General features: G+C 37.1%; 6 protein-coding genes, 1 long non-coding RNA gene and 3 other non-coding genes across 11 annotated transcripts; 3 read left to right on the top strand and 7 right to left on the bottom strand.

Moving 5' to 3' along the window:
- Positions 1–4,520: 4,520 nt before the first annotated feature.
- LOC130717091 (pyruvate kinase isozyme A, chloroplastic) lies at positions 4,521–12,908 on the bottom strand. Its single transcript, XM_057567202.1, has 6 exons — positions 12,211–12,908; positions 12,047–12,137; positions 11,780–11,973; positions 8,278–8,399; positions 6,088–6,566; positions 4,521–5,323 (listed from the first exon to the last, which is right to left on the bottom strand). The coding sequence occupies exons 1-6, from the start codon at positions 12,739–12,741 to the stop codon at positions 5,022–5,024; spliced, it is 1,719 nt and encodes a 572-aa protein (XP_057423185.1). The 5' UTR covers positions 12,742–12,908; the 3' UTR covers positions 4,521–5,021.
- A 7,896-nt stretch (positions 12,909–20,804) lies between these two features.
- On the top strand, positions 20,805–23,122 carry LOC130717850 (uncharacterized). Its single transcript, XM_057568226.1, has 3 exons — positions 20,805–20,961; positions 21,103–21,314; positions 22,544–23,122. The coding sequence occupies exons 2-3, from the start codon at positions 21,123–21,125 to the stop codon at positions 22,901–22,903; spliced, it is 552 nt and encodes a 183-aa protein (XP_057424209.1). The 5' UTR covers positions 20,805–20,961; positions 21,103–21,122; the 3' UTR covers positions 22,904–23,122.
- Positions 23,123–23,244: 122 nt separating this feature from the next.
- On the bottom strand, positions 23,245–26,429 carry LOC130717851 (guanine nucleotide-binding protein subunit gamma 2-like). The gene is made up of 4 exons (XM_057568227.1): positions 25,990–26,429; positions 23,784–23,836; positions 23,655–23,699; positions 23,245–23,557 (listed from the first exon to the last, which is right to left on the bottom strand). Exons 1-4 carry the CDS (start codon positions 26,122–26,124, stop codon positions 23,470–23,472), a joined length of 321 nt encoding a protein of 106 aa, XP_057424210.1. The 5' UTR covers positions 26,125–26,429; the 3' UTR covers positions 23,245–23,469.
- Positions 26,430–27,877: 1,448 nt separating this feature from the next.
- On the top strand, positions 27,878–29,413 carry LOC130719691 (uncharacterized). The gene has a single exon (XM_057570303.1). It carries the CDS (start codon positions 27,878–27,880, stop codon positions 29,411–29,413), a length of 1,536 nt encoding a protein of 511 aa, XP_057426286.1.
- A 7,087-nt stretch (positions 29,414–36,500) lies between these two features.
- LOC130721685 (U11 spliceosomal RNA) lies at positions 36,501–36,626 on the bottom strand. Its single transcript, XR_009013605.1, has one exon. It is a non-coding gene; the product is annotated as a U11 spliceosomal RNA (small nuclear RNA).
- Positions 36,501–38,251, bottom strand: LOC130720851 (uncharacterized). 2 transcript variants are annotated; one of them, XR_009013255.1, is made up of 2 exons: positions 37,362–38,251; positions 36,501–36,970 (listed from the first exon to the last, which is right to left on the bottom strand). It is a non-coding gene; the product is annotated as an uncharacterized LOC130720851 (long non-coding RNA). The 2 variants fall into 2 exon arrangements; XR_009013256.1 differs by having other exon boundaries at positions 37,050–38,251.
- Positions 38,068–38,262, bottom strand: LOC130721741 (U2 spliceosomal RNA). Its single transcript, XR_009013660.1, has one exon. It is a non-coding gene; the product is annotated as a U2 spliceosomal RNA (small nuclear RNA).
- Positions 38,263–42,846: 4,584 nt separating this feature from the next.
- On the bottom strand, positions 42,847–43,042 carry LOC130721608 (U2 spliceosomal RNA). The gene has a single exon (XR_009013535.1). It is a non-coding gene; the product is annotated as a U2 spliceosomal RNA (small nuclear RNA).
- Positions 43,043–43,398: 356 nt separating this feature from the next.
- LOC130720433 (2-methyl-6-phytyl-1,4-hydroquinone methyltransferase, chloroplastic-like) lies at positions 43,399–45,789 on the top strand. Its single transcript, XM_057571078.1, has 3 exons — positions 43,399–44,218; positions 44,750–45,056; positions 45,278–45,789. The coding sequence occupies exons 1-3, from the start codon at positions 43,659–43,661 to the stop codon at positions 45,431–45,433; spliced, it is 1,023 nt and encodes a 340-aa protein (XP_057427061.1). The 5' UTR covers positions 43,399–43,658; the 3' UTR covers positions 45,434–45,789.
- Positions 45,790–54,775: 8,986 nt separating this feature from the next.
- On the bottom strand, positions 54,776–55,228 carry LOC130719692 (uncharacterized). Its single transcript, XM_057570304.1, has one exon. The coding sequence runs from the start codon at positions 55,226–55,228 to the stop codon at positions 54,776–54,778; it is 453 nt and encodes a 150-aa protein (XP_057426287.1).
- Between the last annotated feature and the right edge of the window lie 10,416 nt (positions 55,229–65,644).

Genomic DNA, 65,644 nt, shown 5'->3' on the forward strand with positions numbered 1-65,644 from the left:
ACTTAGCCAAATTGAGAGGCTATTGTCAGACATAGATGTCTCTATCCATATTCCCCCAAAGCACATCAACGGTTGGCCTACCATTGAACCATTTAGTATTTGCCCATATACCTAGTCAAGTGTATATCTTGCTCACCTAAGAGACCTATCTGCAATGTCATTGCTAATATAATTTGATGCAATGTGCCACACGAGATTGGACCCACCTTTGTTGATTGTAAATAATAATTCATTTCCTAAGAGGCATATAAAATATAATGTGCTTCGTTTGACCTTGTTAATTCCACTAATTGATAAGGATATAGCAGCTAGAGTCCAAAGGTTGTTCATTAATAATTCAAACCCTCTTTCTTATCACTCTATAATGTATTGAGGTGCCTTGCTTACATAAATTTGTGATTAATGAATTATCAATTATGTAATGGCTCTATCTCAATCAAATTGCACTTGCTAAGTCTTCTTACTTAGAGGACGTTTGGGCTCATCTTATGGGTTGATTTTTCTTATCTAATCAAATTAAATTGAAGTACTTTGTTTTTATCTTGTATGTATAATTTTATCTATTTTTTTTAGAAATGTATTTGTAGTGGATATGATCAGTTCATACCACATCTAAATTACCAAATGGATGGTTGGTTCAAATGTACATACTTAATTTTCCTTATGCAATAAAGGTTTGAGTTTTGTGTATTAAAAAAAAATCACTGCTCTGCCGAGAAAGTGCCTCCCTAAGATGTGTATGTTCCCAAACAGTATTGCCCTCAGACTTCAGTCGATGATACTTTTACTAAAAAAAGTTTATATACCACATTCAAATTTGTGGTCTCTGATCATGATAAATGGCCGCTTCATGATGAGTAATTCTAACTATAGAGACGTTTCTATTTGTTTGTATCAATTGCAACAAAAGTTGGTGTCTCAACTACATTAGTTTTACAAGTTTGATATAAAAATAAAATGTGAGATGATGACTGATGAGGACACAAAGTGTTTGATAAAGGAAAGCCCATACAGGACATGGTGCATCAGTCTCTGCTCCTTGTCACTAAAACCATTTTTGGGATTCTGATTTTCCCATGTACAAAGCCAAATACTAGGCTTCATACCAACGTTGTATCCTTTATTTGGTTTGAGGTCTAGTTTGTTTTGTTCAAAATAATGGCACATTTTAACTGTTCTACCATCTATGATGATGTTATATACACATGGGCTGAAAAAGTCATGGCTGATGATGAATCTATGAGCCACTCAATGGTTTTACCAATGGGACCATTCCATTCATGATAATGCTAAGAATTTTACTAAATGATGATCCATCAAAAAACTTTTATTTTTCTTTGATGATTTAACCACCGATTTGAATCAAATGGCTTTAGCCTCAGCAAATAATATCTTCTCACGTGTGATGATCAAACTGTTCAGTTTGGATGATCGCTTTAGAGATACTTACTAACCAAACCCAACAAGGGATTAACTTAAACACACACATATAAACAATACAAATACTCAATAGATATCTCATTTTTCTGTTTATCTTTTTCTTTTTATTATATTCATTTATCATATTCATTACTTTTCTGCTTACACAAAAAAAATTCATTACTTTTTTTTACTCTTTTTTTTTTTCTCATTCTAGTATCTATTGGACATCTGCACTATGCGCATTTGTATGCATCATTTTCCTTAACGTGAAGATTACATGGACCTTGTGTCATTTGCCAGTGACCTTAATAATGGGTAGGGTAGTGTAGTGTAGCAGGTGTTATACGGTGCTTTCAAGTTTTCATGTCACCTTCATATATCTTTTTCCCCAACTTATGTGGGTCCACTGAATTATGGAGTTGGAGCTTCATAGTTTGAGCCCCAATCTATTGGCCTTGTGTATGTGTGGTAAGTTGAAAGCCACTTTCCTATGTGGTTTCAATTGATTGCACTTGGATACTTCTCACTCTCACATACTTACACAGCATTCAAGTTACCCTAGTATCAAAACAAGAAATAATGTGTGCACTTCTTATTGATTATTAGGTCATTTTCAGCACATAAATTCAGTATAAGTCTGGTTTTATGTAAGTAGTGTGACTCAAATGATGTGAGCATAGTTGGGTTTTCAATTCCATGTTTGTGTTTAGAGTTCCACATTCTTATTTGAACATAATATAAGAGATGAGACCCGCATAGCCAATATCTTGTGTGTTTGGATTAACTTGTGGGCAGACACTCGCTAGTCTCGGAATGTGTGATTGAGAATTTCAAAGTTCAAAATGTGAAAGAAGTTGGAGTTTCCGTTGGCATTACATTGCACCCAACGTAAATTCAAACATGCTCTTAAGATTTTTGGTAAAGATGAGTGTTTGATTCTTTGATAGTCTCCTTTATTAGTCCATTATTGCAAGTTCTTCTGCTTTTTTGGCTCACATATTCCCCAGCGAGTGATATAAGAGTCGAAGGTTCAGGTCTTGTTAAGGTTTCACATTGATAGAGATATGGCCAAGTGATCCCATATAAATTGTGGAGCAGTTCATCACCCCTAAACTAACTTTTAGGATATGGTTAGGTTTAACATTAATTCTAGTAGTCCTTGAGTATTAATTGGGAGACGGTCGATATAATATGAGTCTTACCTGTCCAGTACTTTAAAATTTTGGAAAAAATGTAGTGTTCGAATCTATTGATAATCTTCTTTATTAATCCATTGATACAGGTTCTCCTAATTTGTACTCTTCTATCTCCCCAACAATCATAACACAATATATGTTAGTTGACAGATTCTGATACATGGATACATTGGATATACATGTCAAATAAATATACCATCTTTTTTTGTGTTATTTAAATGGGGGACTTTCTTTTTTTTCTTTATGTTATTCTTTCGTTTGTTCTATGTTTATCTTTATGCTCTTTCTGGGTTCAAGTTAAAGAGAAAAGAACAACAAAGAAGGAACAAAAAGAGCAACTGTACCCCCTATTCAAATTTTAATTGTAAAAGACTAAAAGTAAAAGAACTGCATCTGGAGTTCTTTCATTGCTTTTCAGCAGAGCTTAAAAGACTTATAAAACTGCACATAGATGACTTGTATTATCAATGCTGTGCCAATTAAAGAAGCCAAAGCTCTTGGTCATTTAAGATCTCACTTGCACATTATTTCTTTCTCACTCTTCTTCTTTGGCCCTTTCCCCTTTCTGGGTGGGGTTGCCCTGGAAGATAATCAATGAATCAAACCAAGGAAGGTACCTGTTCAAAGGATCATATAAGAATTTATGAAAATGAACCAGTCAAAACTTTAGTTACTGACCGCAATTAAGTTCATTTACTAGGCAGATGAAATTGAATAATTAAGATCATTTATATTACAGGACTCCACCACTGTACGCAATTGATTTTAAAACAGTACATTATATTCAATGTACTATACATTATAATACATTTCTTAATATGAAATTTTTTACAGCTTCAATGACAGATAACTTTTTTTCCACTGACAAATAACAATAAAAAGTTGCTGTTTTATCGCAATATTTTCATAGAAGTTAATACCGAAACATCAAAAGTTGATAACTATGTTCAATAAATGCCATAAATGAACTATTATTACATTTTTTTTCTCCAATAATATACCCACTGATGCACCCTAATGAACTCATTGTGAAGTATGCAATGTAACTTCCCATCAAATTTGACCAGGGATTTGCCATTTGCATTACTTGATATGTGATACCTTTTTGCTTTTAAACTTCTTTGTGACAAAGAAATCTATGAAAAGAACACCACTACTTGCCTCAAATTTCAGATTTCCAATAATTATAATTCTAAAAAAGAAAAACGAAATTGGTCAAGTTTCGGTAGTAATGACATTACTATGAGCTTTACTTCTATCAAGTTTATGATTATTTTCTTATCATATGTTGTGGTCAGGTACATAAAAAAGAAAAACACCAAATAGGCCAACTCTATCCATATTATGGCACAATAGGGAGAGACTCCAACTTCAATTTTACAAGCAAAGAATGTTCTAAAGCAAGCTTTATGTTGTTAAAGTATGAACATAGTCATACCAGTTTCTTGGAAGAATAAATTTATCAACACAGCTTTTAACAGTTACTTTGTGAAAGAGCCAATGCCACAAGAATAAAAACTTGAAGTATCCGTTTGGGATTTAATCATTGAGTGACTTTGTCGTGTGCACTCCACAAGCTTTTGCCCACAAGCAACGAAATAAAAAGAAAAGGAATTTTCCTTAAGCAATATGAACAGTGAATGGTCAAAGATAGTAGTTCCTAGAAGAGAGAAATTCATTTGAAAATCTCTCTGCAAAGATTAACTTCACCGACGCTTTAATTGACTATATCCGTCCGTAAGGACTAATTGAACTGACATTTTACACATTTGAAAAATTTCAAGCATATTTTCTTCTTTTAGAGACTAAATTGACCATTCACTCCAATATGAACAATGAAGAATCTTGCTTTGGTAAGGTTATTTTTTTTTCCTTTCCACAATCACAATATGAATATGTAAGTATCAAAGCCTAATGTTTCCAAGTGAAGCAAGCAACTAAAGAAAGTTGCAATGAGTAGCATACAGAAAATTTGAAACATGCATACATTGATTGAGCATAACTGACACGGATCCATAGTCCATACTGCCTAGTGTTAAGTGACTACATTGGAATCTTTATTGAAATATCACATTTTACTCAATATGACTTGAAAGCTAATACAAAGATACAATATAACAGAAAATGCAGATTTTCCTTATAACTTAAAGGGGTGAATCTTACACTACACTACTATATTGCTTCACCCAACTGAAAAAGAACTCCAGAGGCATAAAACAAAAATTCTCCCAAACTTAAGTTTGCTGCATCCTTTAGATTTAAAATGACAGAATTCATTCATGTAGTCTCTCTCTCTCTCTCTCTCTCTCTCTCTGCTCCATCTTCAGCACTCTTGCAGCATTCGAAGTTTCGAACAAACAACAGGAAATATAGCCGCGCTTTCAGAAGAAATGGAAGATGTTCTCAAGGGACATTCATGACTTGTATTGACTGCAACATATCTGAGACAGCAATGACAAGGTCACCTGATTTGATCAGATTTCTGGCCTTGAGCAATGAAAAGGTTTTGTTGAGATTGGTCTCCATATCATCAGAGAAGCTTAAGCGGAAAGGTATCAAGCCCCACTGGAGGTTCAGGCGCCTACGCACGGATGTAGTGGTAGTGAAAGCAAAGATTGGGCAGTCAGGACGGCATCGTGACAATAGAGATGCCATGTGGCCTGTCTTAGTGTAAACAAAGAGCGCATCCACCTCTAACATATTGGCTGCCAAAGTCAAAACTCAAAATAAGATACAGTGATTCACCACTAAACAAATCAAAAGCAAAGAACACTGGAAAAAAAAAACAACAAAAAAGGGGTTTTGGTTTCTCTTGACCAGGAAAGTAGAATTAAACTCGGAAAAGAGTGAAGCAGTGTGCTAACCAGTCATCAGTCATTGTTATAGTTATAGGGTTTCAAATATGAAAACTATCAAATGAGTCCTCCTAAAGTAGTGTCAAGAACGCAAAAAACCTCTTAAATAAGTTCCTTCTTAGTCTTTATGTAGTATGAAAGTAAAAGACAAAAATGCTAAATTATTGAAGAAGACTTAAGATTCAACATGTAAGTTTCTTCAAACACAGACATTCTTACAGAAACTATTATATATTTATATGGTTTTAGGCTCACCAAAACAACAAGGTGTTGCTCTAGTGGTAGGCCAACTAAACTCCCATAAGGATGATGACACAAGTTCAAACCCGAGAAAGTCATTTGTTAGGAGGAACTGCTATAATTTCCCGAACGGGATTACCCATCAAAGACAAAAAAAAATGGTTTTAGGCTCATTCCCTTGATTATTAAACATAACATTTAGAAAGCAGTATAACATCATATAAACATTTTAACTTTGAACTTTTAAACAGTATATGTCAATGCTACAAAGAAAATCAAATATGCAATAGAAAAAGTCGAAGAAAATTTAAATTGTAACAAAAAAAATGGGAAAAATGGAAAACAGACAGAGCAATTATGTTAAGGCTGCTTACCCATCTTTGCAGCTGAATTACAGATTTCTTCAGATATTTTTTCTGAAAAAGAAGTCCCAACTGATTGGAGTGCCATAGCTTCGAAGCGCTTCTGTTCCCTCCACCACCTCTCAATTCTCAAACTGACACTCCTTAAAACTGTTAAGGCCTTATCAGGGAACTGGCCCATGGCTGACTCACCCGAAAGCATCAAAGCATCAGCTCGTTGCCTTACTGCTTCAGAAACATCTGCTACTTCAGCTCTTGTCGGTGTAGGGTACTCAATCATGGATTCAAGTAGCTGGGACGCAACAATGACAGGCTTATTCTTCTGCCTGCAAACTTGAACAATCCTCTGTTGAGCAGATGGAACTTGTTCTAAAGGTATCTGAGCTCCCAAGTCCCCTCGTGCCACCATAGCTCCATCTGAGGCTTGAATGATCTCCTCTAAGTTCTTCAATGAATCAACACTTTCTATCTTTGCAATAACAGAAATGTCACTGCATCACCAGATTCACCACATTGCAGAATCTCAGTTTCAGCTCTCAATATTAGCACATCCCAAAAGTATAAAGCCAACATAAAAAATGGCTCATAAAATAGTTTGGACTGCATAACTTCACAGGAATAAAACTAAAGACATTACAGAAGAAAACACCTCTTGATGTTTTGTCCGAAAATATGTGCACGGGTGATGGGTACTTGGAGTTAGTTAGTCGGTTAGCCTATAGAGTTAGTTAGTTAGTTAAGGGTTAGCCTATAAATAAGGGAGTGTGAAGAGGGTTTAGGTATCTTTTGGGGATCATTTGGAATTGGGAATTAGGGAGAGTGATGAGTCTCTCGAATACTCATCTGTTTCTTGTACATTTTCTTGGTTGAATAATATCAGGGTTCCATCAATTGGTATCAGAGCACCAATCTAGGTGCTGTGATCTTGTTTGCCTCTGGACTTCATTTAGTATTCAGTATTTGTTAGCCACCCTTGCGTTATGGTCATGGTGTTTTTAGAGGTGTTTCTTTTTCAGACATGTGGAGAGATTGGCATGCTTTGTTACATGTTCCAATCTTCTCGGTTCTAGTTTTGTTTTCTAGGGAGGATGTCTTCTCTTCCTTAACAAACTTACTTTTCAACCCAGAAAAAATAAGCACATAGGTAAAAACAGAAAAACGGGAAAAGAAAAGTAATCCAGTAAATAATGAAATGATTTGACTAATGAGTTTAGTAGCTCATACTCGATACCAATGTAGTTAAGGGTGCCAAAAGGTGTGCCTAAGGCTCTACGGTGAGGCACCAGAGAACAGGTCAGAGCCGCTTGGTGTTTTAAGGGTAGGCCCTTTCAGTCAGTTGCACTTTTTGTTCAGGGAAGGTGATACCGGATCTGGCACCTCAGTTGAAATTCATATGGTATTAAAGCCACAAAGGAAGTGCGGTTAAAAGTTCCAATAGTAATGCCTAAGGCACTGAGGCAAGGTTCCCGAAGGATCAGAGCCTCTGTTGTTTGAGGCAAGGCCCTTCCATTAGGCACATATTATAGTACCATTGGTTCTTTTCTGGTTTGGATGAGTTGCTTGCCTTTAGTGCCTGTCTGAATTACTTTTCTTAATCTAGCCAAAAAAGCTAACTCAATATGAAGGTCCACAGAAAAAGAACAGTCCCTTCCAAATATTAAAAAGAAACTAAGGAAGATTTTGATTAGACGAAAAGTCGAAAACATGATGCTAATGCCTAATGGTATAAACTGAGGCACAGTTCCATAAGGATCAGAGCCTCTGGTGTTTAAGGCAAGACCCTTCTGTTAGGCACATATCTATAGCACCTTTGGTTCACTCTGGTTTGGATGAGTCACTTACCTTTAGTGCCTTGCTAAAAAAATTCCCTTAATTAAGCCAAAAAATCTAACTCAATATGAAGGTCCATAGAAAAGATACAAGTTGCTTGCAAATATTGAAAAGAAGCTGAGGAAGATTTGGATGGGACAAAAAAATGCTATAAATCTGACAAAGGAGATCAAACTGAATCAGATATGATATATAATCAATAGAAATCAGTCGATTGTGCTACTTGCCAATTATGATACAATAATCTAATAAAAGGGGTGAAAACTAAAGGTGCTCCATGTCAATGTTGAAATAATATTATAATAATAGTATTAAAATTGATATTATCATAATACCTATCTTTAATATTAAAAACAAGTTCTTAGTACATACCTATCACGAGATCGTGCAGCAATATAGCTTTTAAGATGAGTAATAACTTCAGCAGACTTGACGAATGAAATTGCAATGAAATCAACACCCTCAGCAATACCGAAATCAATGTCTAACCAATCCTGGAGAAGGAATTCAGATAAAAACAAAAATTATGTCATTTGAGAAGGTTAATTTTCTGATTAAGGGAAAACTAGCATCAACCCATAAATCATCTGAAATCCAACACAAACGGTAAAAAGCATAAAATCCCAAAAAATTGCATGAGAATTAGACTTTAAATTTCACCAAAGATACATGATGCCCCATGGTAAATCATTTACCATCACCACATGCATTACAATTTACAAGGCTTGAATCATCAACTCATGAATCATCTTCAATGTTTTAAGATCTTGAACATGAATTTCACATAAATTTGAACCAAGGTCAATCTAATCATAGTCAACATGAAAGAACTCATCGTTGGGATGGAAAAAAAATAAGAGCGATTTGCTAGAACTGAATGTATTGTTCAACCACACCAAATGTTTTAGATTACAAGTATTTATAGGGTTCTTCAGCTTGCTGAGTAAGATATGCTTAAGTGTAACTAATTACAACGGTGATAACTAACTACAGCTGAACAATAACAGAAGTAAAACTAACCTCGTGCAAGCTAACTACAAACTTGATAACCAAACGCATATAATACTCTATCTAATACTCTATCATTCTCAGGGTGTTGGCAAACAACAGTACACAGAGTTTGTCTCTCAATGCACAGAAGTGGAGGTTGAACAGTGGCTTTGTGAGAACATCAACTATCTGGTCTTGAGCTGGGATATGTGACTAGGAGGCATCTATTTAAAACTCTTTCCCGAACAAAGATGTCGTGTTCTAAATGCTTTGTTCAGTTGTGTAGTAGAGCTCGACTATAGCAGAGTGCAATGGCACTTTGACTATCAAATAGGACATTAGTGGAGAAGTGCACCTTGAGTTCAGTCAGAACTAAGAAGAAATCGGATCCAAGTTAGTTCTTCTGTAGTGAGTGATAGGATGCAGTATTCAGCTTCAGCACTAGATCTGGCCACCAAGGATTATTTCTTGGACCACCAAGAAATCAAATTATGACATTGAAAAATACAAGCACAAAAATAGGCCCTTAGAGATCTAGTGCCCTTTATGGTTGAAGAAGTAAACCATAATCGAAGAGTGCCCTTTATGTACCTTAGAACACAATGATCCAAGAAGGGCTCACTCATGAGCTCATAGACTTTCTTCACACTAAAGGATATTTCAGGTCTAGTAACCTATGTTGTCAAATCCCAGTTCCCAGCTCGTTGCGGCCAGCCTCAAAACTGGGATAGCGGGATCCCAGAAAGTGGGATGGCCGGGATAGTGATTTTTTGACTATATTTGTATAACTTGAACCATATTTTGATAGGACACCAGATATGAGGATTAATGAGTGGGGCTGGCATGATTCCCTTGATTAGTGGGATTCAGTTTATTAGGGGGGATTTCCTTGATTAGTGGGATGGGGTTATTAGAGATAATTAGTATTAGTGTTATTTTATATCATTTTATATATTAAAAATAAATATCTGTAGCCTATGTGGCAGCTAGGTTATTTTAGGTTAATAGGGGTTATATAAGGAGGGAGGAGAGCAGGAGAAAGGAGGCATGTTTTGCTGGTGAGAACTAGGTTAGGAGAGAGACTCTCTGGTGAGGAGTCGCAGACTCTTGGAGTATTTTCCATGGTAGAGCCTTGTGCTCATCTTTTCCTTTAATATTCAATAATAATCTACCTCAGAAATTCTGAGTTCTATCATGTTTATACATACTAAATCAAGGATAAATACATGATAGACCAGAAGAGAGGAGGGTCAAAGTTGGTGGAATAGAGGTGATGCTCGCCAGAGAATGGATGGAGGTCCTGTCATGGGGGTCGTCGGCCGGTTCTGGGTCTATGAGAGGGAAGGTGCGAAGATAGAACAAAGGATATGAGGGTCAAAGTGGGCAGAAGAGAGGGAAAGATCGAACAAAATAAAAGTGCATTTTTGGAAAACTGGGGCCTTCACTATCCCGCCTAGATGGCCGGGACGGTGAACTGGGCCAGGATGGAAAAATTCGTCTCGGGGCATGGTTGGGATGGGATGGTAACCCGGGATCCATCCGAGATTGACAACTTAGCTAATAACCGTGATATACTGAAGAACCACAACAACTGACCCTTTAAGTTGAGGATCCTATACAGTCAGCTCCAAATTTAGATAATTTGCAACCCCAAGGAATAGAAGTGGAAATCTCTTTAGCTTCAGACATGGAAGACCTTTGTTAGAGATTTCGAATGTACTTAGATTGAGTTAATAGAACCTACTGAAGAGAAGCCGATAAAACTTGCCTATGTTACACTGGTCATGACTAGAGCGAAGAAGGCAATTAGCCAAAAGGAGCTATATTATTCAACAACAATCATCATCTCATAGAACTTCATGAACTCTTAGTTGCAAAATTCTTGGTGCCTATGTGCACCAATTACTTCCAGCAGTGACTTTGGACCGGACAGTATTGCAGCATTAGCAACCTTTGGTTATTAGCTATAAAGCACAGACACCTGTCAAATATGGAGTGTCTTGTTTCGGACACCGACACTACATGATAACCAAACCTGGATGACGCGTGTCAGTCGTCAAACACTTCTCTGTTGTGCCTGAATAAAAAAAAAATCTTTTTTGAGCTCAGACACTTGAGCCGACACCTCTAGGACACTGATATCATTTTAAAAAAAAAGTCAAACTATAAAAGAAATTGTTAATTTGTCACTTGATGAAGCTGAGCTAGAGGCGATACTTTTCAATGAGGTGATCAAGGTGAAAGTTGTTAGATAGATTAGCTCTTTTTTTAACAAAGTGGTTACCTTGTAAAATGACACCTTGGCATAGAGCTTAGAATTTTTTTTAGATGTTTTCTTTATAAAGAGACAAACTTGTCTTGACTTTAAAACATATAAGCGGTGTCTTACTTTTTGGATGTTAGTCGTGTCGTAGAGTCAATGTCGTGTCGGAGTCGGTGTTTCATAGATTATTAGCTTAAGGCTAATTTCATGACAAGACCAGATTATACTCTGATAGGGCACTTGTGCTTAATCCTAATGAGGACCCAATTATAGGAGCATCAAGTGAGAGGCCCAAGATATGGAAGGTTTACACTACGAAAAGAAGAGTGGACTCAGGAGAGGGTTCGGGTATTTGGGGAGAGGAAGAAGATAGGGTGACTCATTCATGCTTTTGGGTAAGAAATCTGTTAGGAGAGAATATCTCTCTTGTAGGAGTCTTACACTCTAGAAGGGTTACCATTTTGTAGAGCTCTTGAGCTCCCTGATTCCCTATTTTACATAATATACATTTCTGAGTTGCTTGTTTTCTATCATACTCTCTCCGCTAATGATGTCTTATTCCACAAGAAAACGAAGATAGATTGAGCAAATAAAATAAGCAAGAGTCAAAAAATTGGGAACCTTTGAAGAAATTGTAGGGAGCATGGCATTCCTTTCTCGTACTAGACTACCATTCCTCCAGAATGTGAGGTTGGCTCTCGGCAGCAACAAGCCAGGATCAGTACAGACACACTTGACATCAGGACCTATCTTTTCAATCACCTCAAACCTAACCATCCCTCCATCCACTAATAGCTCATCCCCCACCTTCACATCTGACATATTAGAAACCAATTCAGAACCTCATCATGCTAATAGTACAGAAACAATGGTGTTTTATAGACTAACCTTCAGCAAAACCTTCATAGTTCACATTGATAGTGTGTTGTGGTAGAGCAGAATCAAAGGCTCTAACACTGAAAGTCCAGATCTCTCCATCCTGAAAAAAGGGTCACAAGAATGAAGGAAGAGTCATAGCATAAACAAAGCAATGGAAGAGAGTTGATTACTACTTCAGCTTTGGCAGAAGAAGAACCACCAAGATCACCCATATGAATCTCACTGCCTTCAGTGTCCATCATGATAGCAACAGCGAACCCCTTCTCCTGGTTAAGCCTCCGGACACGGTCAATGACAGTCTTATGCCACTCCCTGGTGCCATGACACATGTTAATCCTAGCAACGTTCATTCCACCGACAGCAAGAGCCTCAAGCTGGTCAAAGCCACAGGTGGCGGGTCCCACAGTGCAGATGATCTTGGTCCTCCTCGTGCTGCGGAATCCATTCTCCTTGAGCTCCACTTCTGTCACAGAGTCCACCTCGAAGGAGGTCAGATCCGGGGACAATCCTGGGCCGGCGCCATTGTTGTCGCCGGAGATGAGAACTTCAGAGGATGAGGAGGAGGTGGAGCGAATGAGGGGGAGGTGGTGGCGGGTGGTGCGGGGGAAGAAGAGTGTGGAAGATGGGAGGTGGGTGTAGATGGAGGTGGTGTGCGGTGTTGGGGTGAAGTGTTGAAGGTGGTGGAGGGTGTGAGAGGCTGACATGGTGGATTGTGAATGTGAATGTGAATGTGTGAATGAATGAATGAGGTTTTGTGATGAAGGTGGTTGTGTTGTGTTGTGTTGGAGGCGGAGAAAACGAGGAGAAGATGAAACCTGAACTGCCAGCACCAACTTTGAAGTGATTATCGATGTTGGTATTGTACTTGTTTGTCCCCAAACTGCGGAAAACACCAAGGTTTTTTGCTTGCTAAGTTCACTGCACCGTTTTTATTATTATTTTTGGCTCAAGTGTGTTTTTAGTAATAGGTTATTTGTTGCACCAACATGATATGATATGATATGATAATATGATATGCGATCATGTGTCTTTTATCTTATCTTATCACATTCATTATGTGTAAATTTTATCTTTAATGTGGAGGTGAGTTAGAAACCAGGATAGAATAACAGTTTTTTATTGTTTTCCAATACTTTAACCTCAAATTAAAATTATTAAAATATTTATATTTTCTATATATTAAATTATAAATTTAACAATATTAATCTCTAAATATTTTAATTTTATTATTAATTAATTGCTAGTTGCTACTACAAAGTTAAATTATTTAGTTACTCCTATAAATTTAACTAAAACATGAACTTGACTGTAAAAAAACAACTTAAAAATGAACTATCCTATCAACGGTAAAACTATTGGTCTTACTAGGATTGAGACCCGTGCTATGCACGGGGTCTTTATACCTGATTTTTTTAGGTTATGATGTAATCGAACCGTATAGCAATTGACTGCGTATACGTTCGTAAATAAATAATCCATGTTTACTTAGCGTTACCAATGGCGAAATAAAAAATCTTTAGATATCTCCCTGAGCATGATGTCTTTGATTAGAATACTTATGATAATTATTCATATATCAAATTCATGTGTCGCGGTACAGAGTGTCGACATAGTCCGTGACGAGATTGAATTACAGTCTTTCAAAAAAGCTTAGACTAAAAATACACCTAATATAGTCAGTTAGTCAGTAAGCAATACAATGCGGATTATGTGGAATTGCTGCAAGTGAATAGAAAATGATGAATTTTGTGAAAATTTAATCAACAATAAACATTTCACAATTTGAGATCCAAACTATGTGGGAAGGGAGTAGAAATCATCTGTCTTCTATCTCTGTCTCCAACCCTGTCTCTCCAATAAAACCATGACACATCATTTAAAATGTACACATCAATTTTCACAGTTTTTTCATGGACTAACGACGTTAAATGCCTCTCTCTCTTGCGGGTGAATAGTCACTTTCGTCCCTAAAGTTTCAAGCGTCGGACATATTAGTCTCTATTCTATAGAAATGTCGCTCGTAGTCCCTGAAGTTACAAAACATCGATCACGTTTGTCCCTCAGTTGGATCCCGTCAGTGAACGGTAACGGCCAAGGTGATTTGGCACGTTATGTGTCCATGTGGAATTTCCACGTGGATTTAAATATTTAGAAATTTTTTTGAAAAACTTAAAAACTTCAATTTAGTCCCCGGAAAAAATCCCAAAATCAGACAAACTTCAATCTTTTTCCATCATCTTCTTCCTCCTCATCATCTTACACAGAAAAAATAATTGAACATGATAAAAACTCTCTTCTTTCTTCATCATCTCATTCATGAACCAAATTATAAAAAAAAAAAAAATTAAAATCTTCATCATCAACTCATTCCTCACCCTCACCACCTTCATTTTCACATATAAAACCCTACAACAAAACCCATAAACAAAATAACTCTAAAAATACTTTCTTTCCCAAATCCTCTACATTGAAACCTCATTCTTCTTCAGCTTCAACTTCTTCTTCAATGGCCACCCCTTCACTTTCTCCTCACCCTTTCTTCCATTCCCCTTAGATTTGTAAGTGTACGAATCTTCTGCAACAAGAGCTTCGATTTGGGTTCGTCTGGTCCGTCCTCTCCTTCTTCATCTTCAACAAACGAGACTCGATGCAGCATTTCGTGAATCTGGGTTTTGGGGGCCAGATTTGGAACCCCACCTTGAACTCAGAAAGACTGCTGGGCGTTTGGGTGTAGAGAGGCTGATGCGCTATCGTGCGCCGCGAGGTTGAGGTAGCTCAACATGGACAAGTGTTTGGGGCTCACTGATATAGGGCTGGCTCAAATCGTTGTTGGGTGTAGCTGATTGGAGTCATTGTGTTTGAAGTGGTGTATGGAGATTTCTGATCTGGGTATTGATCTTCTTTGCAAGAAGTGCTTGGAATTGAAATTTCTGGATGTGTCTTATCTCAAGGTTAGTTAGTGTGTGGTATTATTAGGATTTGGAAATGGTAGATAATAGGAATAACCGAATAAGACTGAGACAAATAAACCCCACAATCTTTTGTTCTTTTCTTACTACTACATGGGGCCGGTTATATCACAGATGACTCACACAAATGGGTGATGGAGGATGTGGGGTTTAAGTTGGGGAAGGATGCTAATCATTTATCCAAACAAAAGGGTTGGTATTAGGAGGTTTTTCTTTCTTTTTTCATAAAAATGGTGAACAAAAGAATGAAGAGGGTGTAGAAGATGGTTGCAGGAGGAGGAAGATGGGGAGGAGGACTGGTGGTTGAGGGAGAGGGACCATGGTGATATTATTATACAATAGTAATTTCTTATATTTTAACTTTTTTTTGATGATATGATCTGGTTCATGAGTGAGGTTGATGAAGAAAAATGAGAGTTTTTATGTTTATGTTAATTTCCTGGATATTGAATGAAAGTGATGATGTAGAGGAAGAAGATGATGGAAAGATTGAAGTGTTTCTGATTTTGAGATTTTTTTCGGGGACTAAATTGAAGTTTTTAAGTTTTTCAAAAAAATTCCTAAATATTTAAATCCACGTGGAAATTCCACATGGACACATAACGTGCCAAATCACCTTGGCTGTTACCGTTAACTGACGAGATCTAACCGAGGGACTAACGTGATCGATGTTTTGTAACTTTAGGGACTACGGGCGACATTTATATAGAATAGGGACTAATATGCCCGACGCTTGTAACTTTAGGGACGAAAGTGACCATTCACCCCTCTCTTGCACGAAACATTTTCTTTCTGAAGGGCAATCATCGAACAACAAGGTTCGTCTGTTCCATTAATCCACTCAAATCTGTGGTACTTTTTTCTGATGTTTCCCAGATCTGAGTTTTTTAGACGAAGAAAAAACGAGAAATCAAAGCCCCCAATTCAACGTTCTCGTGTGCACCTTTGCTTCTCCTCTCCATTCACGCGAAATCCATCCCCAATCCACGAAGTAGATGCATACCCGCGCCCAGATCTGTTTTTTTTTTATGTATGTCTTTGCCTCTGACATTTCTCTTCTCTTTCCCCTGCTCTTTGATTTGTCTATCTTCTCCTCATCCTTCTGTTGCTTTCCCACACAGCATATCGATGGGTTTTGATTGCTTCTATAAGATATGTTTTGGTAAATGGAAAAAACTTACAATGGAACTCACAATGGAAAATATTTTGTATCCATGGTGCTATTTTGCGAGGATACAAAATTGGAATAATAGGACGAAAGTTACAGAGAAGTAACATATCTTTCCCAAAAATTCCTAAAAGGAGGCTTGGAGAGAATCACGATTGTGATAGAATGGCAATAGAAGCATAGTCTCTAGACCAAATCTGCGTTGTGCCACCGCTTGCTCAATCAACCATCAAAGGAAGGAAGACAGTAAACGGAGAGCTTTAAAAGAAATAACGGTGTTAAATAGTGATGTGGATATTTAATTGACGTGTCTAATTCTGATAGGCGGGACAGAGAGGGAGACACAGAATTAAGACAGGTGATTTTGACTCGTGGGAAGGAGAGGTGAGAGCAAAGTATATGTGAAAAATAAAATTGCATTAGATAAGCCAATAATGAAAAAATTTAGTATTTATATAAATACTCTAGAATAGATGTTGAAGTTGCTTGCTGCTTTTTCTAGTTCTAATTCGCAATTCTTTAAAGATCATCTACCTAAATGGGATTATTAGCAATGATAAAAGGCATAACAAAACAAACTCTAAATTCATAGCTCCTATTTGATAAAGTGTCCTTAGAACAACAATAAATTTCTTTCTGCATAAACCCGGTCCCATAAGAAACCTGGTAAAATGATGAATCCACTTCTTAGACGTCAATGCAGCAAAGGAAAATAGTTACGAAAATCACAAAATTTAATACTCTAGAAAAGGTTGGACATAATCTTCCTAAGGTGTAAGACATTCTCAAACTCAATGAGGTAATTTAAGTGCAGGGTTTAAATGGAATAACTCATTTTCTCATAATGTGTCATAGTTCCATTATTATAATTCAACAGTGTCCACATATAATGGCCTAAATCATACATGTCAAAGAAAGATTTAGTAACATACTGAAAAACAGTACAGTGAGACATTGAACCTAACTGATTCAAAAGTTAAACCTAATTAAGGGAAGGTTGATACTTCAGCTATTCAGAAACAATCTATCTAATGACATTCCACCTAGAATATATTTTATTTGGTTAATTAGGATTAAAAACATATCAAATGCAACGAATTCAACAACATAAATTTGAGAAAAGGGAACTAAATATTAAAGGAATTATGGAATAGATCCATAAAGATAGCAACAGCCATAATTTGCAAAATACATAACAGGTTCTTGTGCACAACTTCATCGAACTTAACAACACAAACTTGAAATTAAACACACAGTAAACAACAAATTCTATTACGAACATGAAGTAATGGACATTGTTTGGAAATAAACAGCACATATTCAGCAACCAACCCTTCAGTAGCTCACACTTTTAATGGCGGTTGACTTCCACCATGTAGGTATCCTCCTGTTGCATCTTTAGAAGTTTATGTTACTATTATCAATGTTCTCTAGTCAACTTAAACCTGTTTTTGACATCAAGTGGTCAAATGAGCGAGTATATTGTGTTGTCCAAGTGATATAGAAAAATAATACCTTCTTGCAAAAAAGGAAAAAGAAACAACAAATTGCCTGCAAAATAATGCAAGCATAATAAAGATTATTAATGAGCTAATGAATAATGTGTAAGTTTAAAAAAACACAACATCTCAGTTTGATCTGAAATCATCAAAGGGATTGAATTTCTCTAAGTTCCTTCTCTTCTTTTAATTTCTTTAGGTACAAACCAATAAAAAAAATAAAGAAACTAAAGTCATTATTTTTGTCCTGTGATCAATTCAGTTGAGAAATTCAAAATAGCCATGTTGAGAATGTTTTAAATGCCCCTTATATGTTTGTCAGGGAATCAGGTATATGTCATGAATTAATGAATGGTAGCTTGATCTTTTTTATTTCAAGTTTCTAGCCATCAAGTGAAGTGCAAATGCAGTCACAATATGAAAATTAGCGCGTGTTGCCATAATATTGAGCCTATGCAAATAGTTGGTGCAACTAAGACACCCTGACATTCCAGTTAACCAAATGCCAAAAGAAAGGTTTAAGAGCTATGAAATTTTAGTGCAGTTAAATATTTCATTAATGTTGGGACTGAAAGCTATGAAATTTTATTGGAGGGACCAAATTCAATTCATATCTATTTTACAGGGACTAAAAACATATTTGACCCAAAAGAAACAAATTGTTCAATAGCAGTTTTAGTCTTAAGCTGAGACCCTTGCTATTCCATGGTGTGTGAAATAATTAAATGGTTTGATCAGGGGGATGTTAAACCACTTACAGGATCAGCAATGGCATGCTTGACCAATACCGTAGTAATTAATAAACACCAGATAGAAAACATGCTTCCCATTCAAGTTCTTCACTCGTAATTAACTTAGAGTTTCCTTCAGGGTCCCTAACCATCACTTTTCCATCGACGAACTTCTTTCTCCACCAATCACAAAATTGCTCATTCACTGGCCAATATAGCTGCATAAAAAACAGAATGGCAGAACAAATAAGAGGAAGATTAAAACAACTATAAACAACTTAAATCATTGTGTATATAACTTTCTTACAACCTTTGGCTCAACCTTCAATCGGAAAGTAACGAACTTGTCAGACTTGGGAGTCACGAAGACAACCATGATCAACTACAAAAAGGGAAAACTTTGTGAGTTACACATAACTTCATTGGCTTGAATGAAGAATCCAACCGTCACAAATGTATACAACAGATAATATAGAAGTTCCTAATGGCAGCATAACCAATAACCATACAATAGATAGTTTGTGCATTGAGTGAGCAACCTAAGCTTATATTATGATAATAAAAAAATAAATTAATTATTCAATAGACTACATACTTATAAATATTGATTTGTTAATAGTAAATATGGACTAATTTTCTCTTATAAAATGTCATTAGTTACTTAAAATTATTTTTTACTTATAAAATGATTTAATATTTAAATATAGAGATGAATTTTTAAAAATAAATAATTTTTTTAATTTTTTAATTATTTTTATTTTTCAATTGCAACTGTTAAATTAAAATCAATTATTTACTTATATATTTAAATTTTTTAAAGACTAATTAATAATGGGTAATTTAATTTTATTAAATTTTAAATTGTATATAGACTCATTTATAAAAAAAAAAACTAATTATTTTTTTAAATTATTAAATCAGAAAAATTAAATTTAAAAAATAATATGTACTCCCAAGTTTATACTATTTATATCATTATCATGTTTATATCAAACACATAGGATAAGATGGGTCTCAGACCCTCCAAATTATCAAAAAAAAAAAAAACACATAGGATAAGATAAAATTTTATCATCTTATACTATCTTACTCTAATTCAACCCTTGTATCATATCATGTCTTAGTCTATCATAACCATCAATAATGATTACAAGGGTTAAAAACATGAAAGTATTACTAGACCAAAAAAAACTAGACCAAAAAATACTTAATTTAAGTTATTACTCTTAAGTCAAAAGAAAAGATTGAATTCTGAAAAAGTCATTTGTTGAGAGAGACTTTCATTATATCCCGAACAAGTTAAAAACTTGTTAATGACCCCAAAAAATCAAAGTTTCAAATTCAAATGTGTAAACAAAATTATAGTTTTCTTCATATAATGTACACCACTTAAGAATGTGGTTTACGGGTGCATCACAACTTTTTTGATTGAAAATATAACAATGCCCCTTCCTTCAACCTTGCACTTCCAATCCCTAGACTACAACTCTACTATCATCCAGTCGTTGCACCACCACCATGTCGTGTTCCAAAAGATCTTATTTCCTCCACCTCGGCCCTTTGTTGCTCTCACTGTCTTGCCTCTTAATTATCTCGCCCCATCTTCAATGTATGGCCTTATATGTTCCTATCTACAACCTTTACCCTTCCTAACCCTAGATCTGTAGTCATCGCCTCAACATCGCGCATCGTAACCGACCATAAAAGGGTAATAAAAACTGAAGGATCAAGGTTCAAACCTGGTGAATGGACTAATTTACTAACAACTAACATTTACGTATAAAAAAAATTATCCTCATACCTCCCTTAGACCTCTCTCCTACCACCACATCTTGAAAATTGCATCTCTTCTCTCATCTCTCATTTTGCATCAAGTTGGAGTTTCAAGGTGGAGATGTCACGAATATTTCAAGCGGTGGATGATGGTGGTGGAAGCAGTCCGAGGAATAGGAGTGCCCAAGATTTGAGACAACCCGAGCTTGTTGTCGATGCGAAGATGAGCTGGTTAGAGACCTCAATTTCGACCTTGTGTTCGTACAAGGAGAAACGCGAGCAAAGATGCATTGTAGTGATGGTGGAGACTAGACCTAATGAATGTGCGCTTTAAAGGTGAAACTCCTCGTAACTATGACGGAAAGAGGTTTCATCGCGACACGAACACAATCCGCAACCCCATAGAACCCCTGTGCCGCGTGAAGTCCTCACTGAGTCACCCATGATCGTTGTTAATGACAAGTTGAAGATGGTGGCAGAAAAGGAAGGTGGTGCATGCATAGTAAATTCGATCGAAGGAGGTAAACAAAGGGCTAACCCACTCTTTATTTATTTTTATTTTCCAAAGTATACCAAATATTGGTGATGGCTTACGTGGCTGGCCACTCAGATATCATATCATCCAACACGTCAATTTTATTCCCCAATTTTATACTACCACGCTATTCCTTTCCTTTCCAGAACAACCAAATCAAAATCAAAATTTCCCTTCTCAAATCGGAAATTAGGGTTCCTTCCCACCATTCCAATTCTCGCAGTCTCTGATCGGAATCAACTGTGCCAGGTACGATCATTTCCCTTCTTCACCCATTTTGCAGATTTTTTCGATTTGCAAACTCTACAGAGATCGATCCAACGCAAGTTAGATTCCTTTTTGGTTGAAAAAAATCAGATTTTTCTGATTCCCCTTTTGATCCTTATTCAGGTGAAGTTGATTGATAGAGGATGGGGGCATTGATGTCAAGGTTCTGGTTCATGCTATTCCCTGCAAAGGAGTATAAGATTGTGGTGGTTGGGTTGGACAACGCTGGAAAGACCACCACCCTTTACAAATTGCATCTTGGTGAGGTTGTCACTACCAACCCCACTGTTGGTAGCAACGTTGAAGAGCTTGTCTACAAGAATATACGATTCGAGGTCCATAACTTATCACTTTACTAATTTGTTTTTATATCTTGATCTTCCTTTATTGTAAGGGTGTAGTGCCATCTTTATTGCTGCAAGCTGTTTGATCCTGTAACTAATTTATCTATCTGCATTCATATTTAATTTATCCAAATGTGATGAAAATTACTGTTCAATTTTACCATAACATCTTGTTAGGTTTCCATTAAAATGGTGTTTTGAACACACTAGGACTAGACGGTGCTTATCCCTGTACAATGTTTACTTCCGGTCGTGTGTCTATTTCTAAGAATGTTTGGCTACCCTTGATTTTATATAATATCATGTTTGAAAATACCTCTACAATTGATTATGTAGCCAAAACCAATTATGGTGAGAAGCTTATGTGAGTAGGCAGAATTGATTTTGATTCAAACATCTACAGGTCTAGTTGGCATTTGATATTGTCAAATGCTAGGTGTTTCTGTATGAACGTGGCATGATCTCCTTAATGTACCCTTTGCTTTGTATTGGGGGGTAAGAAGTGTTTTCAGGAGAACCCAAGGGTGTCAGATTGATTTACTCAACTTATTCTAGTGATTTTTAGGTTTTGAAGAAAGCTTTGTTTTTTAGGTCAGATTGTCTAATGCTTTGTATTGCTTTGATAAATAAACATGGTCTACCATTAAAAATTGTGGCGCATGCACAGTAAATTTTGGGCTTGTCAGATCAACTTCTAAGTTCACTTTTTAAAGTTCTCAACTCTGGAAACATCAATTGTTTTGACACATTCTATAAAAATCAAAATATAAAGGAGTTAGGGGGTGGAAGTTAACTATACTTATACCTTTGTAAAACTTTAGGTTTTGAAGAGGGGATGGATTTTTAATGCTTGTTTGTCCCCCACCCCCCCCCCCCCCCCACAAAAAAAATTGGTGTGCCTATTGAGTTGCACAATAAATTTTAGGCTTGTCAAAATCAACTTATAAATTCACATTTTAAACATCATTCCCAAACCCAATTGAACATTTTCTACCTCAAGTTCTAACTCTGGCAACATCAATTTTTTAACACTAATTTTACCAAAATCAAAATATAAAACAGATAGGCACTTAACCTTTTACAAACTCCTTTCTTTGCTGATTTTTTTTCCTCCTAGTGAAGGGGATTAGTTTTGACTACAATCCATGTACATGTTCTTGGTATATTTCCAAGCTTTCACTCATGTGCAGGATATTACTCTACTTTGTGATTTATTTCAGGTCTGGGATCTTGGTGGCCAAGAAAGACTCCGGACATCATGGGCAACATATTACCGCGGAACTAATGCTGTAATTGCAGTGATCGACAGCAGCGATAGAGCCAGGATCTCTATTATGAAAGATGAACTTTTCAGGTTGCTGGGGCATGATGAGTTAAAGCAATCTGTCATTCTTGTCTTTGCTAATAAACAAGATATCAAGGATGCTATGACTCCTGCTGAGATCACTGATGCACTATCCCTTCACAGCATCAAGGATCATGATTGGCATATACAAGCATGCTGTGCCCTCTCTGGTGAAGGGCTGTATGATGGTCTTGGATGGATTGCCCAGAAAGTAACTGGCAAAGCAGCAACATGATGTTGGTTTGCTGGAAACTAAGGATGAGATTCATTTTTCATGTACTGAATTTATATGATGAGTGACAGAGTCAAACCAAACCAAGCTAATTTGTAGATTGTTACAGTTTCAATTTGTCTAAAGGATCATATTGTTTACCTCTGATATCAGGATTGAAACCACTACAATCCTACCTTATTCCAAATGCTTTACATGAAATAAATATGCTTTATAATCTAATAGGTGTCGGTGGCATTGGATTAGTGACAAAGTTTGATTCTCATGAACCACACTTTTGGGGAAATATTTGGTTTTCACCCACCCAGGTCAGATTTGCAAGAGCAAATTATAACACCCAAAAAGAAATATTTTGGACATCTTAAATTATCACCGATTGGAATTATTGTCTAAGCAATTGAGCTGTTTTCTGAAACATAAAAACTGTGTATTTGCTGTAATTGTCATATGCACACGGAAACATATATGAAAATTTGCCAATAACTATTGTTTAAAACTCAATCTTTCTATGCCAAACTGAGCCTGAGGGAAAAAAATAAATGTAGAACTATGACGATTAGCTTTGGTCATCAGAGAATCGAACATCTGCAGCAGCTTTTGGAATCTTGGGGGCCTTCAAACCATTTATCCCATGAAGGACTTACAGGACCAGCAGTTCTGTCAAACCAGAAAAATAGATCTTTAGTTACTAAAACATATAGAAGATAACATGCGGTTACAACATTGATAAGGAAAATTGCATAAGTGATCTTACAATGGTAGTAACGGATCAGGTCTTGCTTCCACATTGCTAATCATTCTGGCAAAAAAAACAGGGTGGGAATTAAAAGTTAAACCAACATTGATTATAAGTTGTGGAATCATTTTGTGCTCGTAAGCTTACTCTTTGCACGATGTGGATGCTTTCTCCATCTTTTCAAGCTGTTCCAGTTCTTCCTACATTCATTTTGAAGTTAATAAGATTAAAACAAGCAGAAGTTCGAAAGCTAGAATTAAAGAAAAGTCACCCTAAGAGAGGGTAAAGGTCAGTTTCAAAATCACACTGATAGGAACCAGCCAAAGAAAAGATAGAAAAGCATGATATTATTGAAAGTAAACCCCAGTTGTTCGAGAGAACCTGGACTCTCCTAAATATCAAGTTCTTACAGCATTCCCTACATCCTCAAATTCAATAGAGTGCCTACTCATGTTATACATTGAGTAAAGAGTACCTTCTTAGAAGTGATCTAAAATGTGCAACTTTGGTTTCTAATTGATCACTGCATTAAGAATTCGTGATCTCAATCATCACTCGCTTACTCAAAAGACTTCAGAGATAAATCATATTCCATCTATAATCTGTCCCATAATCTAAAGATTGCTAGGTGAAAAATTGAATCTAAATTATTCCCAAAAACGGAATTAAAACATTTGGGTACTGGATGGCAATAATTGTAGAAAAAGCATCAAAACGGGTAAGTAATAAATTACTGATAAATAAGAACTAGATGCAAACTGTGAAACTTATATAGAAATGAATGGAACAACTATTTCATGAAATTACTGCACCTAACCAATCTTCAGAAAATAACAAAAAGAAGGTTTCACATACTAAGCCAACTAAGTTAGTTGCAATTATATCTACAGAGCAGAAGTCTAAGGAATTATTATGAAAGGATAAAACATGCACACACCTTGCCCGTGCCCCAACTTAGTCCCTTAGACAGAAAAATGCTAAGGTTCTTGTCTGTGTGAACATTGAAAGAATGACTCAAATTATCCAACATAAAAAATTAGATGACATAATCTGTTTTGATAGACATTTATCCATTATAGTGACAACTGACCTGCACTAATTAAGACCCTGAACTTTTAATAAGACTGTCTAGAAAAAGATTTCAGTCTCTCCCTCACTCTATAGGTAACTCAATATAAGCATTATACAACTATTGAGTTTCCCAAATCCCTCCCTCCAATAAAATTCAAAAGTCAGGGTGCATATTCCATATTGCACAATTTTGACTATATATGGTTTTTCAAATTCTACTGCCATTTCAAAGGAAGCTGTCACTAGCAAAAATAGTGAATAAATAAGTTGTTAATTTAGAGTCATCTTAAAGAATTATATGCCCCTTAATGCAAAATAAATGGAATTTCTGGCAATTTCCTACTTAACAAAACGTTGAAGTTGTCCGAACTTCAAACTACAAGTCGGATTAGTAACAAGAAAGAAAAGTGAAAAATGAAACATGTGTTTAGTTACGTTATTTATCATCAACGTTCTATTACTGTTATGACAAATTGGCAATACATCTTGACAGATAAATCCACATACTACCAATCATAGTGAGGACTTGCAGTGAGATGGAATGAAACATAATAGAATCAATTCTATAGTGATGACTTGTAGTGAGATAGAATGAAACACAATAGAATCAAGTCCAAACTATTCCACTCTACTTCCCTCCACTCTCTTCCCTTCCCTTCCATCTCATTCCATTCCACTCTCAGCAGTAAGTATCCAAACAATTAGAGGGTGGATGGTTTCTCACCTGAATTGTTCCTACATCGTTCTAAAGACAAAATTGGCAGCTAAAGCACATTTTGTTCCCTAAGAATAATTCATAATCCATATTCTGTTGACATAACTGAGTAGAAAAACATAATAATTACCATAAATACTCATCAGAGAACAATCTAACCAAAACACCATTTTGGCCCTCCAAAGATACACTTCACATTAATTTAGTCCTCCAAAGATTTGCAAAATCATGAGAACCAAATTAAGTATATCGGGAGGACTTTGAATAAAACATCTATCTATCCAAGCTTCTAAATCCAGGTGAACATAATAAAACCCCAGCAATCAAATCAACTAAATAAGAAAACAAAATTGAAAAAAAAAAAGTTAGATCTTTTCCAATCCATTTTACATTTTCTCATAATTCATAGAAGAACAAAAAAACATCCCATAAGAAAGAGCAAAAAGGCCAACAAAAGAAACAAACAACACAGTCAAAATAAACAAAAAGAAAAATCATCCCTGCCAAAGAGCAAAACTCCAAAACATTGTTATGAATTATGATGATAATGATGAAGTGAGTACATACCTCTAAGAACTTGGCTTCTTGTTCTGTCCGTTTCAGTTCAGCATGTACCCTATGCTTCCCTCTAGTATCTGCAGAAGACAGAGAATGAGTCCGGTGGGTCATGGGTTTTGCGGATTCAGGACCACCCGATTGCATTTTCTGAGTTCAAAGGCTAGCTTTCACACAATTGATGAACTACAAAGCCTATGAAACAAAGATGATTGATTGAGTGTGACTTAGTTTTTCTAGAAAAACAGGGATGACCCAATAGACCAAATCAAGTGTTGACCATTACAGATACAGAAGAAAGGTCTAAAATGAGAAAATTTGGTGAAGACTATGAGAAAAAGGTTCAGGTTTGTTGTGTGTTTGAATTCAACTTTGAAGTGAAGTTGTGGTTTTTGTTTGGAACAAAGGTGGTTTCCTTTTGAGTTTCTCATTTTTTGGGTGTCTTTTTTGTCTTCTTTTCTCAGAATCTGATTTTGTTTCCATTTCTCTCTCTTTCTTTTCAAACTTTGTGACTTTCTTTGTTGACTAGTGAGCACAGTGTATTATTAACTGACTACTTTTATTAATATAAAAGGCAAGTATATTATTGATATTAATGAGTAGTGATTTGTTCAAATACAAATCCTCCTTTTACTATATAAAATATATTCTTTTCATATAGGTATTATATGGATAAACATCAATTAATGCTTTATTGGTATTCTAAGTGAATAATTATTATGAAATAATTTTTTTATTGTAAAGCTGACATTGTATATGACAATTTACAAACAAATAGTACTAAACGATTTTGGAATTTGCAACGAGTTAAATAGAAATCAAAACTAATATAAATTTATATATTAGATGTAGTGTGAATGGACTTTCATCTCCGTTCACGAAGAGAACCGAGATTCACACTCAGTCTTAAAATAAAAATAAAAACATATCTTAGTTCTAGGATTGCATCCTTTTTATACATGAAAATCTTTTCTTATGTAAGATAATCTCAATCCTCAAATCTCACTCATCCTATTACGATGGGAGCAGCACACTAGACATATTCAAACTTAATATCGTTTACGAGTATCTAATAACACAATTTTCTTCCATATGCATAAGGTGTTAGGCTTAGGCTCTTGACTGTGGTTTGTCACATCGGTCGACCCATTATTTGCTTTGGCTCCTCTAAAATAGGCAAGGTGATTATTACATGCCTAGATCGGTCGTTGCGTCCTCATATAACCGAGTCATATGATCAAGTCGGTCTTCTATAAGAGTAAATCCATCATTTTACCCTCAACTAGGATCTACAAGGCCAACTCTTAGGCCCATGCCTCAATTGGTAATACCGGTCCACAAGCCCCTAAGACATCAAGTTTTACGGTTAAGGTGAAATGTGTTTTTAAATTTCCTCGAATGTATGTTTCTTGGACATGACTTTACCGGTCCAAGCTCCCAAGAAATCGAGCTTTTAAGTATTGTGTAAAGTGTCTTCAAACCTATTTGAACCAAGATTTTACAGAGACTGATTGAGATGGATTCGACTAAAGACTTATGAAAAGTTTTGAAAAAATGTGCTTGCACAATTTGACAATTAGCACCATGTAGATATAAAATTTAAATTATTTAAATAACACTTCAAATTTATTTTTGGTAATAAATCTTCTGTAAAATCTATAAAAAAATTACGAAGATAAAAATTACGAAGATATATTTTTACAAGTATATTAATTTCGCTAATTTGGTAATTAAAACTAATATAATATAGGATAAATTGCATAGATTTTGCATTATAGGGATATAAATTTTGCTGGGTAAACTTATTTTTTAAGGAGTTTAAATAGATATTTACCAAGTAATGGAAAAAAAATGAACTTATAGGTCTAAATTTTGTATTAAACTCTGAAACATTATATCCATGGCGCAAGAGAAGAGAGGAGAGGATACTTTCATGTTCAATGCTGATCCACCAACACCGCCGCCGCCACCCATACCGCCTGACCAACGTAAAGCGACGTTTAAGGAGAAGGTAATGGGGACCGGGCCAGTGAAGAGACGGGAGCCACGTCAGTTCAGGAACTTGGTAACGACGGGGGTGATGGAGAAAGAAAACGTTAATGGGGATAGGCTCTTCCCTAGCTTTGATTTTGCGGTGGAGGCGAAGTATGACAAGATCTGCCAACCCTTGCAGGGTTGTCTGGTGATCAAACTGTTAGGCAAGCATATCGGGTACACTGCCTTGTGTGAGAAACTGCGTTTGATTTGGCGGCCCACAGGGGGCATGGAGGTGACGGATGTGCACCATGGTTATTTTATGGTTCGTTTTGACAGTGAGATGGATAGAGAGAAGGCCATGACAGGAGCCCCATGGCTGATATACGATCATTACTTATCAGTGAAGCCCTGGACGAAGGACTTTGTAGCAGCTGACGAGAAGATCAACACCACAATGGTGTGGATTCGGATCCCTGGACTAGGCATGCAATTTTATGATGAAGATATCCTCTTAACCCTAGCCACTGGGGTTGGAACGCCGATAAAGGTAGACATGAACACAGCTGATATGCGGTTGGGGAAGTTTGCCCGTATTTGCGTGGAGATTGATCTTGACAAGCCTGTGGTGGGTACGCTCCGGTTGAGAGGAACCTGGTATAACATCGAGTATGAGGGGCTACACCTTCTATGCTCTAAGTGTGGGTGTTACGGGCACCTCTCAAGAAAGTGTAAGGTGGTGGCTCCAACATCAACGGCGGCAGCCACACAATCTACGCCGGCGGCGGGCACGAGTGCAGGGCAGGGGGCAACCCTAGAGACAGCTATCGTAACAGTTAATGAGGATACCATGCAAACCGAGAATCACGCTCCCAAAAAGGCAGTTACGGTTCCTATGGCAGCACATGGTAATTGGTTAAATGTGGCGAAACCAAAAAGGAAACAGAATAATAACGCTACCACCGGGCCACCGAAATCGAAGGGGAGTGTTAATGTTAATAGATTCCAGACATTAGCTACTATCTCTGAGGGGGTAACGGATAGCGTGATTGGCGGGAAGAAGGTTACCAGCGCCAATCATGGGGTGGGGTCCAGGACTGGCGAAGTGAATGCAAAGAAACGATCAAGGAGAGAGGAGGGGAAACAGAATCCGGTGTCGGTGCAAGCACCGCTACGCATATTGGCGCGCCAAGAGACTCACCAAGTCACGCCGCCGGTGTCGGGGAAGGTAGGGACAGGTACGCAGCACCAGCCAAGGACTCGAATGGTAGGGGACAAAGTTGTGTACGATTTGGGAGGTGGCGCAATGTCCACCATGAACCTGCAGTCAACGGGTGGATGCGGGTACAAAATCCTGAATGCGGTTGCCCATACCGCTGGGAATGGAGAAGGGTGCTCCGGAGCCAATGACCCGATTGATCCAGGACCGCAGGATATGATGGTCATCGTACCAACCAAGTAATGGTGTGATACCTCTAACCCCAACAATCTTAATGGATTTTACAACCTTCCAAGTGATTGCGTGGAATATACGTGGGGGTGTGAGTGCCCGAGGCCAACGACGGGTGAAGGATCTCCTGAGGTCCTTTCAACCGTCCATCATTGCATTGTTTGAAACACACTGCAAGTTTGCTCGTGTTCAACACTTCTGGAGGCAGCAAGGCTATGAGCTCATGCATGAGGTGGAGGCAATCGGGCATAGTGGGGGTATTTGGTTCCTCATCCCAACTGCTAGAAGCTTCAACGTCAGCCTTGTAGAAGCATGGGACCAAGTGGTTTCTGCTGAGGTCCAGCATGGAGGGAAGCGATGGATATGCTCAGTGGTATATGGCAACCCAAATCCGATACGACGACGGGAACTGTGGAACTATTTGGTTAATTTCAGGGACCGATGTCAGGTACCATGGATGGCGTTGGGGGACTATAACGAGATCTGTAACCCATCGGAAGTAGTGGGGGGTGATTTCTGTGAGGCAAGGGCAATGGAGATGATGAGTATGGTTGATGGGTGCAATTTCATTGACTTAGGTTTCACAGGACCTAAGTTTACATGGGAGAGACACGCTAACGGTGTAAGAGTACTTTCCAAACGACTTGACAGGGCGCTTGGGGACGTTGCTTGGAGGTTGTTGTTCCCGGAAGCGTATGTGGAGCACTTGGCACGGGTATACTCGGACCATGCTCCCATCCTGGTCCGGTGCGATGCTGCGCCAGGTGAACGGAGGCCACGACCATTCCGATTCCAGGCTGCCTGGGCAACTCATCCGTCATTTGAGGAAATTGTAGGCCGCTCATGGGATCTTCAGGGACTCTCCTTAAAGGAGAAGCTCGAGAGCACCCGACACGCGGCGTTGAAATTCAACAAGGAGGTTTTTGGTAGCATTCAGAGAAGGAAATGGCGAGTGGAACGCAGGTTACAGGGCATTCAGAGAGAGCTGGATTGGAATGCATCAGAATCTTTGGCTAGGCTTGAGAGAGAGCTCCAACAAGAATATGACGACATTCTGCTCCAGGAGGAACTGATGTGGTACCAGAAATCTAGGGAGAAGTGGGTGATGTTTGGGGATCGCAATACGAAGTTTTTCCATCTCCAAACCATTGTGCGCCGCAAGCGGAACAAAATCCATGGCATGTTTGTTCAGGATGGCACTTGGTGTACAGACCCTATGATGTTACAGGAGGAGGCGAGAGGATTTTTTATTAACTTGTTTTCTGTCGATGTACAGGTGACTAGAAACCACATCATGGAGAACAGGACACCTTCTATCCCGGAGAACGAGCGTAGGACGCTTATTGCCCCAGTGTCCTTAGAAGAAGTCCGGAGAGCGCTTATGGCCATGCATTCTTTCAAAGCGCCAGGAGCAGATGGGTTCCAAGCGTTCTTCTACAAACGCTATTGGCACATTGTGGGGAGTGATCTTCATCAGATGGTGGCTAAGGCATTCTAGGAGGGGTGTGCTGACCCGACTTTGTTGGATACTCTCCTTGTGTTAATCCCGAAGGTGGATGACCCATGTCGTTTCAAGGAACTTAGACCCATAAGTTTGTGCAACGTGGCCTACAAGGTGATTACGAAGGTGTTGGTGAACAGGTTTCGCCCTCTACTATCAGACTTAGTAGGACCACTGCAGGGGAGCTTCATTCCAGGGAGAGGGACAAGGGACAACATCATCTTGGCTCAGGAAGTTATGCACACCATCCATACTCATAAGAGGGGGGGAGGGCTGGTTGCAATTAAAATAGATCTTGAGAAGGCGTATGACCGAGTTAACTGGGATTTTCTCCGAGCTACACTCTATGACTTTGGGTTCCCTCCGGCGATCGTCTCATTGATTATGTGGGGTGTGCAAGGGTCTAACATCTCTGTGTTGTGGAATGGCTCCAAGCTTGAGTCCTTCACCCCCCAAAGAGGACTTAGGCAAGGGGATCCTCTGTCACCTTATCTGTTTGTCTTGTGCATGGAGCGACTTGCTATTCAGATCCAGAAGCAAGTGGAAGAGGGTTCTTGGCAACCGGTCAGGGTATCAAAGGATGGGATAGGTATCTCTCACTTATTCTTTGCTGATGATGTGCTGCTGTTTTGTCAGGCCTCTAGGGATCAAATTCAGGTTGTTACAGATACCCTGAATGCATTCTGTGAGGCATCTGGGATGAAGGTGAATGTGGATAAGTCCCGCATGTTCTGCTCCACTAATGTCGATAACAGAAGGCAGCAAGAACTGTCAAGTATTTCGGGGATAAGTCGGGCTCATGATCTTGGCAAGTATCTCGGTATCCCGCTCCTTAAAGGGAGGGTTACGAGAGCACAATTTGCACCCATTATGGATAAGGTCAACTCGCGGTTGGCATCATGGAAAGGGAAGCTTCTTAATAAGGCGGGGAGGCTATGTCTTGCGAAATCAGTCTTGACGTCACTACCTGTCTATACCATGCAAGCCCTTTGGTTGCCAGAAACGGTTTGTGATCATGTGGATAAAATGGTTCGAAATTGTGTTTGGTCCAATGGCACAAATAGCAGGAGCTGGAATTTGGTGGCTTGGAAGGACATCACCCAGCCAAAGGATAAAGGTGGTTTGGGGCTTCGAAGTGCTAGGCGGAATAATGAGGCCATGTTGGGTAAGATGGTGCATAGCATGCTACGTGAGAAGGATAAGTTGTGGGTAAGGGTTTTGGAAGGCAAGTATCTGCAGGAGGAGTCCATTTTGACAGCCCAACATCAGCGTGGGGAGTCCTATCTCTGGCGAGGTATTCTAAAGGCTAAGGAGGCAATTGCACACGGGTTCAGGGCAAGGTTGGGTACGGGTGAATCATCTCTTTGGTACAGTAACTGGCTTGGGACTGGCATGTTGGCTACTCGGATCCCTTTCGTTCACATTTCTGACACAAGTATGAAGGTCTCAGATTTGTGGCGTGATGGCAGGTGGAGCTTTACAGGTCTCTATACGCAGTTACCGGAGGAGATCAAAGAGGAAATTGGCATGGTTTCAATACCTAGTAAGCCAGAGGGTGAGGATCAGATATTATGGACTGAGGAGAGTAATGGGTGCTACTCAACAGCTTCAGCGTATAACCTACTCACTGAAACTGATCAACAACCTTCACAGATGTGGAAGCTTATTTGGAAATGCCGGGCACCCGAAAAGGTGAGATTCTTTCTATGGTTGGCTGCTAGGGATGCTCTCCCTTCGAATCACCGGAGGTACCGCTGTAGGCTTGCAGCATCGCCGGCATGTGGGCGATGCGGTGGAGCGGTTGAGGATGTTGATCACATCTTGAGAACGTGTCCGGCGGCAGTGCAGGTTTGGAGTCATTTTCGTACGCTACTTCCAAGGTTGCCAGGTTCGCTGAGTTTCTGTGAGTGGCTGGTGGGGAATTTGCAGCACTCGGATCACTCGCTTGCGTGCGCTGTCATGTGGCTGATTTGGCTTTGGAGAAACAATGCGGCCTTCGAGCAAACACCATGGTCAGTGGAGGTTGTGCTACGGAAGGTCCAGATAGCAGTGGTAGAATTTCAGAGATGGGGCAGAATGAGTTCCGTGAAGGATACGACAGCAACATCCGGTGACGGGAGGGAGAGAGGCACTGTCGAGTTGTGCACTGATGGGAGTAGGGTACCAGGATTGGGGACCCTGGGAGGTGGTGGTGTAGTCCGCGACATTGAGGGGAGATATATTTCGGGGTTTGCAGCAGCTTGGGATGGGGATGATGCGCTTGCAGCGGAACTACATGCGTTGTACAGTGGCATGTGCCATGTTTGGGACCTTGGGCATCGCAAGGTTGATTGTTTCACGGACTGTAATCAGATGGTGGAGCTTGTGATGGGCACGCAGGATGTGAGGTTACACTGGCAACGTGATGAAATCCTGAGGATCCGGGGATTAATTCAGCGGGAATGGCAAGTGACGGTGCGTTACACTCCTCGCGAGAGTAACATGGTGGCGGATGCTTTGGCTAAATTTGCGACGAGAACGAGATGCAGGTGGCAGGTCTGGAAGCTACCTCCGGCGTTCATCGTTCCCCTGCTGTGCCAGGATGTCCTTTCTTAGTTTTGTTTAATTTTCCGTTGTAACAAAAAAAAAAAAACTCTGAAACATTTTAGAATCAGACTTTACCCCCTAGGCCGCGCAAAACCTGGAAAATAGGATGTAAGTTAGGTTTGGGTCACGCAAAGCCTGACTTGGTTTGGCTTATTTCCACCCCTAGTTGATGAGAGTAGGGCAACAATGATAGGTAGGCAGTTGGGTCTCATCCGATTGATGGCGTTTGTGGAGGATGGGTCAATTTGTTGGTTGGTTTGGTGGTGGCCAAAGCCTTTGGTCAAGTTTATGGTGAAAGTCCATACTAAAAGTATTACAATTGAAAAGTGAAAGAATTAAGCAAGCAGAACAACTCGTGTGAAATGTGCATAAAAAGAACTAGTCTTCAATCTTTCTCCAACTCCAAGTACCCTTTACATAGTCCATCTTGAAAATATGGTTGTTGGGAAATTAGGGTTAGAGCTTCTATTCTTCATCTCAAAGCTTCAAACAACTTCTAATGAGGCATTAAAGCATGCGTATTGCTATTAACAATACTTGATATCTTTTTTTTTGAATAATTTCACCACTCTTGATGACCACATTTAATGCCTATATGCATGCATTTAATGCCTCGTTAGAAGTTGTTTGAAGCTTATGCTTAATGATTTTTTATTTAGAAGTTATAATAAAATCAAGGCTTAAAGGGTCAAATGACCCCTGAGATTACAAAGGGAATCAGTTCTAGGACCTATAAATTTTTTTTATCAAATTGGGTCCCTAACTTTTTTTTTAATTCAATTAAGGCCAAATGTTGCCACATCTCAATTTTATCCTATTAAGCAATTCCACGTGGCTTTTTCATTTTTTTTAAATAGAAAAAATATAAAACTTTATTTTTTTATTTCCAACTCATATATTAAAGCATAAATAAAAAAATAAAAAACTTAATAAAATCTCTAATCAAAATAAAAACCTAATCTAATCAATTTAGCCCCAAATCTAACTAATCTAAAAAAAATTCAACCCATATTTTTTTTTTTAAACACCTCAACCCATATTAACATTAACAAAAGGTAAAAAGAACATTCAGCATGAACATTCATCTTCTTCCAACCCAGAGAAACCAGAGATCTAGCATCTACTCACATACAACAACAACCCCTACACAAACCAGAACCACCACACAATCAATCCTAGGGGAGATATCCCAATATCGTTCCATCTAAAGAAGCAGAAAATGAGGAATTTTTCATCTGGAAAAGAGGATCCCCTTCAACAAAAGCACAAGAAAACTCCTTCTCTACTATCAAAGCTTCATCACAGCCAAGCTCCAATTCCATTTTTCCTTTGCAGCAACCAACAGTAGAGAGACAGTAACCAATTGCCCTTGTAGCCACGAATCCAAGTTCTCAATTTTCCCCTGCAACACCTGAATCATTCATCTGTTCTTCTTCTTGTTTAGCATTCATCCCCTTTTGCGATTGAACCTTGGAAAAGATGACAAGAAGCAGAAACAGCAGAGGCAAGGGTTTGTTCGTGTCAACCCCTTCGCCACCACCATGAGCCACGACGGCGTCAATCACAACCTGGCGGAGCTTTCCATCTCCTCTCACCGCATTCCCTCCAACGCTGATGCTGAGTAGAATCGGATGGTAGAGGCTCTGCGTTTTGGAACTTGTTGAGGAGATATTGGATGAGTTTTGAAAGATTAAGAAGGAGGAGATGGAGGCAGAGATTTGGGAAAATGGGTTGGGTTAAGGAAGGGTGAAGGTTGTTGGTTGTGGTGGTGGGCGGGTAGTTGTTGTTGTCGGTGTTCATGAAGGTTGTAAGGTTGTTGTGTTTCTGGGTTTAGGGTAAAGGTTGGAGATGCAAGGGAGAGGGAAATAATTGAGTTGGATTTTATTTAGATTATGATTTTATTAAGTTTTTTTTCTGCTTATATAATTGAGTTGGATTTTAAAATTAATTAAAAAAATTAATTTTTCTAATTAAAAAAAATAAAAAAGCCTCATGATAACGGTGACTAGGGCAAAATTGAGATGTGGCAACATTTGACCTTAATTGAATTAAAAAAGAATTTAGGAACCCAATTTGATGAAAAAAATTTCTAGGTCCTGGAACTGATTCCCTTTGTAATCTCAGGGGCCATTTGACCCTCTTAAGCCTAAAATCAATTATAAAAATCTATATTGTTTCAAAATTGGTCGTCTATTTAAACACTGTATTTTTTAAGTAGTAATATTTAGAAATTAAGGGTGGTCTTTATCTCAACATCACTTGTTCTATTCCACTATAACATGTACTTTGGGATCCCTGAAAGAGAAATTGATGATTTAAATAGTATACGATGAAGTTTGAGTTGATTTTTTAGGCTTTGGCAAGTAAGAGGAGAAATTGGTGGAGAAATTAAAAGAATCCGATTCGAGTAAATTGTATGAATATTTTTTTGAAAATAAATTGCATGAATATTAATAAAGGGGTTATTCTCTTTTTCTCCAGATTATAAAATATATACCATAATTGGATTGTCATGGATCTAGCCGAGCGGCTGACTCTTGGATCTGGGTCGGATGATCGAGTTACATGTTGGTTAGGCTTGGAGTGGACCGTTCTGATGATGTCGGTCGGGCGGACAAGCCATCGTTGATTGGACTGCACAAGCTACTCCTGAGGCCCATCCTACTTCAACCAGAGGCCCATATATCCCACTACAAGGTAATTCACAAAGTCATAACAGTCAAACGTCCCACGATCACGACAAGATTGGGGAATAGTCAAGACCTCCACCCTAATTGGCGCGATCTGTCCGATTTAGTCAACCACCCAGACCTGGTTGCAAAGCTTATCCAGGAGATGTTTAATATTTGGAACGAGCTGCTAAATTAAAGACCTTGTAAGTTGTAACATTCTACGTTCGTGTACAATTGATTTAATATTTTGTTAATTTGATTGACTTAACTAGCATTTTAATTATTAACAAATTAAATAACAAGGTAATAACAATTTAAAGTTAAATTATAAACACTGAAATGTAGGGTCGGCTAAGCGAGCCAACCCTGTAGTTTCCACAAATTACGTCAGCCATATGTCTTGATAGCCATACAGCACCCACTAGAATATAGCGAGCGTGGCATAGTTAGCCAACTGACCCTTTTTAATTTGAAACTGAGTTCGAAAGCACTACTTATAATACATGCTTCTGTTATGTTGCTTTTGTTTCCTCAATGTGGGACTTGCACACCACACCTTTGTATGAAAGACATGGTTATAGTATTAGTTGCTACTTGTCACCCTTTCCTCCGTTGAGATTTGATTCCTTGCCTAGTTGGTGTTCTTGATCGATCAGATAGCAGTAACTCCATGTCTCCAACAAACCATTCTGGAAAGAGTAAAACATCTCCAGCTTCGTTACTGCTTTCTTAAGTTGTGAATCCAGACTTTTCTGGAATTTGCTTATAAGATTTCTGCCTTATCAAGTTTGGCAGTGTACAACAGTTCACCTAAACAAGAGAACACCAATTCATTAGGCATAAGTAATTGATAGAGTGAAACAACTTCTAATTGAAATAAACAAACAACCTTTGCTCCATACTCCAATTCTGCTCATAAAACACCCCCAGCTGATTCAAAATGAAATTTTGGAAATAAAACTTGTAAACAAGACAAAACTTTTTCATTAATACCGTGCAATTTCAGCTTATTTACCTTTAGACTCTAAAATCCAAGTGTATAAAATAACAGCTCTCTGTTCATGCAATTTTAATATATACATAAACAAAAGCAAGCATCTGGATACCCTATCTAGATCCAGATGCTTGCTTTTTGCACACACTTGTTAAATAATGCTAAGGGTGATCCTAGTTAGAAAATATGTAATTAAGCTGAACCTACCTAATCTTATAGTAAACTCTACCCTCTCCGTCCTCATGCTTCTTCAATGTGGCACTAGATAAGTGCTTTGGTCTCAATTTTCACCTCACAACGTGCCCCACTAACTTAAATTAATTCTGTATTGTCTTCTTCTTCCTTCTAATCTCAGCGTCATACATTTCCCCTTGAGATATTGATTTTCTGCAGCTAATGAAGCATCTAAGAGATGGCTTCTCCCCAAGATAAACAAGCTATCATTGGACAGAGTTCCCTTGAGCCAATCTTTCAGTCCAAAAATCTGCAATGTATACGGAATTAGTTTTCCTTAATCCATGATTATCCCCACAATCCATGAAAATCTTATATAATACTCTCTTTGAACTCAACAGTGTTGAGAGGGATTATGACAGTTGAAGAATTAGCTTCCCAAGATACACAACACATTCCAAGTTGATGGCTGAGATGCCGAATCAATGTGGGACTTTGATTTAAAAGGCTAAGCACTAAGATGAAATAATAAGATAAGACTCAGGGGCTAAGGGCTCTCGATGTGGGACTAAAGTGCTTATAACAAAAAATAGTAAACTCAACGTAGTGCAATGAAATTTACGGAATGGAAGCGCATAAGCAAATATTTCATTCAATCGAAATATTTAAAGACGAAATTAGCATTTATGGCAAAATTATTCACCTAAAATAAAAATATAAAAAAGTTGAACTAGGTTTGGTGGGGTGCGCCCAGCCCTTGCGATAGTGTAAGGCATGGGCGACGCATGAGAGCCCAATAGCAAGCTATTGTGGTGGACCCTCCCCCTTAAAAAATAAATTTAATATCGTGTGAGCCAATGGCCCACATATCAGATATTAAACTGATAAGAACAGATACTACACTTGATCTTAGCCAAAAGGCCGAGAAAGGTATGATTTCTAATGAAGCATGTGCCTGCTTTTATAGCTACCCAATGTGTTGTGAACTTTCTGCGTGAACGGTGTGGGACTTAAACTGTGACAAACAAAAGTGCTATTGAGCGTTGCAGTGGCTGCTATAAGAATGTTTGAATAGACTAATTTTCTCCACAGCTAACTACTATACTTTTGATTGAATTGCCTTTGTCACATGCTTCAAAAACATGTTCCCACTAAATCCTACACAGGGATAGTTGTTAGTGTCATTGTCCTTATCAATGAATGATTTTCAATACTAGATTGAAAATTATATAGAATCAGGATAAGAGCAGAAGATTGAAATAGTCTCCTCTATAACTGTGTCCATCGTTTCAAAATCAGATGAAGTGAATTCAACAAGGAATTGGGGTTAGTTATTAGTATTTGAGTAATTTGCAGGAAAAATCTTAATCATCTCTTGCCAAAGCAAACATTGCCTCAATGTTATCCCATTTTAATTCACTGGGATGATTAAGTTTCCCTGGTATATCTTTCATTTAAAGTAGTTTTCTACAAGATTCTTTCTATATCCTTTCCTTCCATCTGTGTGCAACTATTCTCAGTGTCATTACAAATTTGGGGAGGAAATCATGGGCCGTAAGGTTTACTCATGGTCATTCCTAACATTGTAACATTTCTAACATAATTTAATTAACAGTTCACCCAACCAAGACCATACTAATTCATTAGGCATAAGTAATTGATAGAGAGTAACAACTTTTAACTGAAACAGACAACCTTTTCTCCATACTCCAATTCTTCTCATTAACCACCACAACTAATTCAAAATGAAATTTTGAAATAACAGTTACAAACAAGTCAACTTTAAGCAATATCTTTTTTTTATAAGCAAAGAACTTTAAGCAATATAATTTCTGCTTATTTGCCTTTAGATTCTAAAATAGAAAGAACAGTTCCCTACTTGATTGTTAGATATATATAAGTGGTTAGAACGATGTTCTTTAATTTATTGACGTGTTTAGTTTTATATCTAGTTTAACTTTTAAGAACATTTTTCTGTCATAGAAATGTGTTCTCTTTGATGTGTGACTTAAGTTAGTACTTCCTATATCTAGTTTTAAAAGAATAAAAGCATTTTTCAGTACTCACTTACAATCAATCAAAATTGATGCGGGACTCCCGTAAATACTTCCTCCTCACAACCTAGTCACTTGATCTTAGACAAAAAACCAGGGAAAGAAATGATGCTAGTAATGAGTCATGTCTCTGTTTTTACTTCTAGTGCATATGTTTCGGTTGTGCGGTACTATCGGTGTGGGACATAAAAAGGTCATACAGTTAGTAACAGAAATGTCATTGAGCGTTGCTGTTGCTATTGCTGTTTGTTGTTATCTTGAAAAACCTTTTGTTTGACTTCTTCATTCAGGGACCAATCTTCATCCTTGAGTACTGTATACACTATATACAATGGATACAAATATAATCTGTCAATGTTATCCAAGAAGCATTTATACTCACTTTTGAAGCTTGTTTGCCCTTCTTTCAGTGCAATATGTAGTTATGCATGTCTTTATGCAGCTTGGTCCTAAGGCAGAAGATATAGAGAAGCCAGTAAATTAATCCATTGCTGTTTCTCTGGAGGCTTATTCTTGGTGCAATTGCAGCCACTTACTATGTTCTAGTCCCAGTTTACTTGTGGATTAAGGACCAAATTGTTCCTAAGGGCATGACAATCTAAGATTGGAGAATGAAGTTGGTGTGGGATATGATGGTCAAACTTTGGACCTTTACATCTCTAAAACAAGTATGATTTGCCAACATATTAGGGAAGAGTTGCTTCAGGATGACATTTCATCTTGCATCAAAACCATTCATTAGCTTTGGTTTGTGCCACTAGCTACCTTAACTTCATATTGCAGATCAACAGTCCACCTTTAAATATTTCATAATTACTGTCATCAAATATAACATTTGAATTTCTAATTTGTAAAACTTTGAACTAATAATTGTGAGATTCATGTAAACACTTATCTAAAAGGCAGCTGCATTTCAAAAATTTGTGATGGGGGAAGTTTCTAACCACCACCACTAATCTTCAAACGCAAGCAGCCTGAAAGATAAATAAAATACACAAATCTAATTGACCATTTCAAAACATTAATTTAATATCGTGACACACTGATAAGAACAGACACTGCAATTGATGTTAGGCTGAAAGCTGGGAATGATACGCTTCTTACCTTCTCATGTCTCTGCTTTTATAACTAGCCAATGTGTTACGAACTTGAAGCGTAAACTGTGTGGGACTTAAATAGTGACAACAAAAATACCATTGAGCGTTGAGTGCTCTATAGAAACGTGCAGCTAGCAGTGGCAGCAACTGATTGGTCTAATTTTCTCCATAGCTAGCAAATATACTTTTTATTCAATTGCTTTCTTGTCTTATGTAAATTCTTAACCATGTTTTTGTCTATATGTATAAAACTTTATCTCATTTGATTAATTTGCAGCATTCAAATACCCTGCTTGGAAGGGACAGTGTGATCAGAGTGAACGGAAGTGACTTCATAAACTGCTCAGTGCCACCAACACCTTACCTTCATCTCCACCATTATCAATACCCGCTGAAGTAGTACTCACACCTGCGCCATGGACTGCTAGTCGATGGCACCCAAAGAAGCTGTTCAAATTATTTTACTAAAATTCAATAGCTGTCTGGGATTGGATCTTATTGTAGATGTGTTCTGTTTCCATGAGAGGTGTTATTTTTCTAGTTACTATAATATTTTCCCCCTTTACTTTTGTTAAGAGCAGATTTGGCTAAGCAATGCTCATGAAAATTCAATCTGAGCTTATTAATTATTATGCATCAAATATCTTGAAGCATGGGTTTGGACCTTAGATAGGAACAATTGTAGGGTCATTGATCTGAATTTAGTATTTAAACTGATATGTAGTAACAAAATATGGCTTTGGATAGCCAAAATAGAGCCGGGGTTTGTTTTTCGGTTGGGTCCTCCAAAAGTACTTTTGGTCTTTAGTAACTTTGTGTCATTTTGTTTGGCAAATTTTAAACTCACTTTTACTAAATTCACTTTCAACTCTAAATCACTTTCACTCAACTCAAACCAAATCAACACTTCTACGTTCAGTTGGGGTCTGGAGCACTATATGAGAATTTAAAATCATTCCCAAATATTTGATGACAATTACTGCCCTTCATTATCTGCTTCCTTAAATCACGATACATTATATTTGTGTTGTTTCTTTCTTCCTCCTTAATCCTTCAACGTTTGCATATTTAAAATTTTACACCGTCGGTGCATCATCCTTTTTCTCTTTAATTATTTACATTTTTTATTTTCTTCTACAATTTGACATTAACTACAAGAGTTAAAAAAAATTATTGCTTAAAATAATTAATGTAGTTAGAAAATAATGAATGAAACTCTTTCATATGAGTTCTATTATAAAATTCATACCATTTTTAGTAATTAAACAACTTAAAAGTGCTTTGAGCTAATATCATGCAAACATGATTCATGTTATTAAACTCCCTTGCGAAATAAAAGTATTCAAACATAAATCGCATTACAATCAACTCACTTTGATGCAAACTCTATTTTGCAAAACCACGTTCACCTAAACTTTGTTTTGAAAACTGAAATCCAAACACACACTATAGTGCCTGTTTGGTTTTCAGTTAGAAAGTCCGTTTGAAGCATTTAAATTCGAGATTACGATTTTCAATGCACATTCAGCCAACGAAATACACTTGTTGGGTTGAGGGGTTGAGTGAATGTGTCTTCACATTCACCCAACTGAAAACCAAACAGGCTCATAGTCGGTGGCTAATTAGGTCAAACCATAATATAATCATTAGACCAAGGAGGGCTCCATTTAGAAGTAACTCTACAAACTTACTCTCAATCCTCACCTCTAATTTATTAAAATTTAACGGTCTTGATTAATCACTAATCTCCCTCACGTGACAACTTCTCATTTTCATAGAAAACATACCTTCTCACTAAACCCTATATTCTGTTTCAATTTTCGCTAAATGGTTGCTCTTTGCTATTGGGTGTGAAATCTGCTATGCTTCCATCAGTTCCATGTTGTAGATGTGTCCTACCATCATCCCTGTTTTGTCGTAAACGTGATCATTCATTCTCTCTATCGAATTGATAGTTCCCCCAATTTTGCTTATGTAAACCACCAACCTAATAGTGTTTCCCTCCGATGTGATTGTTCTCACAGTTTATTTTCCATAAGTCGTCGATATGCATCAACATGAGAAGAAGTTTGATGAAGTAGAATACTACCATGAATGGATAGTAGAGAGGTCCTTAATAGCGAGTTTTCAACATCAGGTTGAAGTGTTGATTGCATATAAGAAAAAAATCCCATTGAGCAGTGTAGTTGCTCCTTTATAATGAAAGCCTTTATTTCATTTCACTCTAATGCGTGTATTTCCACTTTGTACTAGTCCCAATTTACATGTATTACGAATGAATATCCCTAATAATATTCACCGTTCAAAGAATAATCACAATAATCAATTAAGGATGAACACTAATATAAAAAAGTTAAAATTGGTTTGGTGGGGTGCGCCAGGCCCTTGCGATAGTGTAAGGCATGGGCGACACATGAGAGCTCCAATAGCAAGCTATTGCGGTGGACCCTCCCCCTTAAAAAATAAATTTAATATCGTGTGAACCTATGGCCCACATATCAGATATTAAACTGATAAGAACAGATACTACACTTGATCTTAGCCAAAAGGCCGAGAAAGGTATGAATTCTAATGAAGCATGTGCCTGCTTTTATAGCTACCCAATGTGTTGTGAACTTGCTGCGTGAACGGTGTGGGACTTAATCTGTGACAAACAAAAATACTATTGAGCGTTGTATAGTTGGTTGCTGTTATCATGAAGAACCTTTGTTTAACTTCATTCAGGAACTATATCATCTCCATGATTGAGTACTCTATAGAAACTTACAGCTAGCAGTGGCAGCAACGGATTTGTCTACTTCCAACAGCCTAATTTTTCATGATTGAGTACTCTAATATATTTTTCATTAAATTGCCTTCTAGTCTGTTACTATATAGAACAAAAGAGCCACAACTTACAAGCACCAACTAGTACCACAAGAAAAACTAATCAGCTCTACTTTATCTTATGTGGTGCATATCCACTTACATATTGCAACAGCACCAAGTTCTGTGTCTTTATCTCTCACTGCATAATCCGGAATAAGCCCTATCATTTTCCAAGTCACCTTCAAATTCCAAACAATCCTTGTCTTTTTTCTATGATTTAAACTGTCAAAAAATAAATGATATACAAAGTGTTACTCCATGGTAGATTAGAATCTTAGAAGTTCTGCAACTTTTCTCCTTGCTGTCTCTCCATGGCCTCATTAATGCTTAGTGGTGCTGAAAATACAAAGCTTATTAGTGGCATAGCTCCATCTGGGTTAGGCTCAGTGGGACTTAGCTTTCACAAGAGCTGCTTCTTCAAGAAAAGTGTAGTATCTTATGGTAACAAGTACAGGGCAAGAACCTTGACACCCAGATGCAGCGTCTCATCTTTCAGGCCTGCTTCACAACCTAGATTCATCCAACACAAGAAGGAGGCATTTTGGTTCTACAGGTTTTTGTCAATTGTGTATGATCATGTCATAAATCCAGGGCATTGGACAGAGGACATGAGAGATGAGGCACTTGAGCCTGCTGATCTTTTCGACCGCAATATGCGAGTGGTGGATGTAGGGGGAGGAACTGGGTTCACCACTCTTGGGATAGTGAAGCATGTGGATGCTAAAAATGTGACAATTCTTGACCAGTCTCCTCACCAGCTTGCTAAGGCTAAGAAGAAGGAACCTTTGAAAGAATGCAAGGTCATTGAAGGAGATGCGGAAGATCTGCCATTTCCAACTGATTATGCTGAAAGATATGTTTCTGCCGGAAGGTACTAAATTAAGATTTGGGCTGTGGTTATCTTAGTGACTTGATTCAGTGCATGTTTGACAATTCTTCTATAATTGATTTCGAAGTCAAATTAATCATAGGAAGAAGCTTTTGTCAGTAAATTCTGAGTGTTAGAATTGATTCTAAGGAAATAGAAGTTGATCCAAACATCTTTAAGCATGGGTTTGGACCTCAAATACGAAAAATTGTAGGCAAATTGATGTGAATTTTGCATTTAAACTGATGTGTAGTTTTAATTAAATATAACATTGGATAGCCAAGATAGCAGATAAATGTCAAACCATAACTTAATATGATCATTAGACTGGAAAAATTTACAAATTAACCTTCATGAATCATGATTATGACCATCTTTTATGGTAACTATATGCTAAACTTCTTGATCATTAGCAAGAAAAAAATGACTTCATAGTGATATGTCAGCTCTTAGCATCTTATACAAAAGTGGCTAATGTTGTCCATGTTTCCTTTATAACTCTCTTCTTTTATGACATATGATTTTGTTGTTCAGTATTGAATACTGGCCTGACCCACAGCGTGGCATTAAGGAAGCATACAGAGTGCTGAGAATAGGAGGCAAAGCATGTATCATAGGTCCTGTATACCCAACTTTCTGGTTGTCTCGGTTCTTCGCCGACATGTGGATGCTCTTCCCCAAGGAGGAGGAGTATATTGAGTGGTTTAAAAAGGCTGGTTTCAAAGATGTCAAGCTGAAAAGGATAGGTCCGAAATGGTATCGCGGTGTGCGGCGGCATGGCCTCATCATGGGTTGCTCTGTGACTGGTGTTAAGCCTTTATCTGGGGACTCTCCCCTCAAGGTAATGTATACATTATTCTCAATATACACTTTTGATATCAAAATTCATTGATCACTGGTCCTCCTTGACCATTTTAGGCAATGTGAGACTTCTCTTAAGATGTTATAAACAATGGATACAATAACTCAATTTTCACCAAGAAGCATTTATACTCAGTTTTGAAGCTTGTTTTCCTTACTTTTAGTAACTTTTGAAATGTGGTTATGCATGTCTTTATGCAGCTTGGTCCTAAGGTAGAAGATGTGGAGAAGCCAGTAAATCCATTGTTGTTTCTCTCGAGGCTTATTCTTGGTGCAATTGCAGCCACTTACTATGTACTGGTCCCAATTTACATGTGGATCAAGGACCAAATTGTCCCAAAGGGCATGCCAATCTGAGATTGGAGAATGATAGTCAAATTTTGGACCTGTGTGCATCTCTAAAATAACTGTGATGGTAACATGATTTTTCCTTGCATCTTTCCATCTTGGCCACATATTAGGGAAGAGTTGCTTTAGGATGACATTGTTACTCCAAAACCATTAGCTTTGGTTTGTGGTAGCTAACTTCAATTGTTTAGTTGGAAGATATGTCAAGTTTATGAGTACGCCTATAGCAGATATGTCAAGTTTGATTTGTCTATTATATATGCTATCTTGCTTTTAGTACACAAATATTGAAAATGTGCCTGTGGCTTCATTATTCATGAACCATCTAATCATCTATGGAGGAATGAGAAAAATACTGTACTTCAGCTCTTTTGCTCACGGACTAGTCACTAAAGACAGAGTTATGTTCAATGACGAGTGTTTTTACCCGTGCGCTGCACGGCGAAGTTTACTGTTTTGTTTAATATACCAATAAATACTTTGATTATTGATCATTTAAGATACTAAAAATCAAGGTTATTAAAACCGGACCGGTGAACAAACCGGTGAGGGCACTGGTTCAAGGTTCATTGGTTGAACCGTAGTTGAACCGTGGTTTAACCGGTATTACCGCTATATAAATAATATTATTTTAAATAGATATAATATAATAGGTAATATCAAAATTCATTATATATCAAAGTAGAGTATTAATATTTGCACCAAAAAATAGAGTATTAATATTAAATTATTCATTATTTAAGATAAAATCTAGCAAAAGAAACTAACCGTATAGTGTAGCAAATTAATTGTTGATTTTATATTAGGCCCAATCAAAATCTGAAATATGATCATGTTTTCGGGCCTAGTAAATTTAACAGATCCAATGTTTAAAAGAAGGCCACACATTTACTGAAGCCCAAGGAAGCAAAACCCTAAATTCTAATACAACTAAAGAAACAGTGGACCAAAAAAAAAAACAGTGGACAGCAGCCACACAACGCAGGAGCAACAGAGTTCATGGTGCAGAAGCAGAACGATGTGGGTGAAGAGAAGAAGAAATCAAGGAAAGAGACACTAGGCCGATGAAAAAAAAGGGGAAAGAAGAATAGCAACCTCGTGACACGCCTGAGAAGCCTGGACGAAGAGGAAGACAGAGGTTGAGATGATGGACACTGTTCGAAGCCTCTTCTTCTTTTTCCGAGTCCAGTTTATCCAAAAAAAAGCTTTTTCATTGAACCGCCGTAAACCGCAAACCGGCCGGTTTTCACCGGTTCGTCCGGTTCAGATCCGGTTTTCTCACTGCACGGTTTTGGGGCTATTTTGGACCGGCCTAGGGTCCGGTTCCCGGTTTTATCGGTCGAACCGGCCGGTCCGGTCCGGTTTTAATAACCATACTAAAAATGAAAGAACAATCATAACAAAGATGTAGATTCATAAGTTTGGGTTTTATGAGTTGTGTTTTGCCGACTTTTTGTTGGCTTGATTATTTTACCAAGATATATATTATTACTCCTAAATTTATTTTAAAATTATGAACAGTGCACTTAAATTATTTGGAAATGAATTTTTCCACCGGCTATAACATGCAAGTGTTTCAAGTAGAATGTTCTTACCCGTGCACTGGATTTTGCCCTTATTATTTAGGCATGTATTTTGATTTGGTTCGAAAGCATTTTCATGACAAAATATTATTTCCCGTGAATTTTGTTTTCCAGTAATTTTAAAAAAAAAAGACTATGATTTCTAATATACGTGTCATTTGAGGACTAAAATGATTTTTTCAAAAAAAGTAAGGGCCAAATTTAGATATTACTAATATTCATAGAAATTTAAAAAACTCTTTGATATTAGTACTAGTAATGAACCTCTCTGCTAGGGTTTCTGGGTCTCACGACGGCGGCGGCGGGCCAGCAGGGCTCGACGGGCGCTCGCGGCGATGGCGTCGTGGATGGCGAGGCGGAAGGCGGCGAGCTTGACGGCGAAGCAGACGGTGGAACGGTTAGATACAACGCTGGGAGAATAAGCTGCTTCTCTGTGTACATCGACGGTATTGATGAGAAGATCAATTACCTCCATCTTCGCGAGATTTGTTCGAAGTTTGGCAAGGTTCTCAATCTTTTTGTACAACGGCAGAGAAAGATTGGTAGATTTTTCCGTTTTGGCTTTGTTCGTTATGGTTTGAAAGAACAAGCGATGAAGGCTATTCAAGGTTTGAACGGGCTTAGATTGGGGGATGCCTCTCTGTCGGTTTCCTTGGCTAGGTCCCCTCGGGTTTGTGGCTCTCCCTCTTGCGCTCTTGGGCTGGGGATTCAGGCTGCCCCTGTTCAGGAACTGAGGTCCCCTGCTTCTGCTCTCTCTTGGCGAGATGCGGTCTTGGGGCAGAGGAAGTTTAGAGGTTTGCTTCCTTTTCCTGAGGATGAGGTAAGGATGCTTGGTGGCGTTGGTTGTAGGACTGAAGGGTTGTCGAGGCTTCCGGATAACTTACTCTTCCCAGAGATTTCTTGTCTGTGCTCCGATTTGGTTGGTGATGCGGGGGAAGGAGAAGGATTTTCTGATGTCGTTGTTGGTAGGTTGGCGTTGGATTTGGCTCGGGAGGAGTATTGGCACAGAGACGGTTTAGTTGTTGCTAAGGCGGTGGACGCGGATGTAGCTCAGTGGGGTGTTGCAAATTTTTCAGACGTGTGCGGATTTTGGGAGAATGGCTTGTCTATTCTTCTCCGTGGCCTCTCGGCTGGGAGATGGAAACGAAACCTCTCTTCTGGTCTTCGCTTAAGATTGCCTCCTGCTCCCTCTCTTCTGTCGGTGTCTTTGGCTTCTTGGAGTTTGGCGGCTATGAGGTCTTTCCCTCTCTTGCTTCTGCCTCCGGCTGGTTGGTGTGATGGTTGTTGGGTTAGCCCCAAGCCTGTCTTATCCGTCTCCTCAGATTCTGGTTCAGTTGCTGTTGGGACCCCTGCTCTTCAGGAGTTCTTGCTGGCTCTGCCAGAGCCTCTTCCTCCCCCGGCTGTGCCCTTTGCTAGGGGGGCGGAGGGCGCTGGCTCTGTGTCTGTCGAGGACTTGTCTGCTGTGGATCCTGCTCTGCAGCCCCGTCGGCGTGGGCGTCCCAAAAGGATTCCCCCTTCCTGCGTGAGTGCTGCTCAGCCTCTGGCTTGCGTGGAGGTGCGGGATGATGTTGAGGGCTTGTCTCTCTTGGCAGCGTCGGCTTCTCTTCCGGCGAGCGGTGGCCCGTACTTCACGCGGTCGAAAAAGACGTGGCTTCTCAGCAAAGTCTTGGGGCTTGAGTTTGAGGGAAACGACCTTGAGGCTTTTCGAGGTTTGGAAAAGGTGTACGAGGATCATTTCAATGCTTGATCTTTTCTTGGCTTGATCTGTGTAGTTTCCGGGCTATATTTTGGGCTTCCTAGGGTGTGCTGTTGGTTTTTCCTTTGCTGTCCGGATTGGTTTTTAACCCGGTTTTGTTCCTTTTCTCGGCCTAGTGGGTTCTCTTTTGATCGTTGAGATAACTCGTTTTTTTTTTGGTTATCTTTTCTCCCTAAGGGTGCTGTCCTTAGGGGTTTTTTGTGGATATTAATAGATATTCCTTCATCTTTCAAAAAAAAAATATTCATAGAAATTTTTAATCCTAATAAAGTAAACTAATTTAATTCATAGTTTCTACCCATATTCATGTTCTCCTATTTGGGATATAATTCCTAACTATAGTTTGAAGCCTTTGAAATTCTGCCTGCCACCTAAGAATTTTCGATACTAAATTCTCATGCTACATGGTGAAAAAAAATCTTAAAACAAAACAATATCTTATACATACAACACTATCAGAGATATACATTAAGGAAACTCAAGTCTAATTAGAAAGTCAAAAAAAAGAGGAAAATCAATAACGAAAGGAATCTCTAATATATGAAATTCATTTAAGAAATTCCCCAAGCTTTATTAACAACAGTTGTTAGATCAGTTGCAACCCTTTCTCACTTGATGTCTGCTTTGAGTTCTCTCTTCATCTAAATTTTCCTTGAGTTCAGCGATATTTGACATTTGACTGTAAGCAAAAGGTAGACATAGTTAATTAACACTGAGAATATCTAAGGTTCAATAATTGTTGACCTAGTTATCTTTACTAAACTAACAAATCAGAACTTAAATAAAGGAATTAAAAATAGAACTCTTATTTTTCAAAAGCATATAAAGTATGGGATTTTTTTCATAGAATAACCACAACTATATTATACAAAAACACACCCAAATTAGATAATTTCAACTTTTTAGCTGGATATAATTTTGATTCTATTTTACTCAATAAGTCTACAAAAGATAAGCTGCAATATGCAGTTAGATGGTGAATTCTTAAGTATTCAGAAACAGCCATGTAGAGAGGAACCCTACAGATAGAAGATGCAAAAAAAAAAAGTGAGTCTGAATCATAAACTAAAGGGTTTCTCTTCTTTAATTATAAGTTTGAATACTTTTTAGTGGAAGTGGGTAACAGGGGAGAGTGGGTAAGAGTGCAAATAAATTTGAACTTGAAAGCAATACTTAAAAAAACAATAAGCAGCTAGAATTGGAAGGGGTGCATTTTGATTATGAAGTAAAAGAGGAGAGAAGGCAGTAGGAATTTATAGATTCATAAATAGCCTATCTTTTTCTCCACAAACAGAAATTGACTCCCTTGCATGCTCGGTCTCAGAAATTGTCTTCTTTAAAGCAATCAATCAATCAATCAATCCAACACTGACAAAATATTAGCAAAAAAAAAAAGAAATTAGTAATGATAAACAATCTTATGGATTCCTGTTACAGCAACTACAGTCATAGAAATAGATCACATGCTTATTCAAATCTTTCTAACTATCTATAATACAAACACTTAAACACATTTTATGTTGAGTGAGGAGAGAATTAGAATCTGAAATAGATAAGAAAATGAACTTGCCAAAAACTAATACTAAGCTGTAAGCTCTTCCAAATGCCCATGTTATTATAAACTAAGCCAATACACAATACACAATCCAAATAAAAGCAGAGAAAGAAAAAATTGTAAAACACATTACAGCATATGCAGAGCATAGTAAAGACAATATCCAATAATAGTACTTAAAGAAAGTTAAACCCATGAACTAATTAAAAAAAGCTTCAACTAATTAGATAGTAGAGCAAAATTAAAGAGATTATAGCTATGTCTAAATGTGATTTAGAACTTCCCAGCATGGATGTTCTTCCAAGAATAATTCCCACTGACTTAGAATTTTACCAATGTTAACTTCATGTTGCTGCTTCACATTGGCAACCGTCTCAAAATCAACCGCAGCTTCTGGATTCTGCGCTGAATTAAATTTCAAAACAAAAAATACCAACATGGCAAATACAGAGAGCAATCAGCTTTTATGAAAGAGCCACATCCAACAGATGTTCAGAACCAACGTGACTAATTGTACTATAGTAGAACAATGATTAATTATAAAAATTTAAGATAAAAAGTTAAGAACTAAAAAGATTTCCCCTAACATGGACTAAATGGACAATCAAAATGGATTAATAGTAACTTCACCATTAAGGTCTAAATGGACAATTAAACCGGTCAAAATCCATCAAATTCATTTATGAACCACCACCTTGTCCCAAAATCTGTAGCATTTATATACTTCAAATACCAAGGTCAGTGCAAAAAGAGTCCAGAAAAAAAGGTCCAAGAAAGTCAGTTAGATAGAGAAAGGCAATCAAGCCAAAATAAGTTGGATAGAAAAATGCTAGAAATAATCATACGGAAACAAAGTAAGTGTTTCTTGCAAATTAGAATAACAGAGAAAGCCAATCAAGTCAAAATCAGTTGTAGCCAGACAGATTGTTGCAATGACCTGAGTGATATAGTGCGAGTCTCGAAGTAACCATAATGATCAGTGATGGAATTGAGATCCCACACATTTCTGTCAAGTAATCAAGTATTTGACTCATCCAAACACTATAAATCACTTTAAAAAGATAATTTAAGCACTTGATATAGCCAAAACCGTGTTGATATAAAACATGCATCAAAACAGAATGGAAGAGATAAAACTTATGGGGCTTATGCTTTAAATATAACATTAAAATAAATATAAAATAAAAACTAAAATATAATCATGAAATTTACCAAGTCTGAACTGAAAAATCCTGAAAGTTCAGTATCCCATTTCCTTGTAACATTGGATGACTATACAAACCTCTTCCCTGCAGAGAGAAATGAAAAAAAATGAGATAAATAATTTTAGAATCCAGCTTTTGCAGGAAATTTCCAATCCCCTAATCCGTTATTTACCACCAAAAAACAAATTGCTAATTGATGAGATCATTTGCCAAACTAATAAAATAAAATATAATTTTTTAAACCCCTTAAAATATGACACCCAAGAATCCAAGCATCGATTTTAAGCTAAACACCCAAGAAACATTTCTAGTAAAATTAACATAACACCTAAAAGTTCTCTTATAATAAATAGTAATGACAAAAGTGGAGCTGTTTTCATTACCATCATCATCATCATCTTCTTCTTCTTCTTCGCTGAGTTGATGGGGAAAGTGCTGTTGCTCGTTCAGAATCCTCTTCACCAATCGAGCCGACATCGTCTTCTTGCGCTCCGATTGAAAAAGCTTTCAGGGATGGGAAAGTATAAATGATATATTTCAATTAGTTGAAGAACAAAATAAATTCATGAAGAAGAGAAAAAGAATCCAAAAATTAATTCTTGAAAAACAAAATCCCTAAAATTGCACCAGTATAGAAAGAGAATCGAGTTTCTTCTCCCTCTCGTTATCTGAAGTGGTAGCTCAAACAACCAATGTATTATGAATATGAAAGAACCCAAAAGAAATAGAAATAAAAAATCAAAACGTTGTTCAATCGGGTCGCATAAAAGATCATGAAAAACAAAAAAAGAAAGGTTGAGAGAAAAGGAGATGCATGCCTGGGTTCTGTTGAAGGAAGAGGAGGATAATTTCTTGCGGAGGGACCTGTGGGATCGGAGATCGATTGGGGTTCGAAGGGAGAAATGACGTCAACGGCGGCGGTGGTATCGTCTATGCGATGGGATGGAGAAGGTCGTTGATGTGGGTATCGTATAGGCAGCGGCGAGGTCTAAGAAGTGGCTCTCGAGGAAGAAGACGACTTGGGGAGAAGGGTTCTGATCCTGGATACATGGGGGGAGGGTTCTGATATGGAGAGAACTGGATTAAAATTTTCTAAAATAGAGTGCTTGCATTAAAGAGAGCGAGAGAATTTGCTTATGAGTATGTGAGGAGTTGCATTGGGAAATCTGAGTTTTTTCAAATTTGAAATTTGAGTAGATGAGTTGAGGAAGGATTTTCACTGAGTGGGAGAGGTGGGCGGTTGATGGATTTTCAAGAGGGGGAGTGGGAATGCACACAAATAATTGGGCAGTATAGGTGGCGGGTTTTATGAGAGGAGTAGTGGGAGAGAGAGAGAAAAAAAAAAGGGAGAAGTTAGTGGGAGAGAGAAGAGAGAGGGTGTATGGAATAAAATATAATAAAATAAGGGGAGGGGGAAATAAACTGTATTAAAATAATGGGTGAGTGAATAAAATATTGCAGTTTATTCAGGTGGGGGAATAAAATATTGCCAAAAATTTGTGGAGCTGACACATCAGCTAACAACTTCTTAGAATGATTCTGTTTTAATATATGTATTGATAAAAAATTAGATATTAAAAAAATCTAATGAGAAATTAGATTAGAATATAATAATTGTTTAAAAAATAAAAAGCATCTAATGAGAAATTTCGAAATTTTATTAAATCAAGTTCAAATAACATGTGCGGGGATTGCTTTCAAAAAAAAAACATGTGGGATTGAAAAAAGATAATGGAAATGAGGTTAGTGGGAGAGAGAAGATCAAAAGAGAGAAGGAAATGAAAGAAGGGAAATTTAAGGAGACGGATCACTAAGAGAGAGAGAGAGAGAGAGAGAGAGAGAGATCACTAAAAAGTAAAAACCAATCAAATAATAGAGGAGGGATAGTGAGAGAGAGAAATAGATGAATAAATGAATAAAAACGAATAAAATAATAGGGGAGAGATAGTGGGAGAGAGAAATGGGGTGAATGAATGAATAAAAGTGAATAAAATAATATGGAATGGTTAGTGGGAGAGAGAAATAGAATGAATGTTTGAATAAAAATGAATAAAATAATAGGGTGAGACACGTGTCACTTTGTGGTGCATTGTGGAGGGGAATAAAATATTGTAATTTATTCCTTGAAAAGCGGGTCCAAGGAAAGTTTGTGTTTTAATATAAGTATAGATGGTGTAAAACTTATTTACACCGTCGGTGCATAGAAATTAATTCTAATTATAAGGCTTAATTACAGATTTTATGCTCTTATTAATAAAACAATTTGATATTTTTTGTATTTTTGAAAAAGAAACTATATAGAACCTGTTTGATTTTGTATTTTAAAAAAACTTATTGTGCAATAACGAGTTAATTTGCGGAACAAAACAAAAGAAAAATATGTTTCAGTTGACAAGTGAACCAAATGCCAACATAGGCTTCTTATTTATGGTACTAGTGTTTTTTACCCACGCGTTGCACGGGGAATACATCTATTATATTTGATAGGTCAATTAATACCTTGATCATTAAAAATATAATAAACAACTGATGAAATAGAAGAGTATGAAATGATGAGCAAAGTTGACAAAAAATCTTAAATTAAAACCCTTGTTGCATAGATTGAACTTCGTACAATTAAATAACTAATAAAAAAATTGGTTAACCAAATCTCAAGCTATATTTGTTATGACATGATTGATGTAGTTTTTATGTTTGATTCTAGTGTTTTTTTACCCATGCAATGCACGGGGAATAAGTATGTCGTATTTTATACGTAAATTAATACGTTTAATTTTTAAAATATAATAAACAAAGATGAAATATAAGAGTCTGAAATGCGAAGTATACGATTGATTAACTAATAAAAAGATTGGTTAACGAAATCTTAAATTGTACAAAACATATAAGGGGACGAATTTATCGTATTTGATACATCAATCAATACGTTTTTTTTTATACATGGGTCAATACGTTGATTATTTAAAATATATTAAACAACGGATGAAATTGAAGTGTCTGATACGCTGAGCATAGTGGCGGAAAAGTCTTAAATTGAATCACTTGTTTGAAATTCATTCGGTTGAATAAATAATAAATAAAGATGAAATAGAAGTGTTTGAAATGCGAAGCAAACGACTGATTAACTAATAAGAAGGTTGGTGAACGAAACCTCAAATTCTCCAAAACATATAAGGGGACGGTTTTACGGTCTCTAATAAACAGTAGCTGAGTTACTCTGCAGTGAGCGTGATTATGCGCGTCAATTTCCGCTCACACGTTCTCAAAAACTTCTTTATAGACAACATTGCGCGTGGAGCTCGAAACTACCCCTTGCTCATCCACAATAAGCCCCTTAAGCCCTTTTCTAGACTTCACCCTTGAGAGAGCGACATACAGCTGTCCATGAGTAAACACATTCCTCAGAAGGTACAAACCGACATGAGAAAGGGACTGGCCTTGACTCTTGTTTATAGTCATCGTGAAGCATAAAGTCATCGGGAATTGCCTTCGAGAGAACTGGAAGGGAAGACCAGAGTCAAAAGGCGTTAAGGTTATCCTCGGAATGTACTCAGTTTTACTTTTACCCAGCCTGATTCTTGATAAAACAGTCACAACAATTATATACTGAGTAAGATGAGTAACTCTCAACCGGATCCCATTACACAGACCGACCGCTTGGTCTATGTTTCGCAGAAGCATGATCGGAACTCCAACTTTCAACATTAGTATGTGGTTTGGAATTCCCAAAATATTAAATTCCACTCATTATGAGTTTGTCAGCAATTCAGATAAATAATTATCAAATTTCATAAATATATCAGCTCATTAAATTATTTAAATAAACATTTTTTTATAGAAATGTTGTAAACATTTGTAACAAAATGATTAGATCAAACATAAGTGTTTAAAGTAACGTATGACTTGGACTTAAAAACAAAAATCTCTCGTACAGTTAAAACTATAGCATGTAGGAAACACCAAGTTCATATTTAAAATTTGGCTTTATGCCTCACTAACAGCACACCAGATTCAGTCAAAGTGTCAAACCACAAAAATTGACCAAATATTCACAATGCAAACTCATGGCCTATCTACTAAATAATGTGGCAAAGTAAAAAGGGACCTCCAGCCGAAAAGAATCATTTACATGCATATGGTATTATTATACATATATACCCAGCTCAATCCATGAAGTTTTCTGAATTTTCCCCCTTCTTCAGAATCTTCTTGAACTTCTCAATCTTTAACCACCGACCAGAAACAACATACAGGCTAGTTAACAGAAGCCGGTCCCCAAAACTCTCAAGATCAGTAAGTGCTATTTTTGCCCTACCTGGATTCATAAAAAAATTTATCCATGCATCCTAGAAAGAAAATTATACATAGTATCTAAAATAGGTGTTTTAAGTAAATTACTGTTAAGATTGCCGAAGATTTGAGCTCCACCGATACAAATCACATCCAGATGTTACATCTATCAGTTGTTAGAGTCAAACAAAAATGCAGGCAGTAAACTGGTAAGCCTTGGAAGGGGAGAGGGGAAAATCACATTATAACAGTCATGCATTGCAATGTATGTACACATTGAATTGAAATTAATTTTACCATAGCTTTGATATAATGTTGGTGTTATGATTCTTAATTCTAAATTTTTCAATGAAGGACAATAGCATGATATCAATTTTGAAGTGAATATCCCACGGAGTTTGATAATCTGAAACAAAACTTTATTTCTATTCCCCAAAATTGCTCAAGAAATTGTGAAAAAAAACATAGCACAACTTCTTCTACACCATTAGATAAAAAGTCTATCATGAACTTAGTGAAAGAAATATTAGACACTATCAATTCTAAGACTTAAAGATGACAGGAACCAACACCTTTAAGCAAGAGCAGTGCAATAGAAAGAGCAGCCTTTAAATATTGATGCTCACCTTTACGACCAAGTATATTGTCCCAAAACAAATATCTCAGTGCATTTCCGATTGTTCCCTGCAGAAACCATATCAGCAAAATCTTCTACAGCCTACCTCCATGAATTTCTCTCTTGAATTTGAGTGCTAACCCAAATTTTGCACAGTTCAGAACTGAATATAAAGGTGATAATGCAGCAGGAATTATATATCATGTCACAGACAAATCCATGAACGTTAGGTTTTCTCTGTGTTTGGACTGCATGTACAAACTTACACCTTTCTCCATATTGACAACTGAAACATGAAACCAAACCAAATCAATAATACAATCTTGAACATGTTTCAGGTTATACTAACACATTCTTCAAATCTCAAAAATGCATGCGGTGACAGATTAAATCGGGAGAATGAATATCACTTACTCTTAGATAAAGACAGTGCGCCCTTTTTCTTTTTAGCTGGATTGTTTGAGCAGTTTTGGTTGCTACTGCACTTTGGACAGAACCAATCCTCCTCAGGAACTTCTGGCAATGGAGGATCGCTACAATCAATAAGTGTACCAATTCCACAGCCAAGGGAGCCACTTTCATCACCACAAATCAGCATTACATCTCATCAGCAAAATATTTCTTGTGATTAGGAGCTTTATCCCAATCTTCCGCCGATCTCATTCAGCTTGGCAACCAAGTTTCCTGGTGAAAGCCTCTTCCCGTTCACTGATACAGGAACCCCATACTCTATCCCGATTTCCACGTATCTGCAACACGTTCAAAATAGCTAAAGTGTGTGAGCAATTTGGGAAACTACGTGCATGTTTGTAAATTCTTCTACAATTGATTTTATTAGAAATTCAATCATGGGGAAAAGCTTATGTAAGTAGCTTCTGGGCATCAAAACATCAGATTTGTAACCTATTGCAGGGGTATTGGCCATCGTAAGTTTTAGGTTAAGGGACAATGAAATAAGCTAATAGTGCAATTTATCAAAAGGAGAAGAGATGATTTAGAATGATAGTTTGATGGGTATATATAGGGGAGAATATGACTGATGTAGTATCTTAGAATAAAAAGATCAAATCTTTTAAAAAAATATCTATCAAGGAGAAGAGATGATTTAGAATGGTTGTAATCTGATTGGATTTTATTTGAAATTTCAAACATATCAATTGAAAATTATACCCAAATACAAACAACAACAGCTTTTAGAAACAAAATCTTATAAATTTCATAATGATACATTTTATGTAGAAACAAAATCTTATAGATTTAACTATATATATAAATCTTATAAATCAGCCAAAACAAATCTATTTTGACTAATTTGAAAATTTTAAATCTATAGATTTTGTTGATATTCTGGAAACAAATTTAATCTGTTTCTAAACTTTTTAAATCTAATATGCTGGAAAACAAATTTATAGAATTTATATTACTTTTTGTATCTAATCTAAAATCTAAAACAAATATATTACTATAGATTTGCTGGAAACTACATAAAAAGTATATATTTTAGATTAGATTTGTTAAAGATTTTAGATATTAGAATAAATTTAATATTCTAAACTACATAAACTTTCGGTTTCAGCAAATATTTTATGCACTTAATTTTAGCAATATAACTGAAACAGCTATAAGAATAACAACTATAATTTTAATCACGTTAGGAGATGTCTATAAGTATGTTAAACAACTACTTAACATGTTATAATACTCATCAGTCACATACTCACAATTATAACCCAAATATAAATTGAACATATCGATACAGGTCCTTTCTCTCTTGCAGGTCTTTCATCAGCTTCTTATAATGATTTTCTATGTACTGCTTTGCAACTGCAACCTTCTTTTTGGTCACACTTGAAGGTGCTTCTTACTTCTGTCAAACAGGAAAATAAATGGCAGTGAATTAATGAGCTTAAGCAGTTTTAAGGAAGTGATTAAATTTAACAGAGAAAAAATGGAACAATATACCATAAAGTTCAGAAAATGCAAACAGCCCTTCAGATTACAATAGTCCATGCAATTACAATATGAAAACAAATAACAGCCTTTGACTAGATACATTTAGCAAAACTGATGAGAATAGAAAGTGAGAGAATAAAGGTTGTACCTCCAGCTGCACATTTCTCTGCATTTGAAGACCTTCATCATGGTTAAGACCTGTTCATATAAGATGCAAATTATTCATTTAAATGGGAATAAAGTAAAGCCTGATTAAATTAATTTGCAATCAGTCAACCATGAATGAAATATGAACAATATATGTAATAGAAAGCACTGAAAAAAATAGGGCAGGAAAAGCTGAACAGAAGTGTCATGAACTCAGAAGCTGAAAGAAACCCCGCGATTAATATTTGATCTGAGAATATTCAGATAAGGAACCTGCGACATCAAATCAACCATATATGTTATACATGTCATAGTTCTAAGAAAGTAAATAGAGTAAGAGAAATAGAGAATGTAATAGTGAAGAGCTGCAATTTACTCACACTCAATGGTCATCTGTATCACTGTATGTAACCATTCCAGCAATGGCTCTTGTGCTGGCCCTAGATGTTTTCCGCTAATATATTGTTGCAGAGAAGCATTTGGCCTGCAGCAAAAGAGAATCTCATCAAGGCATAAGAGAATGAGGTCCAAGTTCTCAAGTGCCTCTGAGGATCAAGGTGGACAAAAACAAACTTCCATTTAAAGAATAACATGGATAAAATGAGGAAAGAAACTCACACACGGTTGTGAGAAATTAAACAAAATTGAAAACGTTGCAGAGGCATAAGGAACCTGTCAGCATTAGTTATATAATAAAATAAGAGATGTGGGGTAAAAGGGATATTGGAATCATGTACAGGAACAAACAGTCAAAGAAACTTTGCAATAATTAACAAAAATCAACTCGTAATTACCAACAGAATTGCAAAAGTGCCAGGAGGTCCATGCTATGCTGTAAATGAACATCTGCATTCCATTCAAAATTGTTAATTTAGAGCTTTAATTATAGATGGCCTTTTTATGATTTCACAAAAAGAAAAATGCTTACATGTACATAGTGAAAAAACAGTCCAATTGAAAGCAGCCTTGCCTCATTCAAAATAGGAACCAGAACGGGCATAAGAAAAAGCTGTGACCATCAAAGTTTAATAGTCATATGCACAATAAACTCAAAGAAACTGAAGATTGATAACCGGATAAAAGAAAAGCCAAATTCATCTGACAACCAAAATATAGCCACATAAAACTTACCTGCGACACAGTCCCAGCAATCCTGTTAATAACCATCAAGTCAGCAAAGGCTTGGGAGCAATCCACTCCTGCAATGGCAATAAATTGATTTAAAAAATTTGGGGGTTTTCAACAAAATCAAAACTTTCGCAAGCTTAAACAAAACCGTGTTCCTGGGTCGCTTACAAAAAGGGAAATTGGGACTCATCGTCGTTGGTGGAGGAGAGGCGTATGACGTAGATGATAACCTCCTTATCGTCGTAGCTACGCTTGAGGACAGGGCCGTTGGAATCCAACGCGCCATTCACGATGCTGAATGGTGATGGAGGACTCACTCTCTGCCATGGAAAGCAAACAATCAAATTCAAATAACGCATCATGTCACTCCAATTGAACTGAATTGAATTGAAAGAAAGAAACCGGCGAAGCACGACCCCGAGGTTGGAACAGATTGGGGAAGAAAGGTGGTAGGTGCGTAACAAACTCAATATGAAGAAGATGATGAGCCGTGCAATTGAAAAGATATGGTGAGCCTAGCAATTAAAAAAAGAGGGGATGCAAAGTATTAGGTTTAGTTGTTAAGGAGAAATGATATAATTTTCAATTGATATATGTTTTAATTTTATTTTAAATTTATTTTTAGAATATATTGATTAATTTTTATTGAATTTTCGACTTTTTTTTAATTCGGGATTTTATGAGTTTTTATTGTGATTTGCTAGATTTTGTTAGTTTTTATCTATCTTTATTTAATACCATTTTTAATATTAGATTTGATTGAGATTTAGGTTGTTTATTTCTTAATTTTATTTTAATTTATCTTATTATTTATTTTAAATCCAGAAAATACTTTATTTTATTTTAGATTTACTTTTAGAGTATATTAATTAAATTTTCTTAAATTTTTGGATTTTTAATTAATTCAGGATTTTATGAGTTTTTATTGTGATTTGCTAGACTTGGTAGTTTTTATCTATCTTTATTCAGTGCATTTTTAAATTTTAGATTTGATTAGGATTTATGTTGTTTATTTCTTAATTTTATTATGGTGTTCTGGTGAAAAGCATTAGGTTTAGCTGTTAAGGAGAAATAAGGTAAGGAAAAATCAGGGCACATGTGGCAAGTGGGGCCAAGGAGAAAGAGCTACCGTGTAAAATATTAGGTGAGAATTAATCTGGGAGCGACACGTCACTAACTTGGCCTGTGAGAGCGACACGTCATGCTAGAAGTTGTTCTTTTCTAATATATATTGATATTGATATTGATTGATTTGGAAAAATGTGTTTAATTGACTATTGAATAATCTTTTTCTTCACAGAAAATCAAGCACACACTAGCTTTGCTTGACTCTTTGAGGTATAAATGATACATAAATTTTTGTCACTCATCACAAACCCAATACATGAAAAATGAATCTCATCTCCAGTTTACAGCAACACAACATCATGTTTCTGCTTTGCCACTTACTTTATGGGCAATCCATCCAAGACCATCGTACAACCCTTCTCCAGAGAGGGCAGAACAAGCTAGTATATGCCAATCATGATCCTTGATGCTGTGAAGGGATAGTGCATCTGTGATCTCAGCAGGAGTCATAGCATCCTTGATATCTTGTTTATTAGCGAAAACAAGAATGACAGATTGCTTTAAATCTTCATGCCCCGGCAACCTGAAAAGTTCATCTTTCATGATAGAGATCCTGGCTCTATCGCTGATGTCAATCACTGCAATTACAGCATGAGTTCCACGGTAATATGTTGTCCACGATGTCCGGAGCCTTTCTTGTCCGCCAAGATCCCAGACCTGGGATAAATCACAAAGTAGAGTAACACCCCATCCTGCACATTAGTAAAGGTTGGAAAGATTCCATACCAAATGTAGTGTAAAAACACAAGTGCGAGTTGTTATCAAAACTAATCCCTTCACAAGGAGCGATGAAACAAAAAATCCAGCAAGCAAAGCAGTTTGTATAAGGTTAAAAATGCCTGCCCTCTAAAGAAGAAAAGTTGAAACACTTATACTAAGGGACTGTGTGGAAGAGAATATATGAAATCATCTTATAGCATAAACGTTTATGCAAGAATTTAAGATAACTTATGTTAATAGCTTATTGCTTACCTATAAGTTATTTTGATCTTATTTTCATAAGTTGTTCATATTAGCTTATGAATAAAAGCTTAAGCTTATCTATAACATATTTTCAGCTTATTTCACTAAGAATCTCAAATTAGCTCATGAATAAACGTTTATTTTATTGCCATAAGCGCTTAAATAAGTTGTTTACCCAAACACACCCTAAATATTTTTAACTAAATTTTCAGCCCCCCAATACAAAACAAGTCCCTATCTCTCTAGGTAGGATCAGTTACACAAATCAACTGAAAGAGTGTTTGGATTAGCGGTGTGAAATTTACTAAGTATAACCTTGGCACATGAAGAATAAATACAAACATATAATATAATTATAAGTGAATTTCAAGCCCCTGACATTGCACTCACTCACTCACTGTCCCATAAAACAAAAATAGCAGGTAAGAAAGCAGAAGCAAATTATTCACTCACTGTCTCAGAAATGAAAGAACAGGGAAATGAAAAAAAAAAGAAAAAAAAAGAACTCACTACAGAAATAGAAGGTACAGAAGCAAATTAACAAACAAAGAAGAAGGAGATGAAAACGAACCGGGAAGGAAGAAGGAGATGAAAAAAAAAAAACAGGGACAGGGAAAGAACACGAACGAAGATGCTTGCTTACCCAAAAGTAGAACACGAACAGGGATGGAGAAAGAAGGAGACGCGAGACGGCGGCGCGCACCCTTGGACGGCGGCGGCGGCGAGAAGAAGAACACGCAAGAGAGGAGAGGAACGCGAGAAAGAAATATGAAATTAGGTTTAGTTTTGGGGATTTTTTTTTTAAAAAAACCTTGACTCGGTGACTCGGTCATGACTCGCGAGTCTACCGAGTCTGACCGAGTCTTGCCAGAAAACGAGTCTGGCAGCGAGTCCACCCATTTTCCCTATGCAGACTCGCAAGTCTACCGAGTCAGCGAGTTAACTCGCGAGTCTGACAACATTGGTTATCCCCATACACAAAGCAAATGGTAGATGACGGGATCACCCCATGTTAGCACAAAACCTAGCATTCAATTCAACCACACAAAAAGCCAAATGGTAGTTGAAGTAGCAGAGTATCAAGGGCACCGAGCATTCTTGTAAAATAAAGACATCATGAGCAACTCCAAGTATCTTCAAAACATAATTTCGACGAAAGACTAACAGGCGAACATATATTATGGTAAAAGTTTTAGGAAAACAGAGGATAATTTCAGTATAATTAAATTAAACTTCCATTATGTTTGGATCAGGCTTGTTAATAGCGCGTCATAGTGGCACAAGAGCATTGTAGCGTAGTGCCTTGAGACTTCACCGCTACTCAACTATTCACCGTTATTGTCCGTTATTTACTGCAATAGCACTCGAAATAGCGTTTTTTGGATACCCTGGTATGGATACGCTAAAAGAGCGTATTTGATTAATCACTGAAACGAAACGAACCCATCTATCAGGAAAATGGGTATTTGATTATCAACCAAAAGAGCATGAAACCAGTGTTGTTGGGTCAGTGGCAAGTTTAGAAATTGATGAAATGTGCGAAAAAGCATGAAGAAGAACGAAAAAAGTGATCGAACCTGACACTTGCTATGTTTGTAAATTGTAAGGAGAATGAGAGTTGGTTGGAGTGGTTGGAGAAAGGGGTGAACTGGAAATTCTGAAATCGTGGGAGTGTCTCAATATTTGCTTCTTCTTCTTTTACGTTTTATCACTCGCTCAGAAATTCTATAAATTAATTTTTTTTAGTTAAGTATATTCAAAAAATGTATCTAAAAAACATTTATATGTGAATTTTTTTAAAAGAAAATGATATATATATATAGATAAAGGTACAATTTTGATAGTCAATGTAGGATAGTTCAAGTGGTAGGAGCTGGGGACATATGAGTTGGGTAGGAGAGGTCCAGGGATCGACTCCTGGCGGGTGCAATTTATCTTTCCGATGTACAAAAAAAATGTACAATTTTGATAAAGAAAATAACCTGAAAAATCGAAAAGCCTTGAAAGGACTCATCAAACACGAGAAAAGACCCCAACAACCAAAAATCTACCAACACATGCTTCAACACAAACAACACCTAAAATACCTAAAAGACAAAAACCAAAGACTACGCCAACCACCGTGATAGACCTCTGTTTGGCAGCGACATATGACGAAAAGTTCAACCAGAGAGGGACCCTATCAAGCCGCACAAAACTACCAAAAACGACCCAAAGCATCCACCAACACCAACGACTTCACCTCAACGGAAGCAAGCAATCGCATAACAACCCTACAAAGCGACCCCAACCAAGCAAAACCATCAAAAAGCAAACATGGGTGCATACCCCACGAAAAAGAGAAGAGCACAGGCTCAACCAAACAGGAACATCTCAACCGCAACTCACGAAAAAGTTCACCATATGTGAACATTTTTTTGGTACAAGTTTATATGTGAAATTGATAATATATGTCCTGACAAAATAACTATTTTTTTGTTTTCCGATGAATAAAAAAAAAAGTTTTGCTTTTCTTTAAAATTGACTAAAAGAAAAATCTAAGATGATTCAAAACATAAAATTACCTTCACAAGCAAAGTTTATGAGAGTTATCTCAAGTGGTACGAGTTAGAAGATATAAGAGTTGGGAGAATGAAGGGTAAAGGGGCAGAATTCAAGCTTTGATAGATGAGCTAATTTACCAATGGGTGTTGAAACTAATCTTTCACCTCATAACGCACAAAATGGTAGGAGAATAGTCAAAGAGAAGAATCAAGTAAACTAATCTCACACCCACAATCATCACACAAGCAAGTGTTATTTAAACTCACATTTACAATCAAACTCAAATGAAAATTGTGTTATTTAAACCCACGTTTGCAATCAAACTCAACTTAAAATGAAAAGTCACTTTTAAATAATTGAAAATATTTAGAAAAATATATTAAGTTGCATTTAACTAATTTTCCAAAGGTCACAAAAAAAATATGTATGTATTTTTTTATATCGAAAAGATAAATTACATTATTTAGTGATTGATTCTTGGACCTTCTCCTCCTCAACTCATATGTCCCCCAGTTTTTACTACTTGAACTATTATTCAAGAAAAAAGTTATTTAACCAATACACACATCTAACTTATTAAAATCTAACTTTTTTTCCTTACACATATTCTTCACAAGGAGCAATTTTGTTTGAATTAGGAATATCTACATCATGATGGGGCTAACTTTTCCAACAGAGCTTTTTTCCATCATTATATTCAAACCTGAAACTGCTTTAAGAGAACTAAACATGTACTACTTAAAGTAATCACCCGTTTTGATTTATTAACAAAGCCTTAAAATAAATATGATATGACAATATTAAACTAACGGTGTTTGAGAGAGGGGTAGATAATAGATAAATAACTAAATAGTGTCGTTTAATATGGTTGTCCAAAAAATCACTACCGACCGAAATCTGATGCATCCGACAAAACCGTCACCCGAGAAACTGAATTCGAACAACCCGTAGCCCCTAATCGGTCGATGGCGGGTGTTGGTGTTTTGATGTTCTGACTTGTCTCCTCCCTCAAAGTTTTATCTTCTCTTTAACAAAATCACAAATCTGAATGAGTCCTTGAAGGCTAGTGAAGTTTTGTCTAAGAGTTTATTCTTTCATATGAGTGAGATTTATCCAAGTAGAGTTTCATTCTACGTCCCTGTTATGCATCGTCAAGGCGAAGCCAACTTCGCAGTTCATATTTTTTTTTTGTGAATTTTTTCAGGATTAACAACTCTTATGAACTCACCCGACAAAATCGTGACCCGTGCAAACCGAACCCAAACAACCCATAGTCACTAATCAATCAGTGGCGAGTCTGGTATTTTGATATTTTCATCCGATAAAACTGACTATTTTGGCTCGAGTCCGAC

The sequence above is a fragment of the Lotus japonicus genome, chromosome 5, assembly GCF_012489685.1.
Source record: "Lotus japonicus ecotype B-129 chromosome 5, LjGifu_v1.2".
NCBI lineage: Eukaryota > Viridiplantae > Streptophyta > Magnoliopsida > Fabales > Fabaceae > Lotus > Lotus japonicus.

Bases quoted from the DNA above. Each gene is read 5' to 3' on its own strand.
- LOC130719691 (XM_057570303.1), top strand. From the start codon at position 27,878: ATGGCGCAAGAGAAGAGAGGAGAGGATACTTTCATGTTCAATGCTGAT.
- LOC130717091 (XM_057567202.1), bottom strand. From the start codon at position 12,741: ATGTCAGCCTCTCACACCCTCCACCACCTTCAACACTTCACCCCAACA. The intron at 8,400-11,779 runs GTTCCCAATTTT...TTCCTTCTCCAG, and splicing joins TCCCTACAATTTCTTCAAAG to GATTGGTTAGACATTGATTT. The intron at 5,324-6,087 runs GTAAGCAGCCTT...TGACTTTGGCAG, and splicing joins TAATTCAGCTGCAAAGATGG to CCAATATGTTAGAGGTGGAT.
- LOC130717850 (XM_057568226.1), top strand. From the start codon at position 21,123: ATGGGGGCATTGATGTCAAGGTTCTGGTTCATGCTATTCCCTGCAAAG. The intron at 21,315-22,543 runs GTCCATAACTTA...GATTTATTTCAG, and splicing joins ACAAGAATATACGATTCGAG to GTCTGGGATCTTGGTGGCCA.
- LOC130719692 (XM_057570304.1), bottom strand. From the start codon at position 55,228: ATGTTGAAAGTTGGAGTTCCGATCATGCTTCTGCGAAACATAGACCAA.
- LOC130717851 (XM_057568227.1), bottom strand. From the start codon at position 26,124: ATGCAATCGGGTGGTCCTGAATCCGCAAAACCCATGACCCACCGGACT. The intron at 23,700-23,783 runs GTAAGCTTACGA...TTTTTTTGCCAG, and splicing joins GCATCCACATCGTGCAAAGA to AATGATTAGCAATGTGGAAG. The intron at 23,558-23,654 runs GTAAGATCACTT...CTGGTTTGACAG, and splicing joins CCTGATCCGTTACTACCATT to AACTGCTGGTCCTGTAAGTC.
- LOC130720433 (XM_057571078.1), top strand. From the start codon at position 43,659: ATGGCCTCATTAATGCTTAGTGGTGCTGAAAATACAAAGCTTATTAGT. The intron at 44,219-44,749 runs GTACTAAATTAA...TTTGTTGTTCAG, and splicing joins AGATATGTTTCTGCCGGAAG to TATTGAATACTGGCCTGACC. The intron at 45,057-45,277 runs GTAATGTATACA...GTCTTTATGCAG, and splicing joins CTGGGGACTCTCCCCTCAAG to CTTGGTCCTAAGGTAGAAGA.